The sequence below is a fragment of the Lactuca virosa genome, chromosome 9 (assembly GCF_052849685.1).
Source record: "Lactuca virosa cultivar CGN04683 chromosome 9, Lactuca_virosa_CGN04683_v6, whole genome shotgun sequence".
Lineage (NCBI taxonomy): Eukaryota > Viridiplantae > Streptophyta > Magnoliopsida > Asterales > Asteraceae > Lactuca > Lactuca virosa.
In genome coordinates this window covers 291,091,017-291,163,105 of record NC_136434.1, presented here as the reverse complement: position 1 = coordinate 291,163,105, position 72,089 = coordinate 291,091,017, and the positions used below count along the sequence as shown (strand labels likewise).

General features: G+C 36.5%; 2 protein-coding genes across 2 annotated transcripts; both read left to right on the top strand.

The window, feature by feature from the left end:
• The first annotated feature begins 39,265 nt into the window (after positions 1-39,265).
• LOC145138191 (MLO-like protein 12) lies at positions 39,266-47,349 on the top strand. Its single transcript, XM_079072312.1, has 15 exons — positions 39,266-39,493; positions 39,832-39,889; positions 39,981-40,132; positions 40,340-40,456; positions 40,601-40,661; positions 40,748-40,836; positions 42,167-42,241; positions 44,899-44,993; positions 45,089-45,138; positions 45,797-45,837; positions 45,925-46,098; positions 46,192-46,227; positions 46,344-46,411; positions 46,504-46,564; positions 46,716-47,349. Exons 1-15 carry the CDS (start codon positions 39,350-39,352, stop codon positions 47,160-47,162), a joined length of 1,668 nt encoding a protein of 555 aa, XP_078928438.1. The 5' UTR covers positions 39,266-39,349; the 3' UTR covers positions 47,163-47,349.
• An 8,579-nt stretch (positions 47,350-55,928) lies between these two features.
• LOC145138192 (MLO-like protein 6) lies at positions 55,929-60,011 on the top strand. The gene is made up of 15 exons (XM_079072313.1): positions 55,929-56,251; positions 56,378-56,435; positions 56,527-56,678; positions 56,820-56,936; positions 57,042-57,102; positions 57,201-57,289; positions 57,937-58,011; positions 58,152-58,246; positions 58,374-58,423; positions 58,575-58,615; positions 58,718-58,891; positions 58,981-59,016; positions 59,115-59,182; positions 59,298-59,358; positions 59,496-60,011. Exons 1-15 carry the CDS (start codon positions 56,111-56,113, stop codon positions 59,937-59,939), a joined length of 1,662 nt encoding a protein of 553 aa, XP_078928439.1. The 5' UTR covers positions 55,929-56,110; the 3' UTR covers positions 59,940-60,011.
• Positions 60,012-72,089: the final 12,078 nt, after the last annotated feature.

Genomic DNA, 72,089 nt, shown 5'->3' with positions numbered 1-72,089 from the left:
CGAGTTCAGGCGATGTTGTAACTACGTATTCATGTGATGATACTCTAACCCTTACTATGAATTACGAGTTCAGGCGATGTTGTAACTACGTATTCATGCGATGATACTCCAACCCTTACTAGGTGCGTATTGAGGGGGTAATCCCCGAATCATTACTGATTATGTGATGTAGGCAATGATCCTCAGGAAAAGTCCTTAGGAACGAACATATAAAGAAATGTGATGTAAAGAGATGAGAGGTAAATACGATATAGGAGATGACCCTTAAGATAATTCTTTAGGGAATATTAAATGAAGAAAATGGGGATGGGCAATCGGGTTAATTGTTTGACATGTATTATGTGAAGAAACAAATTAACTATATTATTGTGGGTTGAAAACCCTATGTACTCACCAGGTTTCCCAACCTGACCCACTCAAGCTTATTTGTATCACAGGTGTCGATATGAAGCTACTTTACACTGAAAATTTAAAAGAGATGTAGATCACTAGTGTAAATGAATGTAAGTTCTGTTTATGCTTATGTTTCTGTATTGACGATGACATCCCAAGGTTTGGAAAATGAATAAAAATACATTTCTTCGGAAATGCTTTGATTACGTATTTATCATGTTTTCTGGGAACAAATTCCGCACCATTTTTATTAAAAGAGGTACTCTGATTTTTATAAAGCATAAACAAAATCGGTCTTTTATGGCCGTGAAAATGGGGATGTCACAGTTGGTATCAGAGCATTAGTTTAAGCGAACTAGGAATAATGATTTATTTCTAGACTTAAACTTAGAATGTTAAGCGATGATCGTGAGGAGTGTGTCTAATATATTTTAGGAAGTACACCTGAATAGACACGGGCACTAGCCCATTTAGGGAAGATGTCTAAATTGATTTTATGTGCTAAATGATTTGTGATGCTTTATGATGTTATCGTTTGATCGGATCTATGGTCTGTTGCCGACCGGATCTGGAAACTTTATGTGTTCAGATTTCTAAACGTTTAATTACGGTATTAGAACTGGCATGTAACTTTTCAAAGTGATAAGGAGATTTACACGTCGATCGTAAATGAAATCTTTCCTATCTTAATTCTCGTCATTACACACGGGACGTCTGATTTGGTGTATAGATCGAAATGGAAAGAAGGCGAATGGAAATAGGAATCAACCACCAGTGATTGAGCAAATACCTGTTGTCGTAGCCGCTCCTGAGCCAATCACGATGGCCGGAGTACAAGCGATGATCCGGATGATGTTGGATCGTCAAATGGAGGAAACAAGGCGTTTACTTCAACAGAACCGAGAGGAAGCTACAATACTGAGCGTGCAACCTGAACCGGTTCCTGAGCAATCGGAGGAAGGAAACTACCCCCGCACTATGAGTCAAGCTGGAACCTAAGGGGCAAGGATGAATGGCTCGGAGAGAGGAAACGACAAGGATGGGCGGAAGTATAAGAATTTCTTGGGTGCCAAGCCACCAAGTCTGGCTGGAAGCCCAAAAGCAGTGGAGATTATGGACTGGATCTCTGAGAGGGAGATGGTATTTGAGAGCTGCGAATGTAGTAATAAGCAAAAGATGGTCTTTGCAGTCAGACAACTAAAGATCGGTGTTTTAAGTTGGTGGAAGTTGTTGGCAGATACAATGCCACGGGGAGAGGCCATGCGGATGTCTTGGGAAGCATTCATGGAGCAGTTGAAAATGCAATACTGCTCAGAGATAGATCTGATAGACCTAAACAACGATTTTCAGAACCTGAAGAAAGGGAAGATGAGTGTCGATGAGTATGCCACCGCATTCACCGAGAGGATGAAGCTGTTTCCCTACTTGGTGCCTACTAAACTATCCAAGATAGATAGGTTTGCTAACGGACTACCAATAGACTTTGGCCCAACAGTTAAAATGGCAGCTACTTTAAAGACAGCCGTTAGAGCAACTAAGAATGTAGAGACCCAGATAAGAGAAAAGGGTCTAGAAAAGGATAAGGCGGGAGAAAAGAGGAAGTTTGAAGGATCCTCAAGGCCTAGCAAGGAAATCAAATTCTCAAAGTCTGGAGGCGGAGGAGGTGGAACAAAGTGGTGTGAGAAGTGCAAGAAGAAGCACTTCGGAAGATGCGATGGAGAAGTGACGTGTTATAAGTGTGGTAGGACCGGTCAGTATTCCAAAGAATGTACATTCGACAACAAAAAGTGCTACGAATGTGGAAATGATTGGCATATTTCGAAGAACTGTCCAAAGAAAAACGAAGTAGCAAGACCAAATGCACCGCCAAAGCCAAGGGCATTCCACATGATCCTCGATGAGGCAGCTGACAATGCAAGGAACCTGGAGTGAGGACTGATATCCGAAGATCAAGCCATGTGGATAGTAAATTGTGATGTAGCCTATTAGAGGCATAGTCTAGGATGAACTTGAACACCTATGTAATCGTTTCAAGAAATAATATAAAACCTTCATTTTGTTATCTGATGTGTTGAATGATTGTGTGATTTTCTTGAATGGTGACTTGGATAAACTGCGAGACAATACTTGGGACGAGTATGAGTAGGTGTGAATGGTAGTAGAGGCCTATACTACCGGAAGCACATGACTCACGCTTGGATCAGGGAAAGTCACAAGGTTACCAAGAAGCTAGTAGTTGATTCCGTTTTATTCATGTATGTCATTACCATTGTTTCGGTAATGACTAAGAAGATGATTGTTATTCCGACCCTAGTGGTCATATCAAATTGAGTCCGACTAAGACGAGTATGTTAAATGGTTCAGAGGACCAAGTCCGATGTAGCATCTGACTTAAGCTAGAAGCTTGAAGTGAAAGACAATCAAATCGATCAGTAGAGGTATCGCGATAGTTGCTTGTAGCTAGGAATGCTACCTTTTAATATGTGATTATATCACAATAGAACATGAAGGAATGTATAGTCTGTTCTTGAATTTGACTCTAAGAGACCTGAGTCTAAGCGTTGCAACATACGATGATAGGTCATTAGAATATGACACATCGGTCCATTGTAGTAATAAAAGAACTTATCTTAAGTTCGTATCCAGTGAGAATCGAGATTGTGACTTGAAGGTCATAATTTGGAGTCTAACGTGAGATAGCGAGCAAGTGCAAGATCGAGCACCGCCTGCAGACAAGGAGTCCAAGAGTTAGATACTCATTCGAAGGAACAAAGAAGTTACGATTATTACCTAGGATGAAGAGATAACGTATGGAGTCATTATACTGCCCTATTTCGTTGATGATTCCGGGACGTAATCATCCTAAGGGGGAGTTAATTGTAACGCCCGCAGATTCGGGCTAGTCAATTTAGAGACAATAAGCATCAAAAATGAATTTTTGATGGAATATTATTTAGAAGGATTAATCTTTTCCAAGTGGTATTATATGTTACAAGGGTTCGGTACATATAAAGAACGCTAAAATCCGAGTTATAACGAAGAAGTTTTGACCCATCGAAGTTTTTCGGCAAAACCGGCACGGCACCGGGAGACGTAAAGAGTGAATTTTTGATAAAGGACTTTTTAGCCTTAGTGATCTAAAGAAAAGTTGTAGATTACGTTAAACCGAGGACATACATAAAAGGAACGCCCAAATCTGACTTCGTATGAGGAAGTTATGAATTTTCTAAGATTTGGCATAGCAGTGCACGACCCGAAACTCGAATTTTAGTTCGAGCGGTTTTTGGCCTACGCGACCTAAATGAGAGTTGAAGATCTCATTAATAGGAACTCAACGGTAAAAAGACAGACGAAAACGGAGACCGTATGTAAAAGTTATGAATTTTACGCGGACATTTAACAGTATAATCTCCTCGTACTGTTAAATTTACGATCGGTCGAGAATTAGCAGATGGAGTCAAAATGAAAGTTGTAGATCTTATTTCTACCTGCGAGTGGATATAAAGAATGTCGAAAACGGAGCTCGTATGCGAATGTTATGCATTTTTGAAAATCGGCTGATTTCCACCCTGTGTGCGATGCCACGTGTCAGCACCAGGCGAAGCCGTGGAGCCTACGCAGGTACCACGACGTGGTGGGAGGCACCACGGCGTGGTGATGCTCCAGGCAGCCTATAAATAGAGGTGTCGGGGCATCCTCATTCCTCACACCTTTATCCACTTCTTTCTCTCTCTAACCCCCCAAACCCCCCAAAAAGCCTAGGGAACCTCCCTAGCACGAGGCGGAAGCCCGGAGCGCCCGACGGCTCCGAAAAGAAGAGCCTTCGGCTCAGAAACTCTGCTTCGGCGGAGCCCGGTTTTGAGAAAAACCCGTTGTAAGTGAGCTATGCCTACCCTATCTTTAGTATAGCTTATATTTTAATATAGTAACATTATTAGGACCTTAAAATAATTATTTGGGCTCTTATTATGAGTTATATAAGAGTGTTGCTTAACGCTTATATAATAGTAATAATAGCTAGACTATTAATTAGTCGCGGTTAACATTAGACTAAACTCTAGTGGTAATGATATTAGGTTTTGTCTGAGGAAGATTGTTTTAAGAGTAACGAAGTGATGTCCGAGTACCGAGTCACCACCTTTCTAGGTGAGTGCATAGTTACTTTCATCTTACACATAGATATGAAGTATTTTATATAAATTACGTGCTATGTGTGCATACTATCTGAATACTTGCTGTCTATGCTGGATGAATGATTTTATACATGTTTTAAAATGATTTAAACTGTATATGTATTTTATATCTACAAATATGTTGGGTATGACATGGGTAGATGAAATAGTTGGTGTGTATTGAATTAAGATGATGAGAGATAGGTGATGATGAATTGGTGATGTAGGATGAAAGATACCATAACCTTGTCCGGCAATGTGGAGATGTAGTCATCTACCAGAGTATAGATGGCGACCACGGACTATTCTAGACAACCCCGTGGAAACACCAGCAGGCTCATAACCTGTAGGTGATGAATTACGAGTTCAGGCGATGTTGTAACTACGTATTCATGTGATGATACTCTAACCCTTACTATGAATTACGAGTTCAGGCGATGTTGTAACTACGTATTCATGCGATGATACTCCAACCCTTACTAGGCGCGTATTGAGGGGGTAATCCCCGAATCATTACTGATTATGTGATGTAGGCAATGATCCTCAGGAAAAGTCCTTAGGAACGAACATATAAAGAAATGTGATGTAAAGAGATGAGAGGTAAATACGATATAGGAGATGACCCTTAAGATAATTCTTTAGGGAATATTAAATGAAGAAAATGGGGATGGGCAATCGGGTTAATTGTTTGACATGTATTATGTGAAGAAACAAATTAACTATATTATTGTGGGTTGAAAACCCTATGTACTCACCAGGTTTCCCAACCTGACCCACTCAAGCTTATTTGTATCACAGATGTCGATATGAAGCTACTTTACACTGAGAGATTTAAAAGAGATGTAGATCACTAGTGTAAATGAATGTAAGTTCTGTTTATGCTTATGTTTCTGTATTGATGATGACATCCCAAGGTTTGGAAAATGAATAAAAATACATTTCTTCGGAAATGCTTTGATTACGTATTTATCATGTTTTCTGGGAACAAATTCCGCACCATTTTTATTATAAGAGGTACTCTGATTTTTATAAAGAATAAACATAATCGGTCTTTTATGGCCGTGAAAATGGGGATGTCACACAGATAGCTAAACTCTTTCAGCCAGTAACGACGAATCCCTAGTAACCAGACACCTAAGTCCTGGTGTAAGAAATACCACACACTTTTCCCTAGCCCCAATAAATATTAAAAATCGAGGAGCAAAAGGTACCAAGGGAATCCGAAAGGCTTCCAACCTTCCTCCAAATATTCCTAAAATCTCTTTGGAAACCCCAACCATGTGCTAAACAGGGACAGAATCACCTCGACCCCTGGAAACACCCCGACAACCAAACATCCGATACCACTTAGCACGGTCACAAGAACAGATAGTGTCTGATCACGAGATTGGCATAGTAGAGAAAGGAAACATCAGACCCAGTCCCTAACCACAGGAAGCACCTATCTAACTCATAAGGAAGAAAGACGAAACTACCATAGGCACCACCGACTACGAATAAGCCAAACAAACCCATCCTCAAGGATCGATACTCCCTACCCCCGAATCGGAGACATGTTCAACCAACAACGAGGACTGGCAGAGGCCGACCTACCATTAGCTCGGGAAAACTATAGGAAGAAAACTCCCAAGATAATCTAAGACTCATAAGGTCAACTACATCACACAAACTCAACCTTGGTGACCATAGTACCAACCCTTAGGGAGCAGAAAACCCTATTTATAGGACACCAGGATCCTGATCCCTAGAAGACCATTCAAAAGGCCTCGCCAAGAAAGGGCCCGATAACTCAAAGTCTCCGATTAACATAAGGAACTAGTTTTGGACATTTCACCTTCCATGTGCTCAACGCTCATAAGTGTCAGACCACCGAAACTCTAGAAATTCCACCTGTCGAGGTCAAGATAAACAAGAACCCACATCCCGAAGAGAAGCATGTGTAATGGACATTGACAAGGTTTGGGATACCCACTTGATTCTAAACGAGTATTCATATAACAACAACTACCACTCGAACATAGGAGTTGCACCCCTAGAGGCCCTGTGTGGCTAGAGGTGCAGATCATCCTCTGTTAGGCTGAGGTGGGAGATACCCAGCAACGCCCAATAGCACACCCACTAGACCCGAGATTATTCGAGAAACCACAGAAAGGTTAGTCCAAACCCGAGCATGACCCCAACCATAGTAACGCCGACGAAAGAGCTATACTGATAACATCTTAAAACCTTGAAGTCCCAAGTAGGGAATCAAGGTATTATTTAAGAACTCCTCTCGGGGAAGAGTGACTCGAGTCAAAAGGAAAAGTAAACTAAATCCCCGATGCATCAGATCATTCGAGATCCTCGCACGGATCGGTCCGATAGCCTACAAACTCCAACTACCCTCCGAGTTAGTAACGTACACCCTGAATTCCATGTGTCGAACCTAGAAATGTCTATCGGACAAAACCCTCCCAAGTTCCACTAGACAAGACTAAAGTGAACTAGAACCTCCTAATCATTGATCAGCCTATCAAGGCAATGAACGGGAAAGTTAAGAACACAAAACAAAGTCGCATCCCGATTGTGAAGGTTCGAGAGAACGCTAGACGTGAGCCAGAATTCACTTGGGAACACGAAGACTAGATAAATCAAAAGTACCTTCATCTATTCCCATATTCATGACCCTATCTTTCGAAAGAATTTCGGGACAAAATTCCCTCTAATGGGGGATGATGTCAAAACTAGAATTTTTGCCAAGGAAATTTCGTCCTCAGGTAAGCAAGGACTATTGTGAGACTTGTGCTAACACATTTAAGTGTACAATATGATTTCCTAATGAGCCATGTAGTGTTAGAATGAAATCTCTCCAAGTATATCGAATCTCTCCCAAAACTCTCCAAGTGTATGAAATCTCTCCCAAATCTCTCCAAGTATGTGAAATCTCTCCCAAATCTCTCCAAGTAAGTGAAATCTCTCCCAAACCTCTCCAAGTATGTGGAATCTCTCCCAAATCTCTCCAACATGTGAAATCTCTCCAAGTATGTGAAATCTCTCCTAAATCTCTCCAGGTATGTGGAATCGCTCCCAAATCTCTCCCATATGTGAAATCTCTCAAAGTATGTGAAATCTCTCCAAATCTCTCCAAGTATGTGGAATCTCTCCCAAATCTCTCTACGTACCTTCCTCAGTCGAAAACAGCCCAAAACCGGAGGAGAAAACCCAAAAGGACCCTCTTGGTCCGGAACCCTCTTGGTCCTGAACCTCTTGGTCCGGAACCCTTTTGGTCCGGAACCCTCTTGGTTCGGAACCCTCTTGGTCCGGACTCCTCTTGGTCTGGAACCCTCTTAGTCCGAATACCTTCTAAGAAACCAAGAAGCTTCTCACTTCGGATCTCCCTTAGTCCGGACTATCCTCCAGCTTCAGAACCTTCTTCTGACTCCGGAACATGTGGGGCGGTTCGGACCTCCAAGCTGAACCGGACAGCTTCGCTCCTGACCTCGGATCCGAGAAGAATGCTTCGGACCTCGCCCAGCGCCTCCGGAACTCCTTGCCTACCCACTTCGAACCCTCGCAGCCCTAATCCTCTCCTCCAGAATTTAGGATATAGCTCCGGAATGCTAAGAGGAGCTTCGGAATTCATGCTGTGGCTCCGGATTTCACCCCTTCACTCCGGATTTTTGTCATTTTCGGACCTTTTCATCATTTTAAGGTATTTTGACGTCGGGAATCCCACCAAACTCGTGTTTTTCTTAACTGAGACCCCTAAAACCTCTATTTTATGCCAAATTTAATTATTTAAATCATATTTACATAAAATAAGAGTTTAGGATTTAGGAAGATCCTATCCTAAATCAAGATAAGGACAAGGAGGTTTGACCTTGTGATTAGATGTAATCTTCCATTTCCCATGCAAATCACGGTATCCAATGCTTTACCCACCAAATATCAATGTTTTAACTAACAGATAACCAAGCACCTCTTCTCACTCCCTTATCCTCTTTGGGAGTAAACCCATTCCTTATTTTACATCAAAAACTTAGGCACGTTCTGTGAACTCCTAAGATGCTCCCAAGAGCAAAGTAAGGATCTTGCTGGAAGCAAAATTTCTCAAATCTTCCCTGGAGTTTTTCTAAAGTAAGTTATCCACTCATCTAAGATTTTACATAATTTTCAAGATGAATCCATATTATTTTATTCATAATAATATGTGATAATCAACCTTAGGATAACATTCTTCCCAGAGAAGTTCCTCATCTCAGCCAAAAGTTTAAGCTTGAGATCTTCACTCCATAACTCCAAACAACTCCTCAACCAACTCAAGGTGAGCTTCATACCCCACCTTTTTCAATGTTTTAATGTTTTTGGGGAGAGTACAAGTCAAATCTTTCCTAAATACTTGAATAATTGCATGTATACATATGTTTGTATGTGTGTGTGAAATATTATTAAATTATTATTTTAGTAATATTCTCATGAACGTAAGATTTCACAACTTCATAAAGAACAGAGGATACTTTGTGTACAAAAGAGCCTCCCAACTATTGGGTGTGTCCAACTTAACCCCTTTATCTATGCTTTCATGTCTAGAGATAAAAGTTATAAAAAGGGACCTTGATAAGTTGACACTATTTCTGGTAATTTGCGAAAATGGGAACTTTGTGACTATTTGCAAACCATTAGGGATTATTTATAAATATTTGATAAATAATTTCACCAAAGAAATACACGAATAGAGCCTTTATGACAGAAATATTTGCATGTCATAATCTGCTGTCGTAAAACCTCCAAGAACATAAGAAATGTCCTATATGTCATAAAACAGAAAATGCGTGTCATAACCGGCAGTTATAAATTTATACAAATTATAACTTGACACTTTTTCTCTTGACTAAAATGACTTATTTTTCAATAAACGAAAAGGAACGAACACGAGCACCCAGTTAACGAGCACAATCAACGATATGGAACGAGAACGATATTTCTATACAATGAGTACGAATTTTATTATTTATCTAACAAATAATGGATCTCTAACAATTGCTCAAAAGGTTGTTAATATTCTAGTCAGAAAAATCTCAAAAGTACCTAAATATAAAAATATTAGTGTACGTCTAAAGTCCTGTAAGGAGTTATAGCCAGAGTCTCCTAGAGGGAGAGCGGGAATTTATGTATAGATCTATACGGGGTTGACACCCGGCACCTTCGCTGTTCGCTACAGCTAGACAGGCCAGTCTAGGGTGACAAATGTCTTTTCCAAAACTAGGACGCCTGAGAAACGCCAAAACGGGCACTCCGTCAGATTAGTATGGTTATAACGACTCACTAGAATATGTTATGTCATCTAGAAATTTATGTAAGGAAAAACCTCATAAATAAATTTTGGCACGTTTTGCTGACCATCCTATACATGATAAGCGATGGTCCGCATTTGTTGCGTTGACTATCCTTTTTCATCGCGTAGAACGTCCACAATTGCCACGTTGATTCTTTCTCCTAACAAGTATAGAGTCGTGATACTGCTATTTTACAAATTAAAAAGCGTAGGACCCTATGGAAAACGTATGTAAACGATAAACTAACCCACACATATACATAGTTGGAACTAGAACTTACGAATATTTTATAGCAAAAAATATAGGATTTTCTGGAGAAAACGATTTTCTACGATTTCGATAACGATAAACTAGAATGCACACTCAATTTTACTCGATTAGAGGAACAAGATTTTCAACCATATCCTCTTTTTGAAAATAAGGGATTTTTTTGGAAACGGTTGACTATTACTATTCAAAAGAACTATTCTCGTACACAGCTCGCTTTGACAAATTACACTACTTTTCAAAATCACTCCTTATAAGGATGAACAAAAGTAATGACATGCACACACATATATCCATGATTTTCAAGGCAAGACTTCAAACGGTTTCATAGAAAATATCGGATTTTCTGAAAGTACAATGAGAACGATTCTAAACAAGTGTAAATGATTTTATGCAAAAATGCTTATGAACTCACCAACTTTTTAGTTGATGCTTTTCAAAACGACTTGTATTCTCAGGGATCTAGTAAGCAGGTAACAAGGGACGCGGATGCAAGAATATTAGCTGTAGTTTGGATTTTTCTGCTTATGTCTCTTTTGTGTAATTCGAAGGACAAATACAATATGTAAACAATGTAAGTTTTTTTATCTCAATGTATGATGTTTGGATTGCTCTGTTTCATTTATATTCAATTGTTATGATACTGCATAATGAAGTCACCCGCCTCTAGACGTTTCCGCCGTCTGGTTCGGGGGTGTGACACCAGAGGTTCTAAGTAGCAGATTGAGAGGAGATAACATGGTTCAGGTACCATGATTCATAGCAGATTGAGAGGAGATAACAATATTCGGGTACCATGATTCATAGCAGATTGAGAGGAGATAACATGGTTCGGGTACCATGATTCATAGCAGATTGAGAGGTGATCACATGGTTCGAGTACCATGATTCGTGGCGGTTAGTGTTTCTGGTTTTACCAGTTGTGCCGTGGTGGTTGATTAGGCTGAGATCAGATGATAGAGTGTGGGGCCAGAGGGCCATGTCGAGCAAGTTTTAATGGAGTATACCTTGAAAGGGAAATCGAGTTCGTTTCTGAGGGATTTTATTGGTAAGATGTTAGTTGGAGTCGCAAGGCTCAAGGATGAGTAGAGATGATTCTTATTGGAGGATCGAGGTCTGAGTCGAGCCATCGGCTGATGGACGATACGTCACCTTCTGCGGCAAGAGTTGCGTTGTTCCCGTTTATGGGAGAAGCGAAGAGATATCGAGTTTCCGGTTTCAGAGTTTGGAGGTAAACCTTGTGGGGTAACATATGGTGGTGACCTTTTCACCGGAGTATTTGGGCAATATGTTTGCTGTAAGGTATTCTTTATGCCACGACAGAACTATTAGTGGAAACTGAGATGAGGACAAAGAGATGCCTTAGTCGAGTCAGGCATGTTTGTAGCAGCGGTTCCAAGTGATCAAGAGGAGTATACTGGGGCAGTGGCCCTCGTCGTTATGCTGTGTATCAGCCGTGAGAGTGAGGTCTTATGCTTTGATGATGATTCCCGTATTGGGAGGCTGGTCGAGGAGTCAGAGACGAGGTGTGTGTTAGTGCATTATTTCCGGACCGTGAGTCAGGATTATTTCGAAACAGTTGGGGTATCCGGCGGTGTGTCGGTCTAAGGCTTTGAGATGAATAGAGGCAGTCACGTCGGGAGGATTCTGAGATATTTTTCTGAGTTATGGGATATTTGGAGTTGCTTGGTTTCCATCGGGAAGATCATTGATGTGATTACGTGGTATGTTCCAAGAGTTAAGTGTGATGAACCTGGTGAAACAATCTGTGGAGTAGACTGTGGGTATGCCAATTGGTGATGGTTCGAACCCTGAGTGGGGGATGACTGAGTATTTTATTGAGAAGATCAGCAATTCATTCAAGTGCAACTGGTTATGGAGATCTGCGGTGCGGGCACATGAGACCTGAGTTATTGGTGGTTGAGGCAAGACATCGTGAGATGTTGTGATGATGTACCGAGGTACCCGAGTGATTTTGTTTCAGCAGGAACCCATTAGTTAATTGCCGCCGGAGTGAGACTGTCTAAGGGTGTATCTGTGCTGAGACTAGTGCCTTGCCTGCGAGAACTTACATCAAGAGTGGTGGTGCATAAGCTGGGTGGGTGTAAGCACTTATCTATGTTGAGCTGCGGAGCATGAGTTGGTGAACTCAGTGTGGTGATGACTTGCTGATGAGGTTATGGGGTGATAAGAGAGCAATTGAATCCAAGTGGGAGTAATCGCTTGGGATTATCAGGAGAAACCGTGGAGTGAGCCCATGGCGAGTTAGTGGAAGAGAGTGTTGTGATACTACGGGGAGCCGTAGTATTCACTAGATAGTGGGAGAGGGCTGTGATACTGCGGGGAGCCGTGGTATTCACTAGTCAGCAGGAGAGTGTCGTGATACTACAGGGAGCCGTAGTATTCACTGGATAGTAGGATAGGGCTGTGATGCTGCGGGGAGCCGTGGTATTCACTAGTCAGCGAGAGAGTGTCGTAATACTGTGGGGAGCCGTAGTATTCACTGGTTAGAGAGAGAGTGTTGTGATACTGCGGGGAGCCGTAGCATTCACAAGTCAGTGAGAGAGTGTCTCAAGACTACGGGGGAGGCCGTAGCACTCAGTAGTCGATAAGGGTGAATATTGTTCTGCCGGGAGCTGTAGAACTCACTTGTCAGAGTATGGCGTAGAGGAGTTCTTAGGCTTGGGTAGCCTTACCACTTGAGTCTTCGGGGGCCTGGTTGCCGAACCAGGGGTGAGACGGGGGTCTCCGTGTCAGTCGAGAAATTGTTATATCCCAGGTTGAGTAGGAATTATCGTAATCGGAAGGAATTGGAGAGATGACGTGTGCATAAATCCGTGAATTTTGGGTCATGAGTTGAGTACCAGATTGGAAATGAGTGGTTCCAATTTTGTTGTTGAATCAGACTCTCGAGCTCGAGTCTGGATCCATTCGTGTATTGAATAGGCGAGATGAGGTTCCGGATTCGTGGATGGATTTCATTTTGAGGGGAGTATTGACCTTCATCTGATATCTTAGGCCGGAGTGGATCAGTTTCGTTGGTATGGGAAGAAACATGAGACACATGGAACCAGTGGGTGGTAGACGAAAGAGGTCGGAAGTGAGACGATTTTAGATGAGTTGTAGCATTCGCTTGGGGTAAAGCGAACTTCGTGACTTGTGTGTCGCGATGAGCCGAGATAGTTATCGTGAGAAGGAAGTTGGTGAGACGTTTTTGGTTTGCAATGAGTAACCTTTGGAGGTTCATCTTTTGGGTCGGGAGCTGACTTGATGCTTAGTGTTGAAGGGGATAATTGAGAGGAAGCTGGGGATTATTTCTATAGATATCAGAGGATGCTTCCAAGCGAGCATGATCTTTTCTTGTGTTTGAGTTTTGGGGTTCTTTTCTTCCGATGAGTTCTGATAGTTGTTCAGGCGCTGGGTCCTTAGGGGATTATGACCTTTCTGTTCCTTTCGAGTTGCGATCAGGATCGATTAGAGAATCAGAGTTGGAAGAGTGTTCTTAGGGTCTGTTCGCCGATGGGCGATTAGCAGGATGATGTTTTGCGAGGGTGGTCTGGCAGGGAGATAGACCACTAGAGTTTCAAGTTCTAGAGAGTCAGATCGAGTATTACAGCGGCAGTTGGGTCTGTCCTTCTTCGGGGTCGGGAATTCCTATTGGGTTTAGGTGTTTTTGAAAGAGATTGTTGTATGATATGAGGTCCTTTCGGTGGTGCTTCTCAGATTATTGGGTTCGACCTATGTGTTGATAAGGGGCGATTTCGAGGGCGAAATCTAATTCAAGTGGGGGAGAATTGTAACATCCTGTTTTGGATAGTTTTGTGATTTAAGGCCCGTGGGCCTTAATCCGAGTATGAGAAGGTTTTGAGGCTTTGAAAGAGAAAGGTTTAGGCCCTTTTGGGATGTGGGTAAGGTTGGTTGTGTGATAAAAGAGTTCGGTTTGTGCTTTAGAGCCCAAATGTATTGTTAAAGGCGTTGGTTCGGGCTTTTCATGAATTTTTAATCTGAGTTCGAGTGAGCTTCAGGAGGAATAAAGTTGATAGAAGTGTAGGGCTTCTCGTTACCTTTTCGTGGATATAAGGATCGTCGGAAACGGATTTATAACGAAGAAGTTATGGCCTTCAGAAGTTTTGTGGTTTTAGGCTTAGCCGAGTACGCTGGGCGTACACAAAGCGTACGTTGGGCGTACTAGTGAAGAAGGAAGTACGCTGGGCGTACTTTGGAGTACGCTGGGCATACTGACCAGGGGTGGCTGTGAATGTTCTTCGGAGTACGCTAGGCGTACCATATGTACGCTGGGCGTACGCTAATCAGACCTGAACCCTATTTTAGGGTCTTGAACCCTATTTAAGCTCCTTATCTCATAACCTAATCCTAATATCTTCAGCCTCCATCCCTCTAAACCATAGAAATCGACCCTAAGCCTCCATTTGAGTGATTCTTGAGCATTTTGGTGATTTAGTGAGTTTTTGGTGCATATTGTGGAAGAAGGAGTTCCTTGAGGAAGCATTGCTTGGCTTGGAGCTTGTGGATCCAAGCCCTAATCAGGTTGATCTAGCTCCAGAAAGCATAAAGTTTGAATCTTGGTGGCTTTCTCATGTGGATCTAGTGGGGGTGGTGACTTGTTATGTTTGGCTTTTGAAGAAGAAGGAGCTTTGAAAGAGAATAGATTGAGCATCTAGCTTTTGGATCTATGTTCTTCTCTTGTTGGTGCATCTTCCAGAGGTATCAAGTTTGAAACTTGCTTATTGTTGTGCTAGTTTTTGTTATGGGTCCATTTTAGGGTTTTTGGTCCCAAAGCTTGAAGCTTTATGGGTTGTTGAACTCTAGAGCCTATTATATGTCCCTTTAAGTGTTTCTAGTGGAGAGGATTCATAAAAATCAGGTCTTGGATGTTGAAATCGAGCCATGCATGAGTTATGTGCATTTTAAGCTAAGAAAGTGAGATTTTGGTGTGTTGGTGACCTTTTCAGCCATGCAAAGGGTTAAATTCACTGACTTTATGGAGTGAGAGCCATTAAGGAGTCCAGATCTGGGATTTGAGTTAATGTCTTAACGGGTTAATACCAAAGGAGTAGAAAAAAGTAATCCTGGTCGTACGCTAAGCGTAATTCCTGTATGACCCGCGTACTGACCAGATGTCCCCGATGGCTAATCCGGATTCGTGAGTACGCTGAGCGTACCAAGAGAGGTACGCCCCGCGTAACCTCACTGTGGACTTTTCGGCCAAGTCTCATTTTGGGCCTTGAGTGTTGGGCTTGTTGAAATAGAGTATTGGACCAGAGAAATATATATAATCGTGATTGGGCCCTTGAGTTGGGCTTTCCATTTAGTTTTGAGAGTGGGCCTCGGGTGAGCCCATTTATTATTGGGTCTTGGTGGGCCCAATGGGTTTTAGGCTATTAATGGGCCGGTTAGTGGTCTTCCTTTAAACCTAACGAGTGAGAGTCTGGACTTAGTTCCTAATTGGGTTAATTGTGGATTTGGATCAGAGTTAGAGACCGGTGCGTGGCAACAGCGTTTTAGGGGCTGATCATCATTCGAGGTGAGTCTTCTCACTATACTTTACCTAGAGTGGTATTTATGTGTGACCAGAGGGTCGTATGTGCTTATTTAAGTTATGCATTTGTCTGTGTGATATATGTGCTATATTATGTGTTACTTTTTTTTAGAACGGAAAATCTACTCCTAAACGTCTTCTAATTCCACCTATGTCTCCAATGAGACTTGAACCCTCAACCTCTAGGAGGTAGGACAACACCCGATACCGCTGGGCTAGAAGCCCTTTGGTTACTGAGACCAGACCGGAGGGTCCAACGAGCTGTGAGACCGGAGGGTCCTCACTTAGACCGGATCAGAGGGTCCAACGAGCCTTAGTACTGGAGGGTCCCACTGAGATACATAGACCGGAGGGTCTTATAGAGTTATAGCCTCGAGTGGCTAATGTGTTGTATGTGGTATTTTGGGGAACTCACTAAGCTTCGTGCTTACCGTGTTATGTGATATGTGTTTCAGGTTTTTTCAGGATCGCGGGAAGGAACCGGCTTGATTATACACACCAGAGCAGGAGTTATGTTTTGAGGATCCTGGAGTACTAATCAAACAATTATGGAGTTGTGTTTTGTAAATTAAATCAATGAGATTTTTGTGAAATGTGTTACGAGAATTATATGATTTTAAAATTAAAAATTTTGTTTGAAAATTTACGGTGTTACATCTGCTGGAAGATCCAATCGGTATGCCACCTTGCCCACCCGGGCTATAACCCTGAAAGGACCGATGTACCTGGGGCCCAACTTGCCCCGCTTCCTGAACCTGATGACACCTTTCCAAGGTGACACCTTCAAGAGGACCATGTCGCCCACCTGAAACTCCAAGTCTGAACGCCGCTTGCCGGCGTAGCTCTTCTGCCGACTCTGAGCAGTCTGGAGCCTGCTCCGGACCTGCTGGATCCACTCTGTAGTCTTGAGTACTACCTCAGTACTCCCCATGACTCTCTTACCGACCTCGCCCCAACATATTGGGGTCCTACACTTCCTCCCGTAGAGCATCTCGAAAGGAGGTCGGTATATGCTGGCGTGATAACTGTTGTTATACGAGAATTCCGCTAACGGAAGATACGTATCCCAACTGCCACCGAAATCCAAAACACATGCGCGTATCATGTCCTTGAGAGTATGTATCGTCCTCTCGCTCTGTCCGTCTGTCTGAGGATGGAAGGCGGTGTTGAAGTGGATACGAGTACCCATCTCTTTGTGAAACCGTTTCCAAAACCTGGAAGTGAAACGAACATCCCGGTCTAACACCACCGAGACATGCACTCCATGACGTGCTACTATCTCCCACACGTAGATCTCAGCTAGCTTTTCAGTCGAGATACTCTCCTGGATCGGGATGAAGTGAGCACTCTTGGTCAGCTGATCCACGATTAACCATATCGAATCTACTCCACGTGCGGTCCTGGGAAGCTTGGTAATGAAATCCATAGTGATATCTTCCCATTTCCACACGGGAATATCCAACAACTTCATCTTGCCGTGGGGACGCTGATGTTCGGCCTTGACCTTCCTGCAAGTCAAGCACCGCTCTACGTACCAAGCAATGTCCCGCTTCATGCAAGGCCACCAATAATCAGGGTGAAGATCCCGATACATCTTCGTCGCCCCAGGATGGATGGAGAACCTCGACTTGTGGGCCTCGTCCATCAGAACCTGTGGTACTCCGCCCCAATACGAAAGCAAGACCCTCCCATGTAGGATCAACAACCCTCAATTGTTATAATCAAATAAGGCCACCTGGCCTACGATCCGCTCGTACTTCTGGTGCTCTTCCTTCAGGCCCTCAGCCCGCGTCTCTCTAATCTGCTCCAACAATGGAGTAATCACCGTCATCCTCAGATAGATGTCTCTAATCGGGGATGCTACTGCCTTGCATCTCAGGGCGGTGGCCACCACATTGGCCTTGCCCGGGTGGTAAAGGATCTCACAGTCGTAATCCTTCACCACATCTAATCACCGATGTTGCCTCATGTTCAGATTTGGCTAATCCACGAGGTACCTCAAACTCTTGTGGTTCGTGTAAATGGTACAATGGACCCCATAGAGGTAATGCCAATCTTGAGGGCGAACACCACAGCCCCCAAATCAAAAAACATGCGTTGGATAGTTAGCCTCATGAGGCTTCAATTGCCTCGAAGCGTAAGCTATCACGTGACCCCGTTACATCAATACCACACTCATGCCCGTAATCGAAGCGTCACAATAAACCACGAAATCATCGACGCCCTCCGGCAAAGTCAGGATCGGTGCCTCGCACAACTGCTGTCTGAGAGTCGCGAAAGCTGCCTGCTTCTCAGGCCCCCATCGGAAGGTCACCGACTTCTTGGTCGGTCGGGTCAAAGGAACAACGATTTTGGAGAAATCCTGAATAAATCTCCGGTAATAACCCTCTAGACCAAGGAAACTCCGAATCTCAGTTGGAGACCTCGGAATCTCCCACTGCATCACGGCCTCTATCTTGGCCGGATCGACCAGAATACCCTTCTGGTTGACAAGGTGCCCCAAAAACTGCACCTCACGTAACCAGAACTCACACTTGGAGAACTTTGCGAAAAGTATCTCCCTCCTTAGTGTCTCCAGCGCCTCCCTCAGGTGCTCCTGATGCTACTCCTGAGTATTGGAATAGACCAAGATATCATTAATGAAAACGATCATAGACTGATCCAGCATCGGTCTGCACACTCGGTTCATGACATCCATGAACACGACTGGAGAATTGGTGAGCCCAAACAGCATCACCACAAACTGATAGTGACCATAGCGAGTCCTAAAAGCCGTCTTCTGCACATCCTCATCCCTGACTCGCATCTGGTGATAACCCGATCGCAGATCAATCTTGGAGAACCAAGATGCACCCTGTAGCTAGTCAAACAAATCATCGATCCTCGGGAGGGGATAACGGTTCTTCACCGTTACCTTATTCAGCTCCCGGTAGCCTATGCACATCCGATGCGACCCATCCTTCTTCTTCACAAATAGGATCGGGGATCCCCATGGTGAACTACTCGGCCTAATAAATCCCTTATCTAGCAGCTCTTGCAACTGCGTAGACAACTCCTGCATCTCAGGAGGAGCCAACCGATATGATGCCTTCGCTATCGGAGCCGCACCAGGGACTAGGTCAATCCTGAACTCAACCTGTCTCTCCGGAGGTATCCCAGGAAAATCCTCCGAGTACTCTTGCATGACCGGTACATCATCCAATGTCGCCTTACCCTTATCCCAGGTATCCATAACATAAGCGACATAACCTTCGCAACCCTGCTGAAGGTAACACTTCGCCCTCGCTGCTGAACATAAAACCAGTCCGCGCTGTGGCCTCTCGCCCTGGATCACTAACCCTCCCCCACTAGGAGTCCGAACCCTCACTAGCTTCTGCTCGCAGTCGATCACTGCCCTATTGGTGCTCAACCAATCCATACCCACTATAACCTTATTCCCTCGTAGGGGAATGGGGACCAAATCCACTGAAAACTGCTCGTCAAACAACTGTAGTATGCATCCCCGATGCACCCTCGCAACCCGGATGGTCCTATCATCTGCTATCTCCACATCAAGTGGAGAGTCTAGCTCCTCCGGAGCTCCAACAAATCGTCTGCTAAGCGCAAGCGACACAAAAGATCGGGTGGCCCCCGAATCGAACAATACCAGAGTTGACATAACGTTCACTAAGAATGATCCTATAACAAAACAAGTGTTGGGTTTTGAGCATTCTAACACTCCTATGGTGTACATGCAACCCTAGAAATCTTGGATCTATGTTTTCTCTTAATACATGCAAATTTGATTTTCCAAGGTTTACATCCTATATAGCATGTTATGGGGAACTTGTAATACAAAATTCAAGTAGAATAACATGCCTTTTAGTAGCTTGGATTCCTTGATGACTTTGTGAGCCTAACACCCCAAATGTGATGCCTCAAATGCTTCACACAACACCACAATTCTTGGAATAACCTTGAGAGAAGTTCACTATACTCAAAAATCAGCTAGCCCTCTTTCTTGCTTGTAGTAGTCCCGATTTTGCTAGACAATGAGTCTTTATATAGTTGTGACACAAGTAGGGTTACACCATGTAAACCCTAATTGCCATGGCTTTCCATATTCCATGATCCATGGGTTTGTAACCCCCATGGACTATCCATGGAGCACCTTATTGGTTTTAACCCAATCCATACAAACCATGGATCATTAGCCCACTATACAAGAATAGATTATTTACACAATCAACCCCATATATTTAATTAGTCTCTTTTTGATCACTTAATTAATTCAAGATTAATTCTTTGATCAATACTAATTAAATAATATTATTAATATATTAGTACTTATAATATATTAATAGACCTTAAGTGTCCTTTCTCTCATTTTGGTCTATCCAAGTATTGCAATGCCATGCAACCCAAATGGACCATGCCGGGTCGGGTCAAGTACATACCAAATATAGTTATGGACTCAGACACTATATCCAACAGTCTCCCACTTGGATAAGTCTAATAACTATAGTTGCAGATATGAATTCAGAATCCGACTAGAAATCGTAGCTCTTTCAAAGTCTCTTGGAACTAAGATGATGATGATGATATGCCATTTAAGATAAGTGATCATATAATCCTCTGCTCTCAATATATCAGCCGAACAAATACATGGAACAATGTCGTACTTATTGTCCAACAGTTGTTTCTCGATCTCTGATTTGTTTGACATAGAACTAAATTGAACACATCAATTAGGTTCTGACCGGGCCCGGTACATAGGTCAAAACAAAATCATCGAGGGGCCCAGATATCGCTTCTAATCCTAGAAGAAACAGATAAACTTCGACTCATATGCTTGTACTGACTACTTATTGAATTATGCACAAAAGCACGTTTTATAACATCGAGTTACCAATGCGTTTTCGTACAATCAATGTATAACCAACTCATAGTCAACAACTCATATCTCTAGGTTTGAAGATTTATATGATATTACCGTCTCACGATCACTCGAGATAAATTCCATGAAGTGATACAAGTGAGCGTGGGTTAAGTCCAATATCAGAACTTATGAGCACTCATGAATGTTGCAGCAACCATTGCTATGACTAATACACCTTAGACAGTCTACAAACCCAATTCATGACAGTCTTAATTCAATACCTACTTCCAAAGTATGACTGACTGTGGAGAGTTTGAATAATATAATTATCTTGGAAGTCAAAACATGCAAAATTGAAACAATAGTAAACGATTAACATAAGATAGTAACACTTTACTCATAAATAAACAACAACTTTTATTTAATCATCAAATGTCAATTACATTTTTACAAGTTTCAAAACTATCTAATTATTAAAACTAATATCATCTTTCAGCCCGATGCACCTCGCATGCTGTAAATGCTTAACCCTAGTCAGTCCCTTCGTGAGGGGATCTTCTGGGTTCTCATCTGATGATACCCTCTTAGCCACGAGGAGTCCTTCTTCTATTCGATGTCTAATGAAATTGTATTTTCTGTCAATGTGTCTGGATCTCCCGTAATCCCTTGGTTCCTTAGCTAAGGCAACCGCACTTTCGTTATCACAGAAAATTTCCATTGGCTCTTTTATAGCTGGTACAACTCCAAGGTCTCCAATGAAGTTCTTTATCCATATCGCCTCCTTTGCGGCCTCGCTTGCTGCTATATACTCTGATTCGCAAGTTGAATCAGATATCGTCTCCTGCTTGGAACTTTTCCAAGTAATTGCTCCTCCATTTAGACCCAGCCTGACTGAGAGCGGAAATTATCCATATCAGACTGAAAGCTAGCATCGCTATATCCTACCACTCTCAAGTCATCACTGCCACCAAGGGTAAGGACCCAGTCCTTAGTCCTTCGCAGATACTTGAGAATGTTCTTTACCGCAGTCCAGTGAGCCTTGCCAGGGTTCCCTTGATATCTACTGACCATGCTCAAGGCAAAGGCCACATTAGGGCGAGTACAAGTCATAGCATACATGATTGAGCCCACAGCGGAAGCATATGGTACATGACTCTTCTCAGCTATCTCAGCCTCTGTACTCAGACTCTGAGTCTTACTCAGTTTGGCGTTACTCTGGATCGGTAATTCCCCTTTCTTGGAATCCTACATACTGAACCTCTTCAGTACCTTATCCAAGTAAGTACTTTGACTAAGTCCAATTAGTCTCTTACTCCTGTCTCTCAATATCCTTATCCCTAGGATATAGGCAGCTTCCCCAAGGTCCTTCATAGCGAAACACTTCCCAAGCCAGGACTTAACCTCCTGCAAGGTTGGGATGTCATTTCCTATGAGTAGTTTGTCATCCACATACAACACCTAGAAGCTAACTATACTCCCACTAGCCCTAACATATACACAGGACTCATCCTTAATCCTTGAAAAGCCAAACTCTTTGACTTTCTCATCGAAGCAAAGATTCCATCTGCGAGGTGCTTGTTTCAACCCATAGATGGATTTCTCAAGCTTACACACCTTATTAGGGTTCTCTGTACTAACAAAACCCTCTAGCTGACTCATGTAAACATCCTCAGCAAACTTTCCATTAAGGAAAGCGGTTTTGACATCCATTTGCCATATTTCATAGTCATGAAATGCAGCAATGGCTAACATAACCCTAATAGACTTAATCTTTGCTACTGGTGAAAAGGTCTCATCATAATCAACTCCCGGAGTTTGAGAATAGCCCTTTGCAACCAGTCGTGCCTTATAAGTGTGTACATTACCATCCATGTCGGTCTTCTTCTTGAAGATGTTGCACCCGACTGTCTTACGACCTGGTACATTGTCAACCAAGTTCCAAACCTGATTGTCATACATGGACTGTATCTCGCTGTCCATAGCCTCTTTCCATTTAGCAGTCTCAGGGCCTGCCATGGCTTCCGTGTAGCTGTTAGGTTCATCCAGACCTACCAGTGTACTATCACTAATAAGTGTATCACCTTCTACAGTAATATGGAAACCATAGTAATGTTCAGGTGCATTCCTAACTCTCGTGGAACGCCTCAGAGGTATGGGCTCGTCAGTCGGATCAACAGAAGTTTCCTCCTCAGGTTGATTACTAGGGTTTGAGGTTCCTTCACCACTTGACTCTTGAATTTCTTCAAGGTCAATTTGCCTCCCACTGTTTCCTTGGCTTATGAACTCTCTCTCTCTCTCTCTCTCTCTCTCTCTCTCACGAAAGACTCCTCTTCTAGCTACAAATACCACATTCTCACTAGGTCTGTAGAAGAGGTAACCAAAGGATCTTTGTGGGTAGCCGATGAAAATATACCTCTCACTTCGAGGTTCCAAAGGATCTTTGTGGGTAGCCGATGAAAATATACCTCTCACTTCGAGGTTCGAGCTTATCATGAGACTCACGCCTCACGAATTCCTCGCAACCCCAAATCTTGATGTGGTCCAAATTGGGAATTTTCCTAGTCCACATCTCATGAGGTGTTTTGGCAACCTTTTTAGTAGGGACTAGATTCAGGATATGGGCGGCAGTCTCTAAGGCATACCCCCAGAATGAGATTGGTAGCGAAGCTCGACTCATCATGGAACGAACCATGTCCAATAAGGTTCGATTGCGCCTCTCAGTTACACCCTTCAACTGTGGTGTCCTAGGAGGTGTCAATTGTGAGACAATCCCACATTCCTTAAGATAGTCAAGGAACTCGATACTAAGATACTCTCCTCCCCGATCGGATCGGAGCATCTTGATGTTCCTACCAGTTGATTCTCCACTTCCTGCTTAAACTCTTTGAATTTCTCAAAGGTCTCTGACTTATGCTTGATTAAATAGATATATCCATATCTACTATAATCATCAGTAAAAGTCACATAATACCGATTAGCATCCCTTGTGGCAGTTTTAAGGGTCCACACACATCAGTGTGTATGAGGTCCAACAAACCCTCAGCCCTCTCACAAGTACCAGTGAAGGGTGACTTTGTCATTTTTCCAAGTAAACAAGACTCGCAACTATCATCCGACTTTAGGTTAAATGATTCCAAAACTCCAGCCTTTTAGAGTTAGCCAATGCGCTTCTCGTTAACATGTCCAAGACGACAATGCCACAAGTATGCTTTGTCTAAGATATTTGAAGAGTCAATACACAACACATTATTTCCTAGATTATCTACAATATTCACAGCTTCATATACATCATCACAAGGTAATGCTTTAAAGTAAAATACATCATTGTAATAAACATTAATAGCACCATTATCATTATCAAATGAAAAGGAAAACCCTTGTGTTGTACAAGCCATGAAAGGAAATAATATTTCTCGCCATTTCAGACGAGTAACAACATTTATTTAAATCTAACATTAACCCATTATTAAGCAATAAAGAATAAACTCATATCTTGGTAACAGGTGATGCTTTCCTATTCCCCATGATTAATTTTATCTTCTCGTGCTCCACTTTCTCACTTCTTCTTAGGCCCTGCAAATCAGTACAAATGTGAATACCACAACATGTATCAAGAACCTAAGAGTTAGTATGTAATGAGTTTTTAGACAATATAGTGTAAATACCTGCATGGGTGGGTTTAACTTTCCCATCCTTTACATCCTGCAAGTATTTTGGGGCAGCTTCGCTTCCAATGCCCCTTTTCCTGGCAGTAGAAGCATTGTGCTTCCTTTGGGTTTGAAGAAGGAGGAATGGAACCTTTCTTGGTTCCACTTGAATAGGAGCCATCAAGAGACTTTCCCTTGGTACCCTTCGAAGGGGTCTTTCTCTTCTTCCCCTTTCCCTGCCCAATTGCCAAGACAGGAGCAGTAGTCGGAGTAGGAGTAACAACTGATTTACTTTTAAGGCAACTTTCAGCGGTCCTTAAAAGTCCTTGAAGCTTACTTAGTGTGACTTCCTCCTTGTTCATATGATAAGTCATACGAAACTGATCATAACTTGGAGGTAAGGAATGGAGAATGATGTCAATCGCCATGTCCTCAGGAAAGTCCACATTAAGCTTCAATAACCGGTCCATGAACCTTTGCATTTTCTGCAAGTGACCGGTGAGGGATTCTCACTCTTTCATCCTAGTTGTTATCATGGAGGAAATGATTTCATACCTCTCCTGACGAGCACTCTGATGGTAGCTATCCATCAGATCCTGGTGCATCTCAAAAGGGTAGAAATCTTCATAGGATTTCTGGAGTTCTGCTGAATTGTGGCCAACATGATGCAAGACACCTTAGTGGCATCTTTCTTATGGGTAGTGTACTCAGCAATCTCCTCAGGAGTAGCAGTTGACTCATCGATAACCTTTAGCTCCTTATCGAGGACATACTCTTTTCCTCATAGCGAGTAATCATTCTGATGTTCCTAATCCATTCATTGAAATTTGAAATCAAAAGTGACTTTCCCACACAAGTTAATTAGGGAAAAGGAGCCTGTAGGGTTTGAGCCAGCAGCAATGTTGGAAGACATCTGAAAAGAAATAAAGACAAGTTTTATTAGATAAAGAATCCTTAATAAGTCACCCAAATGAAGTATTAAGGCTAGGACCCAACAAACTATTTATAGTTGGAAGAGGGATGCCGTAATCCAAGCTATAAAATATTTGAAGGTAGGTAAATGACGATTTACCAATTTCCACCATGAAAACGAAATAGATTATTAAGTTTTATTGGATTTGGAATTCCTAGATCTTTTGAGATACATTGAACTTTCAATGGCATGTTTGAATCTCGATTGTACCCTCTCAAGTTTGTGACTGGGATGCCGAGGATCACAAACAATGTGTGAATAACCATGCAAATTGACTTGGTACCCTTAACTTTTATCACCTAATCGATGTGACGGTTAACCACACGCGCTCCACCGATCTATGATAAAATTAAGTTACCGTTTGTCACTCTTAATAGTCCTTGTTAGTGTGCCGGTTAACCACACGTGCTCCACTAACGACTTGGTAAGGTACAAAGTGTAATTTCATGGGTTAGCACCTATTTCACATTTTCCTAAAGTAACTAAGATTGGGAATTATTAAAGTGTAGTTACTTTATAATTTCATTATACTTTTAATGAAGTATTTAAAGTCCTTGTCCTACCCGTTCGGCTAACGACCCTCCACCAGTCAAGGAAGCGGTGGTTGAGAGTGGACACCCATTAAGCTGTCATTTTATAGGCAACAACCTTACACCCCCCCTTATAGACCGACTTCGTGAATGAGACCTACTAATGGTAAGACTGACTTATTCTTATACATATCTATATATTTAACCTTTTAATATAATAATAGTATAAGGGTTGAATTTTAAACTTTTAAAATTCAAAGGTTCAATTTGGAAATTAAAGTATTAGGGTGTAATACTTTACAAATTTCAAAACTTGAGGGCAAGTATTGAAACTATTCAAGACCTTTCATTTCATAACTTATGAGCTTAATGGTCCATTAAAATGAAGACTCTTCATTTTTATGTAACCTCTTATTCGTTAATGACACTTTTAAAGAAGTGACTTTTGGTTATCCATAACTTGAGGACAAGTTATGGACTCCATGAATAGCCATTAAGATCAAGAATCATACTTACAAGCAAGTTACACATAATTCCTATGATCTTCTAAAACTCATAAGAACATGAACATTCATATCAAAATTTCAAGAATCATATTAACACATATAAAACATGGAATTTTGATATTAGCCATTGTAAATGGATTAGCATAAGCATTACACCATCTAAAACAAGTTTTAAAACACCAAAACAGTTTAGGGTATTGTTTCTAGTCCATTTCCAGCAGCAAGACTCGAAAATCTGCATTCAGGGGCTCCTACTCGTCGAGTTCAAGAACATACTCGACGAGTAGGATAAATTTCCACATGGACTCGTCGAGTCCCCCCATGGACTCGGCGATTTCATGCTGCAGAGTCCAGATTTTTGAGCTTTTTCAACAAGTTTGCATCATGTATCAAGAAAACAAGCCTAGGCTCTGATACCACTTTTGGGTTTTGAGCATTCTAACACTCATATGGTGTACATGCAACCCTAGAAACCTTGGATCTATGTTTTCTCTAAATACATGCAAATTTGATTTTCCAAGGTTTACATCCTATCTAGCATGTTATGGGGAACTTGTAATACAAAATTCAAGTAGAATAACATACCTTTTAGTAGCTTGGATTCCTTGATGACTTTGTGAGCCTAACACCCCAAATGTGATGCCTCAAATGCTTCACACAACACCACAATTCTTGGAATAACCTTGAGAGAAGTTCACTATACTCAAAAATCGGCTAGCCCTCTTTCTTGCTTGTAGTAGTCCCAATTTTGCTAGACAATGAGTCTTTATATAGTTGTGACACAAGTAGGGTTACACCATGAAACCCTAGTTGTCATGGCTTTCCATATTCCATGATCCATGGGTTTGTAACCCCCATGGACTATCCATGGAGCACCTTATTGGTTTTAACCCAATCCATACAAACCATGGATCATTAGCCCACTATACAAGAATAGATTATTTACACAATCAACCCCATATATTTAATTAGTCTCTTTTTGATCACTTAATTAATTCAAGATTAATTCTTTGATCAATACTAATTAAATAATATTATTAATATATTAGTACTTATAATGTATTAATAGACCTTAAGTGTTCTTTCTCTCATTTTGGTCTATCCAAGTATTGCAATGCCATGCAACCCAAATAGACCATGCCGGGTCGGGTCAAGTACATACCAAATATAGTTATGGACTTAGACACTATATCCAACAACAAGTACACATAAGCGATAAACAATACAGGTAAAGAGATAAGGAGAAATTACATACCCGTCACAACATCGGGAGCCGCATGTGCCTCCTCTGCAGTAAGATGGAAAGCCCTGCTCCTCGCCGTAGGCACCTCTGTCCGGTCCTGACGGCCATCTGTAATCCTCAACGTGGCAGGAGCGGGTGCCGCCACCTGTCCTGCTGCTGCTAGACTCGGATACTGGGCCTTCTTGTGGCCCCTCCGATTGTACTAAAAGCAAATCAGATCTGAAACTGTTGTGGTGGTGGTGGTATATGTACAATCCTTGCTCATGTGACCAGTTCGGCTGCACTTGAAGCAGCCCGAACTCCCCTCCCTGTACGCCCCCTCGTGCATCTTGCCGCATTTGCCACACCGGCTGCGGCCCTGCTGGCTCCTCGATCTGTGATGTGATACCTCGGGCTTCTTGCCCGAACTGACTGTCCGAACCCCATCTGGTTTCCTCTTCCTCTCCATCTCCAAATCCAACTCCCTCTCTCGAGCCCTAACAATCATGTCCTCCAGCGTCTTGAAGCTGGAGCGGCTCACAAACTGGCGGATATCACTCTGAAACATCGCATGATATCGAGCCTTTTTCATCTCCTCGTCCGCCACGTACTTCGGAACGAGTAGGGGCCTCTCCCTAAACTTGGCGGTGATCTCCGCCATAGTCTGTCGTCTGCTCAAGATCCTGGAACTCTCTAGCTAGCTGTTGCACCTCAATCACAGGTGCAAACTCAGCCCTGAACCTGGCCAAAAAATCACTCGAGGTCATTGCATCCAAAACTGCATCATCCCCTATGGCTCGTCCGACCTCCTCCCACCAGTCACTTGCCCCATCCTTTAGAAGATAGGACGCAAGTCTAACCTTGTTCCCTTCGGGACATCTTCTGGTGCGGAATGCGTTGGAGACATCCGCCAATCATCTGGTACTCGCAATGGGGTCCCGAGCCCCATTGTAATCGGGAGCTCCACAAGCCCTGAACTCCCTGAATGTCAGTGTGCGCGCCCCTAGCATGGCTGCCATCTCGGTGCGGAATGCACCCAACCTCTCATCAAGTATCTCCAAGATGCCCTCCTTGACCGATCCAAAGATCACAGGAGTCTGGTATAGAATGCCGTGTGTGATCTCAGACGAGATGAACTCTCTCGTCTACTTATCAAGCTGCCCGGCTCCAGAGCCCGAGCCTGATCCCTCACCAATGCCTGAAGTGCCGATTGGCCTAGTGCGTAGCGTCACCATTCTAAAAATTCACCATAAAAAACATCACTTCACTATACACATCATATCTTGAGGGATCTCACATACTACAAGTTTCCTGGGTTCATCTCAGCCTTCCTTGATTCAAGTACGGATCCTCTGCTTTCAGTAGTACGGGCCCATAATACCTTCCACATCTATTCGTACTTTCCTCAAGAACTGTCTTGAGTCCACCAAGTCCCTTCTACTGCTACTGCTCTCTGCTACTCTCATCCTAGGCTTGCCCTAGGGTAATCACCAATCCACTCTCCGCCATCAGCTGCATAAGAAGTCCCTGCTATCTCCCCCTAACTAGCTCGTGAATACCATTACATATCACTAAGACTAGATAATTCATCGAATGAGAGGTCCTACCCTACAACGGTTGGACTCAGACAAGAGCTGCAAAATAGAGCTAAACCTAACCTTTTGAAATTATTTATTCCTCGTAATATGTAACTTAACATATTCATTTTATAGTTAGTTAAAGATAACTAGAACTCCTAAAAGCACAAAGCAAGCAGCATTCGAGCATTGAGTAAACATAATCAAGCATATCCTAATCAGAGCATCATATCACTGATTAACCAGTACTAGCATGCAGTTCATAAAGCTCATACACATATAACAGGCACATAAGGCATCCTTCCTAGATCCTTAGTCCTAATCTAGCATGCAATTCTCATAAAGCTGATACACATATCATAACATAAACTTGTATAGGTAATTTGCGAGTACTTACTTGAGCTTGGCTGATTGCATGCACCACACCCTTTTCTCATTTCAAAGTTCTTTTTCTCTTTTTCAAAATTCTTTTCATAAAATGATTTTCTTTTGAAAATATTTACACCAAGTCCTCGTTTTGAGTCCAGACACACCCGAGAGTGAGCCCGAATCCCTCAAACCAAGGCTCTGATACCAACTTGAAACGTCCCAAAAATATAGTCCAAAAATTTCGTGTAATTCCATTCGTAAAAACCATAAATAACATCCATCATATAAAGGTTATAAACCATGTTTCTCAAAAATAACATAAAATCTGTCAATGTATCAAAATAATATGTCAAACATCAGAGTAATTCCTCCCAGACTGAAAACGGTGGTGTGTGCAATGCAGTCATCCCGAGCTCTTCCCCTTACTAGCGGAAGTACTTGAAACCAAAACTGAAAACTGTAAGCACGAAGCTTAGTGAGTCTCCCCAACTACCACATACCATACACATATCACATAAAAATATCTTGGGCCCCGCCCTTGCTACATCGGGTCATCGCCCGACATTGGCTTTCCCGGCATCGAACCCTTTTCGGCATCGGGCCCCGCCCGGCATCGAGCCTCGCCCGGCATCGAGCACATCTCGGAATACATGTGAGCATAATCAAATAATACACATAAAACTAAGCATATATCATTAACATTTAAACATTCCTCGGGCCCCGCCCGGCATCAGACCGTAATCCGGAAAACATACTAACATTCCTCGGGACCGCCCCGGCATCGGACCGAAGTCCGGAATCATACAAGTACAAACACATGCAAGAATCACTAATACATCAAGCATACAAGCATTCCTCGGGACCACCCCGACATCGGATCGAGATCTGGAAAAGCATATAAACCTACATCGAGCCCCGCCCGGCATCGGACCGTAGTTCGGAACTACTACTAACTAAACAGACCGGCCTTGGTGCCTTAGACCCGTTCCTACTAGAGGAAAACTCACCTCATATGCTAAATGTGAAATCTCGTGTGAGGAATCTCTGACGGTTGCTCCAACGACTCCCCGACTATTAATTTCACAATAACACTTAGTCAAAATCTGATAATCCTTCTTATGGTAAAAGGACCATTTTACCCCTGGTCAAATTCAACATCCTGGTCAAAGTTAAGGTCAAGGTCAACTCCCAGTCGACTCAACTCGTCGAGTTACTTCCTAACTCGACGAGTGATAAACTGAGTCAACTCGTCGAGTCCCTTCACAGGCTCGTCGAGTTCTACCTGGTATAGAATCGGGACAACCCGACTCAACTCGTCGAGTTCTATCTTAATTGATTAATCCACTACACTTCAGATACAAGCTTCATACTTCACCTAAACCCTGAAAATGTCCTTTTAAGGGTAAAGTTTCCAAATTTACCCGTTAATACCTCTTCTTAAAGGGTTTAGCTCAAACCCTAATTCCTTGGGACTTAGAACTTGGTCCTTAAGCCATCCATATACCAAACTAAAGCTTACAACCACAGATCTAAACCCCTAATACTACTTGGACACGTAAAGTTCCCACCTTTCTCTACATGCATGGCCTTTTAGGGCTAAAAAGGACAATATGACACTCTTTCGCTTGCATGGGGGCTCTAATGACATAAAGTTTGCACCTTTATGTCATATCAGCCCTTCAAGGTCCTAGATCTGGAAGAATACCTACTTGGGTCGATCATTCTCCAAAGGCTACCATGATTGGACCAAAACCCTCATAAAATGGACATAATGAGATCAAATGAACTAATAGCCAAGATAGAAACTTGATTACCAGAAAATGTAGCAAATGGAGTGTAGTTTCTGGATCTACTCCTTTCTTCTTGAGCCCTCTATCTTCTTGTTCTTCCACAAGCTTCAAAAGTACACAAAGATCACTCCAAATGGCTCACACTCTGAAATAAAGCTCTAGGGTTTCGTGGATTAGGGTTTGGGACATGAAGGCTAGAAATAAGGCTAATGGGTGGGGGTTAAGGAGTTTAAATAAGGTGCAAAACCCCGAAATTAGGGTTTCACTCTGGCAGCCCTACTCGTCGAGTTGGGGCTCTCAACTCGTCGAGTAGACTGCTTAAAACCCGCACAAATTCTGCCCTATACTCGACGAGTTAGGGCCACTAACTCGTCGAGTTTCCCTTCCAAAATGAATAAATTAATGAGTTAAATGCATACCGGGAACCAGACGTTACACAAATGGTCTACCAACGGGTTTCAGTCCAATGGTAAAACTAGCAACTACCTTAGAAACAACCATACGGGTTGCCAAATCCTTAGAAGATAAAACCAAGGAGATAACCACCGACAAAGCAGAAGGTGGAAGAAACAGGAAGAATTAAGAATCCTTGAAATCCAATAAAAGGAATAGGTTAGTAGAACCTATCCCCAACGACAAGAAGCACGGGGAAAATAACAAGGTTAAATGGTGTATCGAATGCAGGCAGAAGCATTTCGAACAATGCAAGGAAAAAGTAACATGCTACAAGTGTGGAAGAACTGGTCATTATTCTAACAACTATGTGTACAACAATAGGATATGTTATGCATCTGGAGTTAATGGGCATATTTCACTCGATTGCCTGAGAGATGAAGATACCGCACAAGCATTATGGATGACTCTCAAGACTATAAAGGAGGAGGCAGACATCACTTCTGGGAATTTGTAGAAGGAAGATGCTTATCTAGAAGTTTCAAGCCATAGAGTAGTCGTTCCACCTAAGTAATATTGTAGTTTGTAGCCTAATATAAGAGGCATAGAATATAATAAGCTTTGAATATGATTGTAATCATTTCAAAAGTTATAAAAATCTCTAATTATATTATACTACTTAATGTGTTAAATTGCTATGTGATCTAATTCTTGTATGGGACTTGGAGAATTGCGAGACAATTATTGGGACGAGTATGAGTAGGTGTCAAAGATAGTAGAGGCCTATACTGCCGGAAGCACAAGACTCGCAGTTGGATCTGGACGAGTCGCAAGGTTATTGAGAAACTGGTATCCGATTCAAGTTTGTTCATTTCTATCATTACCTTTGTTTCGGTAATGACTAAGGAGACAATTTTCATTCCGACCATGATGGTCATAAAGAACCGAGTCCGAAGAGTTTAAAATCTGCAAAGTAAGTTGATTGGTTGCGAGGACCATGTCCATATAGTAACCGAACCAAGTTAATAAATCGAAAGAAGAGATCAAGGCAATCGATATAAAGATTGCAGCCTTTGTTAAAACTAGGCAACCGGTAGCTAGAAATGCTACTTGCTATAATGTGGTTGGGCCACATTAGAACATGAAGAAAGGTATCCTCAGTAGTAGAAATTTCAGAGATAGGAGTACAGTTCAATGTACATCACATGCAGCACATAATAGAAGGTCATTAGAATATGACCATTCGATATGTCACTGTAGATGGAGTAAAGAGCTCATCTTAGGCCGAGTCTTTATCAAAATTCGAGAAGGAGCAGGAGCCTCCAATAAAGACCGAATTTATGACTCAAAGATCTAGATTGAAGGTCAAATAGAGAATTAAGATACGATTGTGAGATAAGCACCGCCAACAGAAGTCCAAAAGTTTGATCCTCGTTGGGCAAATCGCAATAATGGTGATTTTTATAGCAGTCATACAAATGAGGACGTTAGTAGTACGTCAATATCCAACTACTTTAATTATAATCAAGTAAAGCACGACAAGGTTGATCGTCTTATAAAGGAGGAAGCGAAAATACTGAGTTCAACAACCATCGTTGCTGCTTATAATGCGACCCTCATCTACCATCTGGTATACGTGTATGTTGGTAGAACAATCTAAGCGCTTGTCATAATCTTGATTAGACTACATTCTTTCTTACAAGAAGATCATTCGTAGTAAGCACAACCAACAATACCATATTGAAAGTATTAAAGTCATTATGACAATTAGGGGTTTCTTTCAAGCAAAAAGAAAACTACCAACCATAGAAAGAAAGCCAGCTTGGGCTTGGACTGGTTGTATGTAATGAGAAAGAAAGGGTTCAAACCCAAGTGGGGGTGACCCAAAGTGCGAAAGGCAACTCGATTTTGTATTCCACGTCAAGATCCGGGGAAGTTACATCACAAGAAGCTACAACAAAGAGTTATTAGCTTCAATACTTGTTTGAATGGACGTTTTGGTTGGAAAGTAAGGAGACAACATCGTGAAGGAACCGGAAAGAAGACCAAAAATCATGAACAACGACATATTGGTTTTTTTTTCAATAAAAAATGTGGCCTAAAAAAATTTAAACGAAAAAAAGAGGTGCGTTTTTTGGTAAGGTGGTGGATTTTTTGGTATAATCCGGTGTGTGTGCTTCCAATGTACAAATGTACATCTATTTCCTTGGTTGTTGATCATATTATGATTTCCGAAACTAACGATTGGTTCCTTGTTAATTATGGTTCTTTATTGAACCTCACCTTATATATATATATATATATATATATATATATATATATATATATATATATATGTATATATATATATATATATATATATATATATATATATATATATATATATATATCTTTACTATATTATTAAACATATTGCTTGTTTTTTGAAAATTAAGAGGTACCTATTACCTCAGGTACAATAATATTAAGCTTATAATCAATATCACATGTACAGGTATACACGGTATTATCTTATCGTATAGGTATACACGGTATATCTTGATGTTACCCTAATCTTCTTTACACATAACACTACACACAACAGTCGCCATCCAAGGAAATCGAAACCCTCTTCTTTCCGTCTCCTTCCTAATCGCTTCAGAATCGATCGATACTCACCAAATCTCTACCGTCTCTCTCTTGGCGTCGTTGCTGAATGTACAGCGCCTCCACCGTCTCTCCCTGACCTCGGATGGTACGCTACAGGATCTTCCAAGGAGCATGGAAGTGAATGGGACCATGAGACGGCTTGGTGTTCATACTGTTACGGAGATAACGAAGGTACTTCATTTTCTGATGAACAAGACCACCGGAAAGGCAGATCTCTTCAGTGCGCATGACGGTGACCCGCTAACCATTCACCTGTCTAGCTTCCGCCTATGTCGTCGTAGTAGCCGGATGGGCCACCAGACTGTAACTCGGCAGCGACTCCGTCGGAATCGAATACAACACTCACCGCAACATAGGAATCACACTTTTTGCCTTAGGAACCATTCAGGTATGAAAAAATCGATCACACTTTCATAATTTCTCTCTCTAACTCTGTAATTTTGAAATCGAAAGACACATACTGGTGAGTTCACTTTCTTTGTTAGGGTTTATCTTCTTAGTTATCGTGAATTTTTCTTTAGTTTTATGCTGGCGTTACCTAAAATTCAAGAAATTACAAGAGTCCGAGAGTAATTATAGCATAATAACAACACCATTCATACCAAAATAGAACTACAAATCGACTTTCGATGTCCAAGTTCATCGACAGAATGTGACTTTTATGGAGCATAGTAGAATTTATGATAAACACTTAAAATAGGGTTAAATTGTAAAAGAAACCATACCAAGTGTAACTACCGTCATTATACTAGTTCTAATATGTATTTGACTTTATTTGATATTGATTAGGACTATGGAAAATATCTAGTGACAGGGGAAACCCTAACTACGGATGATCTTGTTCCAATAAAAACTGGCAATGTTTGCATTTCGTAAACTTTTGTTGCTTAATCTTATATTTCCACAATTTACATCTCAATCTTTACATGTTGAAGCTTATAACTTTTATGAAAAATGCATGCAAATAGTGAAACCTAGACCAGTGCAGGCTGCAAGTATTCCTGGAATGCTTGGAATGTTTCAGAATGTATGTGTTCTACCTTGTTCTATTAACAATCTTGTTCTTAATCATCTAAATTAAGGTTATAGACTTAACTCTCATATGTTTGCTACTCCTTTTACTTAAGGAATGGGATGCTTTCGTGTTATCTGCTTTTGCATCAGAGCAACAATTACATACAACAAGGCAAGAGCTTAGTCATTGTTTATACCAGGTACCACAAACAACTTACTTGTTCCCAATTTCAAACCTTGTTTTATCTTCCATTCTTCAAATTGTTCATTTTCCAAGCTCATGTTTATATTATTTTTGTAATGTCAGCATGATTAAGCTTGTCGGGTGATTGCAAGATTAAAGAAAGAACTTGATGAAGCAAGGACAATGTTGTCAAGTTTAGAAAGACAAGCACCAATGCCAGCAACAACAGCAGTCTCATCAAATGCTTATGCTATTAGCAATGGGAAAAGAGGTTCTTGTTTTCTGTTCTTCATTTGAGAGGTCTGTAATCTTTCTTGATTTTGTTCTTTTGTGACTTATATTTCTTTCAACTTTTTTGTTTTAACAGCTACTACTGAGGGTGATGAGTTTGGTCATGATGGTAAGAAATTCCGCCCTGGAATTTCTTCCAGTATCATAACCGAATTAACAGACTGCAAGGTTGCACTTTCACAGCAAAGGAAGAAAAGACAGGTATCATGGATTCCGAAAGAACTGGAATTCAAGATTCCATTCCATGGCTTGTTTGATTTTTGCATTCCGACCCAATTGGAATTCAAGATTCCATTGTATGGCATGTTTGTTTGCCAAATGGAAACAAGTTGACATTTTTAAAAACTGAAATATCATTTTTGCATTTTTTTTCAAGATTCCTCCCACATTGGTTCCATTGGATGCTATTGAGAGGTATACACAGCTCAACAGTTACCCTCTTCACAAAACAAACAAAGCTAGAATTTTATCTATTGACATCCATCAATCAAAGGTAAATATTTTGTAATTCCAACTGCATTTCCACGTTCATTCTTGATCTTTTTATTTTGGGTTTTTAAGAAAGATATGTTTTGCACATCTCAGGATCTTATTGCAACTGGTGGAGTTGATATGAATGTTGTAGTCTTTAATCGATCTTCAGGGGAAATTGTATCTACACTCAGTGGCCACTCCAAGAACATAACTTTTGGTGTCCCCTTAAGAACTGAATCGATAAAGTGTTTTGAATAGGTAATGATTTATGTTGATGTAAATATTGTTTTTTTTTTCATACTGAATGCACCGTCTCAGAACAAAAGACTATTTTACCCTCATGTTAAAAAAGTACAAGGGTAGGATTTGTCATGGGAAAACCCTATCAAATTTTGTTCAGATATATGTATTTATTTTGGGACCGTTTTTGTGATTGTTTTTCTCCCATAATGACATGTCCTGTAAAAAAAATCATGTTATGTGACTGCATATGTATTTCACTCACAGGGACCATTTATGTAATCATTTTCTACCACCGAGACTGTTTTGGAATGTATTTTTGACACATGGACCATTTTCTGGCAACTGCTATGATGGTTGGGACTGGAGTTGGTATAAAAGGAAGGATAGCATTATAAAAGGCACATAAGGTCTGTTATTTTTTAAACACTTACATTTTAAAAACATCAAAACTTTTTCTGATTGTTTGGGACTAAATTATGCACAGGTCAATTATATTGTGTTACGTTATTTGAAGTTTATTATTAATATTTGATATTTTAAAAATATCCAGTTGAAATGCTATAAGAAACAACATTAAAATTTCAAATATGTTACGTTATTGTGTTAAATAATTAAGAATATGTTAAATTAAAAGCATCATGAATACCTTTTTAAAATTTTAATACAAAAGCATCATTGATTATATATTAGGCTAAATTGTACTTCATATATATTCAAACTGAAAATACGTACTTATACATATCGGTTTGAGACGCATCGCAACTAATGAGTTCAACGACGAAGTCAATGAGAAGATATGTTCGGTAAATTTTTCTTTATATGAATAAAGTCGTTTGTATTTTTTTTATAATATGAAAATAAAAAATATATAATAGTTGCATCGCTCATCAGTTTTATAATATTTTAGAATAAAAAAAGTTTGATATTAATTGAACTGTGAGTTAATCAATAAAGTTAAGTGAGTTAATCAATAAAGTTACTTAAATATATAGAATTTAATGGGTATATTTATACAAAAAGTAAAATGATCTGTTTTGAAAATGGTATTTTTGTATTTACTTTTTTTTAAACAAATCGTTAAACATAATATATAGTAAAATAATTTATTTTAATTTAACTATACACTTGAATATTAAAGAACACATTTTAAATTTAAGCAATCTCACAAAGTAATGTGTAGAGATGTTCCCATTCAAACTAAAGAGAAAGAAATTTCCAATTCAACTTAGTTTCTCTATGACAATCAATAAAGCTCAAGGACAAACAATTCCAAATGTAGGTGTTTATCTACCAGAATCGGTATTCTCACATGGCCAACTTTATGTGGCGTTGTCCAGAGGAATATCACGTGTCAATACCAATGTATTAGTAAAGCCGGAAAAAACGTGTGATAATGATGGAATCTACACATCAAACGTTGTGTACAAAGAAGTTTTATGTGATTAACAATGTACAATCAACAACTTATTACTTTACAATTTCTTCAAATATGTATCTTAGATGCTCATTTGATGTTTAATGCAGGGCTAGGAGATGAAACAACATGATTGCAGATTGATGTAGTTTATATATTGGACATGTTATAAATGTACAAAACTACATGATTGCAGATTGTTATTATTTATATATTGTAAAATCAATATGAACTATTAGATGAAATTCCAAATGTAGACTCAACTTCTGTCGTATTGTATAACTATGCACCTAGCAAGAAACTATCCGTTGAAATGAACTATTCTACACAAAATACTCTACCAAAATGCCGCAATGAATAGCTCACGTCTAAAGGAAACTAATCATCACTGATAAAACTATCTTCCGAAAGAATCTCTTTGCCGTCCGGCGCTTAGCGCGGGTAAACGGCTAGTGTATATATATATATATATATATATATATATATATATATATATATATGGGGATAGGGAATATACATTACAGCCCCACCTAAGCTTAGGTACTAAACTTCTAAAATATGTCGTTTTAACATGCTAAATATACCCGATTTGGTTTCACTTGGTAAATATATCATCCTCCATAACATTTCTTTCTTTCATTATCGTTTTATCATCTCTGTTTTCTTTCCTCAATTATCGTTTATTATTTCACCCAAGTGAACATTACTAAACCTTAAACTTAAACCCTAAACCCTAAATTTAAACCATAAACCCTAAACCTAAACCCTAAACCCTAAATATAAACCCTAAACCTTAAATCTAAACCCTAAACCCTAAACCCTAAACCCTAAACCTAAACACTAAACCCTAAATCTAAACCCTAAACCCTAAACCCTAAACCTAAACCTAAACCCTAAACCCTAAATCTAAACCCTAAATCTAAACCCTAAACCCTAAACCCTAAACCCTAAACCCTATTGTGTCGATCTTGAATTTACATTTTGAAGTATTAATCGTGAATCCATTAACCGTAATCTTTATATAGTAAAACAATGTATTTTCAAGAGGTTTAGTACCTAAGCTTAGGTGGGGCTGTAATGTATATTCCCTTTTCCCTATATATATATATATATATATATATATATATATATATATATATATATATATATATATATATATATATACCTAAAAAATCATAGAAAAAAAACTCGTTAATGTTTAGAATAAGTTTTGACTCTGTTATTTGAAAAATGAAATTAAAGGTCCATTAGAAAAAGTCTGTTCAACTTTGGACGAAGTTATGAAGATCTGATAATATCCCCCAACTTGGTATCCCATGGGTGTTTTGGCATCTTACTCAAGTATAGGTAAAGTCAAAGTCTTTAGAGATTTGACATTAATGAATAGTTTATTTTTGATAGCTATATATGTATCTACATTTTCCCATTGTGTTTCCAATTTCAAGTATCACTCTTCAAAATCCTAACTGAAGTCATTAACCCTTCTTCTACTGTTCTACAAGTAAGATATGGATGAGGGGGGCGATCAAGGGTATGTAAGGCTAAAAGAGAGATCATTAGAGGTAACACCATCATGGGCAGTAGCAGTGGTGGTGTTTGTCATACTTGCCATTTCCATTGCTCTTGAATACATCCTTCATCTCTTAGGCCATGTATGTACCTCATCCTTCTTCTCCTCTCTTATCTTCTTGTGTCATAAAACCATTTCTGTGTATAACTCAAAAAGCCTTAATGATCTGAACGTTATTACAACTAAGAAAATATTATATCACTTGAAACCACATTCCTTTTTGGACCAAATGCTTCTTTATTCATTGATTTCCATTATTTTTGGAACATCTATTTGTTTATGTCTTCTTATTCTAATCATATTTAGTTATTTACTGTTTTTCCACCGACAAAAACATGACATTCAACAAAAAACTCCAAAATGTTAAACAAATGAAAAGAAATAAGCTCTAAATCCTTTTCTCTTTGTATCGTTTTGTAGTGGTTACATCATAAACACAAGAAAGCCCTCAGTGAAGCCCTTGAAAAGATCAAAGCAGGTAAATTTATAATGGTTACTCGACGATCAGTAATCATTTCATTTTATATTGTTTGACTTGTTTAATTTATACAAATGCATACACTTTTCAGAATTGATGATTCTAGGATTCATATCGCTGCTGCTAACGGTGGGTCAAGGACTAATCTCTGATATATGTATTCCAAGTAGAGTTGCAAGAACATGGCACCCATGTAACAAGAAAACATCAGATGATGACTACTATGATCCATGTCTGAAAAAGGTATATAATTTCAGTGATTTTGATTAGATTTAAGTTTAATTCAGTAATTATTTAAACAAATGTAGATATATAGATGGGAGCTAATTAATATGTAGACAGTTGATAGTTCGGAACATGATCACTTTGTCGTTAATCATTTCACTGCTTTTTTCTTGAATTTTTGTATTGTATACAATATAATATTAAATGATTTAAAACTTTCTGTAGCGAAAGGTGCAAATGGTGTCAAATTATGGGATACATCAACTCCACATATTCATCTTTGTGTTGGCTGTGGTCCATGTCCTGTACTGCCTTCTTACCTTGATTTTGGGTAGACTCAAGGTAAAAGATTTCATGATATATATATATATATATATATATATATATATATATATATATATATATATATATATATATATATATTCAAAAGTGCAAACAAAGCATGCAATACGTTCTTTAATAAAATCTTTAATGAAATGGATACAGATGAAGAAGTGGAGGGCTTGGGAAGAGGAAACAAAGACCGTTGAATATCAGTATCATCATGGTAATTGACGTTATATTCATATTAAAAGATTATATATATATGACAAATTGACAAAATGTATAATTATAATTTTATGTTATACACAGATCCGGAGAGATTTAGATTTGCAAGAGAGACAACATTTGGCCGTCGGCATTTGAGAGTTTGGAGCAACTCAACAGTTCTTCTATGGATTGTAAGTATTTAATTATAAGAATCATCACGAGATTCACTTAATCAACAACTATCAAAAATTTGTTTAGTATAAGTCCTTGGCATAAATGGCAAGTTAAAATCTTGGAGTTTTAATCGGTGATGATGAGAGTTGATAATGCAACTTCGTTTGTAAAATAAGTAAACAGATTTATTTGTATCTTCACGAAAATACATAAAAAAAATTATAAGAAAGAAAATGTTTACTCTACTCTGTTTATTTTCTAGAAAAAAAAATTACAATTTCAATATATTTGTTTAAGACTATGTCTGGCGGACTAGTTGAAAAGCTAGCTAATAGCTGAAAAGCTAGCTGTTAAATAAAAAGCTAGCTGATAGCTGAAAAACTAGCTGATAAAAAATAAAGCTAGCTGAAATATATAAAATTAAATAAAAAGACATGTAAGAGTATGTATTGCTATAAATAATTAATGGGTGTATTTGAAAATTTAAAAAAAACTAGTTTAAATAGTTTTTCAAAAAGCTAGCTTATAAGATGGTTTATAAACTATTTTTTGCAAATAAGCTAATTTATCAGATAATTGTGGCACGCCAAACACAGCATAAATATTTAAACAACTATATATATACGTGCCATTCAAAAACAAGAAAGGTGAGTAATTCAAGAAATTCAATCACATGGACAAGTTGACATTCTCTATCAATATGAAAATTGCATTCAACCACATATAGAATGTCTGCTCTAAGATTGAATGAGCACCACAAAAAGTTGGATCATTATCATGCAATAAATCTATGACTTTGGTAACGTCTTTAAATAGCACTCTGACAATTTTTCTATTTTTATTTAAAACGACACAAATAAATTTCTTTCTAAAAAACATTTATTTAACATGTTTATATTTACACTTACGTAAGTTTCGGTGTGTCACGATTGAATGGAGTTTATGTATTTCTTAAAATAGAAAGATTATCATTTTCATCAGTTTTAATCATTTTTATGTCCATTAAGTTACTCCAAAAAATAAATAAATTATAAATTTTATATTAAAATTATTCCTTCTAAAAATAAAGGTTTTAATTAAAAAAATATTTTTCATAATAAATAATTTTCATATTTTTAAATTACAAATATTTCCTATAATTAATACATCTTTATTTAATTATGGTAATATTTTTCATAAATAATGTTTATTATATTTATCGTTAAGACATATATTGGAAAATCCCAAAATATACAAACTAATAATGAAATAAAAAAAATATACAGCTAGCATTTAACTTGAAACATTGTTTACATGATAATCCCATTTCGTTAGATTTATTAACATTTATTGTCTTGCAAAATACAGGGCTGTTTTTTCAGGCAATTCTTCAGATCGGTTCCGAAAGTTGATTATCTTACCCTCCGACATGGCTTCATTAATGTAAGTGCCCTACAAAAATAACCTCTAAATTTATTTCTTAGACTACTAGGTGTGGGCAACATGTTATCACACCCAAATTGTCCACCTCATCATCCTAGTCACAATTTAGTGTTATAACACTAAGGGTGGAAATGGGCAACACCAAATAACATGGGATAACACATACTATTTTCTGTTTCTTTTTTTATTTTTTTTGGATGTTTTTAATTTCTATTATTCTAATTTGTTTTATTTTTTATTTACTTCATATATTTCTAATTCGTTTTATTTTTTTAATATATGTCATATATTTATAAAAAAACATATAAATTAATAAAACATAATTTCATTAACTAGAAAATTAAAAATACCATACAAACTTAAAAAAAAACATTACAAACTAAAAAAAAAAAAAACATTGAAAAAAAACACACGATAGTCCTAATAATTAAAAAAAAACACCGACAAACTATTCTTCGCCCAAGTATTTGCTTTCGATCTTTGCCTTCATCCTCCGTATCACCTCCGCTCGTCTCGGTGACAAATTTTCTTCGTTCGTCGTAAGAATCGCCAAATCCTTCGATATCCGATCTTCTTCGGCTTCTTGACGAAGGAATTCCAAATGCTCCCGTTGCAATTCATATCTTTTATTTGCGATTTCCGTGTGCGCGTCGAATTTTTTTTCATGTCCTCGTTGTCTCGAAGCCGACTTTCATTCTCCTCCGCATGTCGTTGAGCTCGCTTCGCTTTGTCGCGCCCCACCGGTCGTCGTGGCGGAGAGATTTCCTCGATGTCGTCAAACTCGTTCAGGATCTCATCGGTGTCCGCGTTGAGGTCGATGTTCGTGTGTCCGTCGGAAACGTCAACCGAACCCGAACCACGAGACCTCTTCGATTGTTGTTCCGATGATGTTGGCGTTTTCATCCATTTTGGATCTTTCCTCACTATCTCCCATACTTTTTCATACTCAAATACGTGCCCCATTTGCAAGTGATATTCCTCCCTCGCGACTCTAAACACATCAAAATCATTGGCACCACTTTGATGTTGCGAAGAAAGTTTGTTGTATATGGAGTTGAATTTGGTGTACTTCCGGCTAATTTGAGTCCATTTTCCACTAAGCATATCATTATTGCGATATGTGTCACCCTTGTTCAAAATCGTGCGGAATTTGACGATTACGGCATCCCAAAAAGCAACTCTCTTCATATCTTTCCCCATGGTTGGTTGTTTTGAAGTACCGCACCAAGCCACCGCCAACGCATGCTCTTCCTCCTGTGTCCACCATGTTGGAGGTGCTTCTGTTTCATCCGTCCGGACAACAACCTCTTTCCCTTTCTTTTTTGGTCTCCCTTTTTTTCCCGATGCTCTCTGACTACCGCCAACTTGCGTCTCGACAACGGGTTCTTGCGTGGGTGTGGGTTGTGTGACGGTTTGGCGCATGAAACCGAATGTGTGAAAAAGGTTTTGTTGTATGTTTGCATTTTGTTGCATAAATGGTGAGGTAGGGAATTGTATTGGGGGTGAGGCGGTATTGAAAAAATTGTCGGAATATGGAATTTGTGGTGAGTTTTGGGAGTTTAGAAGGTTTATGTATCCCTCGTATCCCGCAAAACCCAATGGAGTGGATGTGTTTGTCTTCGGAGGAGGGGTATTCGAGTTTTGATCCATAGTGGGTATTTTGTTTTAAATGAAATAGAGATAGATATAGATAAATAGAGATAGAGAGGTTAGAGTAAAATGATATATATATATATATATATATATATATATATATATATATATATATATATATATATAAAGTAAATTGAAGAAGTAAATTTTTTTTTTTACAATTCCACCGTATACAACAACGGTATTATTACCGTTTTTCAACGGAAAGAAATTGAAACGGTCGAAAATGTATACGTTTGGCTCGTTATCGTGGTAACATCGAATGGCATAACGCGCCTTAACGCGAGCCTGGGGCGGTGTTCCCCGTGATGGCGGCATTAAGGGCGTATGCCACGTAAGATAACGCGGCTAACGAGTTGCCCACACCCGTTCGTCTTATGTTAGTTCGTTCAATTATTATAAAAAAAGTTGCATTTTATATTTAACCCTATAAGATTTCTCTATCGTGTCCTTGATTTTGACGCGACTAGATCAAGCCACAATTAGTTTTCTAGTAGTGCCTCCAAAAACTTAATTAATAGACTAATTGTTTATTTAAATTGATATTTCAAAAGAAATAGAGATTTCAAGATTCAACCTTAGTGATATGTTTCTAATATGCTGGTGCGATGGAAGAGTTATATTCATAAATGATTATGAAACATTGCCTATTCATTTTCCCCCGTCCACCTTTTCCATCACCGCAATCGTCGTCGCCACCACCACCACCACCTTCGCCACCAACCGACCACACCACTGCCACTTCCGTCAAGTATACCACCGACACCTCTGCCATCTTCATCTACTCTGCCACGAATCACCATAATCATATATGATTCACACATTTCCGTCATATAATCATTTATGATTTAACATATCTTGTCACGTCGGTATGCTAAAGCATTAGAGCAATAAATAAGAAATATATGACTGGGGTTGCATGTTAAGATTTTTTTTTTTTTTTTCAGAATCTTAATGGAACTGTAATATGTTTATCTTATCATATTTTGTTTGTATATATACAGACACATTTACCTGCTGAGAGCCAACAACGGTTTGATTTCAACAAATACATTAGTAGGTCGCTTGAAGAAGATTTCAAAGTCGTAGTTGGAATAAGGTTGATAAAAAAATATTTGTTTTTCTTTCATAAATTCTTTATTTTAATTCAAACATGTGTAGCATTTTAGATAATACTAAACCTTTATATCGCAGTCCAACAGTATGGTTTTTTGCGGTCCTGCTCCTTCTCACTAACACCCATGGTAAGAGTGTCAAAGTTTAGAATTTTTTAACTAATGTCCGTCTGATATTATATAATTATATTTATTTATTTAATGTCATACGAACAAAGGATAACATTTTTTTAGTTAAAAAATCTTTAGGATTTGATTATCTAAAGATGACGTAGATTAGTCTTTTTATAAGTAGTATTAATTTAAAAATAAAAGATATTCTATTTAGTAAATATTGATAAATCATCAAATATTTTGGTTATATAATGTTTAGAATCTCATAAATTTCTTTATCTATAATGGGGTTGTCTATCAAATGTTGAATAATTTATATTCATATCTTTTTCTATTCTAATAGAAAAATAATTTTTTTTTGTCATGACCCTATTAGGCTTAATTTCTAATTAATGTTATGTTATTTGTCAACCTATTGGTTTTCCATTTTAAATTTTAAATTAAATTTTCTATTTTAATTAAATAAAATTAATAACATTAGAATAAAAATTAAAAAAAATACAGATTATAAGGTGATATGTTTTTCACGTATTTATATTTCTTAATTAATAGTTTATTTAAAATAATTGATTAGTAATTTTGAATTTTTATTAAGAAAGTTTAATTAATTTTGTAAATAAACTAATATAATTATATAACTATTAATTTCTTTAAATTTTGCAAAATTTAATAGATTGGTACGCATACCTGTGGCTTCCCTTCATCCCATTGATTGTAAGTATACGTTCATGAGTGAATTGTATTACTTAATAGTGATAAGGTTTGATGACTAGAATTTGAGACATAGCGTTGACAATGCAGATGATACTTTTAATTGGAACAAAACTACAAGTGATAATAACAAAAATGGGGAGAAGGACTCATGAAATGGCAGATGTGGTGAAGGGTACACCAATGGTTCAACCAGGAGACGATCTCTTCTGGTTTGGTCGACCCAAACTCGTACTCCTGTTGATCAACTTTGTTCTCTTTCAGGTTAACATATATATAATTCAAATTTTTTCAACTAGATTTCACATGTGAGTTTTTGGTTAACTGTGTTCTAATCTTTTATTTTTGGCTTTACAGAATGCATTTCAACTGGCTTTTTTCTTGTGGAGTTGGGTAAGCATTTTCACCCCAAAATGGTCAATTAATTTCTTGAATTATCTTTCTACATAAAAGGATATGGATCCATTATGCATATCAAGTAATTAGCTGTGTTTCTTTCTTTTTAAAAGTATACATTCGGCTTCAGGTCTTGCTTCCACCATCGGGTTGAAGACATTGTAATCAGGATCTCAATGGCGTAAGTTACAATTTCTAGAGAGTGTCTTATAATTAACAAACAACCTACTCATCCAGCTAATGTTAGTATGTGTATATGTTGCTCTTTTTCAGGGCAGTGATACAGTTTCTATGCAGTTATGTGACACTTCCTTTATATGCATTAGTAACACAGGTAAAGTTTTTGGTTAACTGCAACTTTTTGAAGTTTATTACACTCCCTTTTATGCACCCTCGTGACTCTTTAACATTGTAGAACAAACAAAAGCAATCTTTAATCCTCTGACCTTTTTCGGTTTCTTGTTCACATGTTATATATATAACAGATGGGTTCAAGAATGAAACCCACCATTTTCAGTGAGGATGTAGCAAAAGCCCTGAAAACATGGCACCATACAGCCAAAAAGAACATCAATCACGGACATTCACCTTCAAATTCACCATTCTCAAGTAGGCCTGGGACCCCACTCCATGGAAGTACATCTCCTATGCATCTTTTGCATAGATACCCAGACAACAATCTTGATAGTCTTTCAAATTCTCCACAAGGCTCACACTTTGAACACGAAGGTTGGGCCAATGAGTCTCCTCAGAGACATGAGCAGAGATATGAAGATGCTGAGAACATTAGAAAAGATGATGTACATGATACAGAAGAAGGCGAGATTCAAGAACAAAGCACAAGCTCAACTCAGTTGCCGACTGGACCTAGACCGATTAGGGCTCAACATGAGGTTGATATTTCAGACTTTTCGTTTGGTCGAGGTAAGTAATTGAGTACTGTATATGGAAGATACTTCAGTCATAAGTATAGTTAATTCATCTTGATGTAGCAATTCCCTACACAACATACATGTATCACTTAGATGTTTAAAAAAAAAAAAAAAAAAAAAAAAAAAAAAAAAATTATTGTTGAGTGAAACACGTATTATGCGTAGATATATGTCGAGTTTCCGTTCATTTGCTACTAGAATTACTGCCTATAGCGATGGAAAATATCTGTCACACATGCTCAATCAGATCAGCAAAACCAGTTTAACAAGTAGCGTTCAAGTGTTCAGGTTAGCGACAGCCTTTGTTGACTACCTATTTTGTCGCTAGTTACTTATATAAGAGACAGACCGAAACCGTATTTGGGCTACAATTTTGGTCGTTTTTAGTAAAAACTAAATTTTGAAAAGAAAAAATAAAAAATAAATAAGTAAATACATATGTCATTTCTAAGTCCGAAAGAAAAATATACTACTACATAAAGATAATTTAGGCTATAATTTTAAAATTTTCACTTTATATTTTAATATAATTAATAAATAGATATATACAAGCACATATCAATCATATACAAATTCGATGATTAACCTACTCCAGTTAATGTATTAACATTCTTAGTTGTTAATTAAAGTTTAAATATTGAATTGATACCTTGCAACCTCAAATTTTAAAGTAATCATTGCCTATTATTAGATTTTTTATTTACCTCCTTAGTATGTAGCATAAATAATGTTTCAATCCGGAACAAATTATGGTCCCACTTCATTCTAAAATACCAAACACCTATACTTATCATCAATAGAAAGGGACAAATTTTTATACTTTAAACATTTTTTAATTAACTTTAGCTTAAACTGAACTTGGTGTATATATATATATATATATATATATATATATATATATATATATATATATATATATATATATATAAACTACTAGAAACAGAGGTACCAACGACGAAATTTAGTAGCCAAAAAAACCATTGTCGCTATTGTTAGCGACGGATTAACGACGCCACAAAGTGTTCAAGGAACCTCTGGATTCCGTCGCTAATCCGTCAATGATGTTTGTAACTAATCCGTCCCTGATGAGTTATTGAATTACAAAATAAGTTTTCAGGAAAGCACTGATAACCAATGGATTCTGTCTTATTTTCGTTGCTGATTGTCAGTTACATCATTAATTTTGTTGTTCTAAATCTATAACCATAATTTACAAAATAAATTTAATGTATATAATATATAAACTAAAATTAAAATTGAACTTCTAAATTAAATATAAATACTTGACTAGGAAAATGAGGATTAATATTCGATTTCAAAGTATTGAAGCCAAATCACATTCAAAGTATTGAAACTAAATCACAAAAATCAAATGTCCAAGTCTAAATCGATTTCAAAGTATCGAAACCAATTTACAAAAATCAAGTGTGAAAGTCTAATTAGTTGGATAGACTACTTCCTTGGATGAATCAAGTGTGAATGTCGCTATAAATCTTGACAATTCCTTGTTTTTTATACTTAAATTTTTCACGTTCCACCCTAACCTAATCATTTAACTCTTCACGAATACGATTAATAATAACCTACAAAGTAAACAATTTCTAACAAAGTACTTTCAAAAAACTCATCCTTCATCCTTTTAAAACTAAACCATAATTTACCAAATACATTTAATGTATATAATATATAAACCAAAATTATAATTCTAACTTCTAAATTAAATATAAATATTTGACTAGGAAAATGAAGATTAATATTCAATTTCAAAGTAGTAAAGTCAAATCACATTCAAAGTATTGAAACTAAATCACAAAAATCAAATGTCAAAGTCTAAATCGATTTCAAAGTATCGAAACCAAATTACAAAAATTAAGTGTGAAAGTCTAATTAGTTGGATAGGCTACTTCCTTGGGTAAATCAAGTGTGAATGTCGCTATAAATTTTGACAATTTCTTATTTTTTGGCCTCAATTTTTTCACGTTCCACCCTAACCTCATCATTTATCTCTTCACGAATACGATCAACAATAACCTACAAAGCAAACAATTTGTAACAATGTACTTTCAACAAGCTCATCATTCATCCTTTTAAAACTAATTTCATTTTAAAAGGTAATGAAACTATTAGTTGATGATAACATTATAACTTATAAGAGACCTTACGCTAGTTTTCTATCTCGAATGAATGATTTGTAGTTTATACTAGATAATATATGATCCAACTTCTCGCTTTGATTCTGAAAAAAGTATACAAGATAATAAGAAAAACATCCAATAATTCATTAAGATAAATACTTGGTTGTTTATAAAATGTTTTACATAAATTTTAAATATTGGTTTCTTATTAAAGCATTGCATTTTGAGAGTAGAATGATATAAATGGGTAGCCTTTCAAATCATTATGTGTGTGTTTGTATTTTTATGTATATGTAGGATTTTATGTATGGATGTTTATCTGTATGTATGGTTATATATATGTGCATTGGTCTGATAAAAGAAATAATTGAAAGCATGTTACTAAAAATGAATAAGTAGTAAAGACGCTATCGGTTATGCCATTTTTGCCACATGCCCATATTCTGTAGTAAAAAAAAAATTAGGATATGAAAAACAGAAAACAGTCAACCAATAAAGCATGGCTTAAGATAGTTTCATGTATATTATTCAAAATAATATAAAAAGGGGACAAAATTGCATGAAAATGAAGTACATTTCAATTTCTTTTTTACACCATGTTTCTTCAAGACTTCCATTAACCCAAGAAAAATTGTAATTAATAAAATTTACTCAGTGTCAGAGCAAGAAAGAAATATTTACTTAATGTTTTTTAACCAGATGATTTTATAAATATTAATAAAATATATTAGCACATGTTCATCAAAAGAGATACAAACAATATCCACAGCCTTTCTTGTAGCAATATACTCTTTAGCCTCATCCATTCAACTCAATTCAAAACAATTTGTTTGATTAAGGTAATGGAATGACTTAACCTATCCCAATTTATACTTTTCAGTCACCTGAAATGATGCAATACCAAACAAATTATAAATAGATCAAATTCCTAAACATCAAAACAACAATTAGACTAATTACCTTAGTAGGTGCAACACAAATCATGTAAAACAATGGTAATTTCTATCATAAAGTAGAAAACAGAACAAAAGTCCAAATCCAAAAAGCGTCCACATGAGACCAGGAAATCTAGTTACCCTATTACATGAATAGGTAGGTACTACTTACAATTTACCAGAACTCTTGTAAAAATAGTTCTTCAAAAGAGTAATCAGTTTGGCAATTACCTTCGCAGTCAAGGAAATATGAAAGGGAGCCACCAATTCTTTAAGAATATGATACATAAAATAATTAAAAACACCAATTTGATATGAAAATACCTCTCTAATGATCAACTTGATATTCTCCATTTTTGGACCATATTTGAGAATTCAGATCTAAATTCGAAACTAAGTAGAGCCAAATCACATGCACCATCAATGTACTACGAATACGAAAAGTAAGGGATACAATAGGCATGTAGGTAATCAGATGATAAAGATTTGATGAAAAATTGAAAACAAATGACACTTTCAGACATCTCCAAGTATCATATCCTTTTGTAGAAACTTGATTAAAAGTATATATAAATGCAAAGTTTAATAAAATAAAAGTATATAGAGAAATGTAGATAGACTATGAGCCATGCCCTCCATTTATCTAGTAATAATTGCTAACAATTCAGTTTTTGGAAAATTCTCAACGAAAATGTACATATTTCAGCCCTTATTAAGCTATAAATTTTGATCCATAACTTTCCTCCTTCATTGTTTCCATAGTTAATTTCTCTTAGGATCCAAATTAACTTAAATGTAAAAATCCATAAAAAAGAAATTTCAAGGGGTACCTCCTGGCAGCTTTTAAGACTCTGAGGCAGATATTGTGTGAGGCGCCAATTCTGACCCAGCCGGAGGGTGTTAAAGATTGTGTAGTGTACTGTGATGCATCAGTTTTAGGTGCAGTGTTGATGCAGAGGGGCCACATATCACTTACGCTTCGAGGCAGCTGAAGGCTCATGAGGCGAATTATCCTACGCATGATTTGAAGTTGGAGGGTTGTGGTGTTCACCCTCAAGATCTGGTGACATTACCTCTATGGGGTCCGTTGTAATATTTACATGGATCACAAGAGTCGGAGGTATCTGATGGATCATCCGAATCTGAATATGAGGCAACATAGATGGTTGGATGTGGTGAATGATTACGATTGCGAGATCCTTTATCACCCGGAAAAGGACAACATGGTGGCCGATGCTCTCAACCGTAAGGTAGTTGTTGCCCTGATCAGGGATGTGTGTTTGAGGATGACAGTGATTACCTCACTCTTAGAACAAATTCAAGTGGCTCAGATTGAGGCTATGAAAGAAGAGCACCGGAAGAGTAAGCGCGTAGTGGGTCGGCTGGCTTCCTTTGGTTATGATAGCTGGGGATTATTGACCCATAATCAGAGGGTGTAGGTTCCATGCTGGAGTGGTGCACAACAGGTTTTGATGGAGGAGTCCTACAAGTCGAGATTCTCTATTCATCCCGGGGCGACAAAAATGTATAAAGATCTCCGGCTTGACTATTGGTGGCCATGTATGAAGTGAGACGTGGCCTGGTATGTGGAGAGATGCTTGACTTGCAGGAAAGTCAAGGTCGAGCATCAACGATCTCACAGAAAAATGGAGCCGTTGGAAGTTCCTGTTTGGAAATGGGAAAAGATTACAATGGATTTTATCACAAAATTGCTTCGGAAGGCATGCAAATTGGATTCGATATGGGTCATCGTGGATTGATTAACCATTCAAGAGTGTGTATTTTATTCCGATCCAGGAGAGTATTTCGGTAGAGAAGCTGGCCAATATCTACATTCGGGAGGTGGTGGCAGGGCATGGGGTGCCGGTTTATGTAGTCTCTGATAGGGATGTTTGGTTTACTTCCAGGTTCTGGAAGAGATTCCACGAAGAGTTGGGTACTCGTTTGCACTTCAACACGACTTTCCACCTTCAGACTGATTGTCCAAGTGAGCGACCTATCCATACATTGGAGGACATGTTGCGGGCATGTGTACTGGATTTTGGCAGTGGTTGGTATACTTATCTTCCTTTAGCGGAATTTTCATATAACAATAGTTATCACGCCAGCATTGATCGACCTCCTTTTGAGATGTTCTATAGGAGGAAGGGTATGACCCCAATATGTTGGGGTGAGGTCGGTCAGCGGGTCATGGGGATTACGGAGGTGGTACTCAAAACGACGAAATTGATTAAGCAGGTTCGCGACAGACTAAAGACAGCACAGAGCCGACATAAGAGCTACATAGATAGATGTCGGTCAGACTTGGAGTTTCTGGTTGGGTATATGGTACACCTGAAGGTGTCACCTTGGAAATGTGACATCCGATTCAAGAAGCGGGGTAAGCTAGGCCCCATGTATATTGGTCCTTTCAGGGTGTTAGCCCGGGTAGGCAGGGTTGCGTATCGTTTGGATCTGTCGGAGGAGCTCAGTATGATCCATAGCACTTTTCATGTCTCTCAGCTGCGGAAATGTTTGGTTGATGATTCTATAGTGGTTCCATTGGAGGACATTTAGGTGGACAATCGCCCGAATTATATATAGATGCCACTAGCGATCCTTGACAGGAGGACAAAGACTTTACAAAACAAGGTGATGGATCTCTTCAAGGTGCAGTGGTAGCACCAAAAGAGGTCTGAATGGACGTAGGAGCATGAGGAAGAGATAAGGGAGCATTACCCAGAGTTATTTACGGAAGCGAACTTCGAGGACAAAGTCTGATTCAAGTGGGGGAGAATTATAATATTCGATTCAAGTTATCTTTCATTTTGACCCTTGGTGTGAATATAGTTTGCAAATTTGGTCCCAATGGGGAATTATTGTAATTTTGGGAAAGATGAGCATACGATGGGCATACTTCTAGTACGCATGGCGTACGTGATTAGGGGACAAACCCTAATTTTAGGGTTTGGACCCTATTAAAAACCCTTATGCCCAAGGTTTCCTCCTTACCAGCCCTCATAGCCTCTTTTGAGTCCCATTTCGAAACCCTAACCCTTTTCTAGAGAGAGTTAACATTTGTATGTGTATTGGTGTGTGTTTGGTCTATCTTCAAGAAGAAGAAGCTTGGTTGACTAGAATTGATCAAGAAGGAGCTTCTAGATCCAAATTATATCCATCATTTTCAGCTTCAAAAGGTATAAAGCTTTGACCTTGCTCATTCAATGCTTAGGTCAAGATCTACTGGATTTTTGGTCACTTTTTGGTCCCATGAATGAGATCTAGTGGGAATTTACTAGTCCAGAAGTTATGAGTTGCTCCTCTTGATGTTTCTGAGATCCCTAGTCCATAAATTTGCATCTTGATGATTGAAGATCAACCATACATGAGTAAATGTCCATTTGATTAAAGTAGGATGCTAAATCTAAGGTTTGAGTCCATTTTAGCCATGGAAAGGCATCAAGTTAGTGACTTAATGGATTAAGACGTTCCCCAAGGTATGGATCTAAAATATGCACATTTCGTCTTAAGCATTAAGGGCGTAATGGATGAATTGGTTGAATGGGGCGTACGTCAGGCGTACGTCAGGCGTACGAAGACGTACGCTGCCCGTACACGTCTGGATCCTCGATCTGGCATAACGACCTAGTACGTCGAGTGTACTAGTGGTACGCTTAGCATACTCGACTTGGACTTGAAGCTTTTGATGTTTGGGTCGCCATTGGACTTTGGGTTTTGGGTCACTTGTTAGGCCACCGGTTTTTCTGAGTTTGGCCATTGTTAGTCCTTGGGCCTTCATGGATTTGGGCCCATATTGGGCCTTGAGTGTCTTTTGGGATTTGAGTCATTATTGGACTTTTAATGTCATTAAGTTTGGGCCACGACTATTGGGTCGATTGAGGGAATGGTAAATTGGTCTTTTACTAGTTGATTAGAGTCCCGATTATGGCCATGACCCAATTATTAATTAGGGTTTTATTTGATTGGTTAGTGCAGGGATTCTCCAGTTCAGTAGCCCGAGCATCTATTCGATTGCCAGCGGACTAAGGTGAGTTTGCTCATTATACTGTAGGACACTAGGGATTGTATCTGCTCGTAGTCTTGTGACTCCTGTTGTATGTGTTGTATGCATGTGTGTATGTTTGCTATATGTATGTGGGGTGAAATAGACCCGGTACAACCTTGGGCTGACATATGAGTTGAAATAGACTCGGTACAACCTTGGGCTGACATATGAGTTGAAATAGACTCGGAAGTGAAATGGACTCGAGGGTGAAATAGCCTTGAACTGACGTATATGTATAATATGCGGTATTTTGGGGGACTGACTAAGTTTTGTGCTTACGGTTTTCGATTTACGTTTCATGTACTTCCAGTTCCAAAGGGCAGGCCTCGGGATGATCGCATTGCACACATTATAATTTTTCGCTTTATTGACTCTGGTGTAGTTCTGGGATGGTTGTTGATACTCTCTGAATACTTTATGGTTTTGTCAAATATGTTTGGTTGATCGTTTATTTAATATGAAAACAAAAATTTTTGGTTTTGAGTTTTGGGACGTTACAAAATGCCAATTTTAATCAAACTTGAATTCCATCGCTAATTCGTAGGAAATCCGTAGCTATTCCGTAGGAAAAAGTCAATTTTAGTCAAACTTGACTCATGTCGATAATTCATAGGAAATCTGTAGTTATGTACTTTCGTAGCTATTTTGTAGGAAAATAGTCAAATTTAGTCCAACTTGAATCCCGTCGGTAATCCGTAGGTATTCCGTACAATACCTATGGAAGAAAAGGTAGGTATTTCGTAGCTAGTCTGTCGTAAATCCGTATATATAAATTTCCCACGGTCGTTTATACTACATACCTTTTTCCGTAGCAATTTCGTAGGTATTGTCTTATACCTACCGAATATCTAGGGATTGTGTCGTAAGTATTGCCTTAGTTTTCTAGTAGTGACTTGTTTTTTTATTTTAATGAAAATTTTAGTTTTATATAATCTAATACATTAGTTTTTATAAAAATTAATTTTAGCCGTAAATAAAAGAAAAAAATATTGTGGCAAACCATCCCTTCCCCTAAATGGCAAGTTTCTGAAAAGGAGTGGCAAAAATGAATCCACTTCCTCTAACTTTATATTTAATCGAAAAAATCTTACGTTAAACAAAGAGGAAGTGCGAGATCAGGGATCCAAAAAAAAAAGTAATGGAGGATGATCTCTATAAAAGGTCAATAGGGAGAGAATAAAGTAAAGGAGAGTGAATCACAATCCTAGGTAGGGAACTCTCGATTATATGTGAAGTGTGAACTTTTAACGTATTTTGAGAAAATTAGATGTCAACGGTATTTGACTTGGTTGATCTTTAAATATTTTTTAATTCAAAATTACAAATATGGAAAAAAAAAAAAAATAACTTTTACGTTCTATGAAAAAACGGATACGTATATGATCTAGAATCAGGGTTGACAGCTTGTGTGTGTAAAAGGAAAAAAGAAAAAAGAAAAGATCAGTTCCCAAAAGGTTAGTTCAACTTTAGACCAAGTCATGATATTGGATAATATTATAATGTAAGATATCCCGACTCGGTATGCAAATAGGTGTTTTGGCATCTTACACTAGTTTAGGTAAAGTCAAAGTCTCTGAAGTTTATCGTTATGCCAAATACTTTATTCTTGATGACTATATCGTGATCTATATATAACCAATAATCTCTTTCAAATTTCACAAAACTATTATTCTTTCAACTTTTATCACCCAACTCAACTCGTCAATCCTTCTTCCACCAAATAAGAGAGAGAGAGAGAGAGAGAGAGAGAGAGAGAGAGAGAGAGAGAGAGAGAGAGAGAGAGAGAACTCATCAATCCTTCTTCCACCAAATAAGAGAGAGAGAGAGAGAGAGATGGATGTAGATGATGGTGATTATGAAAGGAAAAAAGAGAGAGCCTTAGAGGTAACACCAACATGGGCAGTAGCAGTTGTGGTGTTTGTGATACTTGCCATTTCAATTGTTCTTGAATACATCCTTCATCTAATTGGCCATGTATGTACCTCAATTCACATCTTCTTCTTTTTTTCTTCTATTTTAGTGTCATAAACAACGTATCAATTTGAAAAACCAAAAACAAAAAAATAAACTGAATATTTTTTTATTTCTATAAATTTGTAGTGGTTACATAATAAACAAAAGAAAGCACTCGGTGAAGCCCTTGAAAAGATCAAAGCAGGTAAAATTATAATGGTTACTCAACGATCAGTCATAATTTCATTATATATTGTTTGACTTTTTTAATTTATTCAAATGCGTACACTTTGCAGAATTGATGATTCTAGGGTTCATATCGCTGCTGCTAACAGTGGGTCAACAACCAATCTCTGATATATGTATTCCAAGTAAAGTTGGACGAACATGGCACCCTTGTAACAAGAAAACGGCAGACGATTATTACTATGATCCATGTCTTAAAAAGGTATTGTATATCATCTCACTTCTTTGATTTTTATTTAACTTTTGATTACGTTTTTAAAAACTTCAGTGTTTTTTTTCCTTAAATTTTTGTATCTTATTAAATGACGATATATATTAATTAAATTATGAGAGCTTCGTGCAGGGAAAGGTGCAAATGGTGTCATTTTATGGGATACATCAACTCCACATATTCATCTTTGTGTTGGCTGTGGTTCATGTCTTGTATTGCCTTCTTACCTTGATTTTGGGTAAACTCAAGGTAAAAATCGTCATGATTTTTATTAGACATACATACATACATACATACAAGCAAAACGTTCTTTAATATTTTAATCTCTATGATCTGTAATAAAATTGGATTCAGATGAGGAAGTGGAGGGCATGGGAAGATGAAACCAAGACGCTCGAATATCAGTATCATCACGGTATAGTGTTATATTCATTTTTTAAAGATTAATTATATATATATGATTATTTATTGATGAAATGTATAATTGTTTCATTATCTTAATTTTCTATTCAGATCCAGAGAGATTTAGGTTTGCACGGGAGACGACTTTTGGGCGTCGACATTTGAGATTTTGGAGCAACTCCACGGTTCTTCTATGGATCGTAAGTGTTTATATAAGAAATATAATAGAAAATAAAATATCACTCTAATCAATTGATTTCTTGAGAACAATCTTATTTGAATTTTGATATTATTTAAATATTTTAACAAGTTATAATGAATAGTATTCAATCACAAAACTGACATGTAATTCAAGAAATCAATCACATGGAAAAGTTGACATTTTATATATAAAAAAATACATGCAACCGCACATTAATTTGTCCACTCAAATATATTGTTTTGACTTTTGACTACATTGCGCAATTTGACATTTTTTTAAATATTTTTAGAAACACATAAATATTTCATTCTCAAAAAAAATAACAACGTTTATAAAAATGTTTTTAGTATTATTATTTAACTCTATAATTGGTGTGCGTACTCGGAATGAATCAATGTTAATTAATTATGTAATACAAATCAATGTTTAAGCATTTGTTCAAAACCATTTTTCTTCGGTTTTAATATTTTAAGTTAGTAAAAAAATCAAATAAATTCAAGATTTTAAATTATCATTTTCAAGAAATATGAGTAATAACTAAAATTTAAAATTGTAATGTATAATATTTGACTTGATATTCCAATTATTTATTATGATATCTCATTTAATTATGTTCACTAATTTTGAATCTGCTACAAAATGTAGGGCTGTTTTTTCAGGCAATTCTTTAGATCGGTTCCGAAAGTTGATTATCTTACCCTCCGACATGGCTTCATCAATGTAACTACTCTACACAAACCTTTTGATTCTATTATATATTTTGCTCGATTTACTAAAAAGGAGTAGCAAATTATACTCGGTATCTTCACAAATTCTTTTATATATATAACTTAATAAACATTGTTAATTTGTATATACAGACGCATTTACCTCATGATAGCCAACAACAGTTTGATTTCCACAAATACATTAGTAGGTCACTTGAAGAAGATTTCAAAGTCGTAGTTGGAATAAGGTTGCTCATTTAATTTGTTTTCATTAATTATTGTCAAAAAAAAATTATTTTTTTATAAGTATTTTGAAATTCTTTACTTAATCAAACATGCATGAAGCTTATAAGAGAATTAATCTATGTAATGCAGTCCAGTAGTATGGTTTTTTGCGGTTCTACTCCTTCTCACCAACACCCATAGTAAGTGACAAAGTTATAAATCTAAAATTATTTTATCATAATAACTTATATATGCAATCAAACTTTAAAAAACTTTGGAAATTTATTAACAACATTGTCATACGTTTCTGGTCTTATTAACAAAATTTACACAATTTTTATCTAATGATAGGCTGGAAAGCATACCTTTGGCTTCCCTTCATCCCACTGATTGTAAGTATTAATCTCATCTTATGTATATATATGTTCATAAGTGGATCAGATATATATAATCACTACGATTTGAGACATATTGTTGACCATATATATATGCAGATAATACTTATAATTGGAACAAAACTACAAGTGATAATAACACAAATGGGGAGAAGGACTCATGAAATGGCAGATGTGGTGAAGGGTACACCAATGGTTCAGCCAGGAGACGATCTCTTCTGGTTTGGTCGACCCAAACTCGTACTCCTATTGATCAACTTTGTTCTCTTTCAGGTCAACATATATATAACTCACAGTTTTTTCAACTCGATTTGTTGCCACTGTGTTCGATCTAATCATATCTTTTATTTTTGGTTTTACAGAATGCGTTTCAACTAGCGTATTTCTTATGGAGTTGGGTAAGCATTTTCACCCAAAAACGCTCGATCTATTAAATGGTTTTGGTATAGAAAAGGACAATTGCCAACAAGTTTCTTTCTTTCTTTTTAATTAACAGAATAAGTTCGGCCTCGACAGTTGCTTCCATGAACGCCCTGAAGACACTGTAATCAGACTAACAATGGCGTGAGTTACAATTACTTGAGACTGTCGAATAACATATATATTAATACTCAGCTTAATTGTTCATCAAACCACATGATATACTCATGCTAATGTTAGTATGTTTCTCGTTTTTCAGGGTGGTGATAGAGGTTTTATGCAGTTATGTGACGCTTCCTTTATACGCCTTAGTAACACAGGTAAAGTTTTCGGTTAACTGCAACTTTGTAGTGTTGCGACTTGCGACATTCTCGTGATTCTTGAACATAGTACAACAAACAAATCTATCTTTAAGCCTTGACTTTTTTCGGTTTCTGGTTGACTTGTTGTTAAACAGATGGGTTCAAGAATAAAACCCACCATTTTCAGTGAGGATGTAGCAAAAGCTCTGAAAACATGGCACCATACAGCGAAAAAGAACATCAAGCATGGCCATTCAGCTTCAAACTCACCATTCTCAAGTAGACCTGGAACTCCACTCCATGGAAGTACATCTCCAATGCATCTTTTGCATAGGTACCCTGAAAACAGTTTTTATAGCCCTTCAAATTCTCCAAGAGCAGGCTCACACTTTGAGCATGAAGGTTGGGCCAATGAGTCTTCTCACAGAAACGAACAGAAATATGAAGATGCTGACAACTTTAGAAGAGATGAAATGCATGATATAGAAGAAGGCGAGATTGAAGAACAAAGCACAAGTAGTTCGACTCAGTTGCCATCAGGACCAAGACCTGATAGGCATCAACATGAGGCTGATATTTCCGAGTTTACGTTTAAATAAGTAATTAAGAATTGTATAAAAATGAATACTTGAGTCATAAATATAATTTAAACATCTTGATGTATTCCAACACCTTATACTTGTATATCATTTCAATCTCCAATTCATAAAATCTAAGAACTCATTGGGCTAGCCAACTTTCGTCCATGCATCATAAACATCTCTCCCAAAGGTTGTTAATTTTTATATGATCATGGAGCACATAGAGACATGTTTACAAGTTTTATCCTAAATAATAAAGATTGTTTCCATTACACTCAAAATATGACATTAGAGGTTTGTTAGGTTGGATTGATTGTAATGACGAAAGAAAGACATGGATGAGTCATTACTAGTCATTACATTCCATGATGGAATGAAAAACGTGTTCTAATAAGGAATGAAAATTTAAGAAAATAAAGGAAAGATGTTCTTATGAATAGTTCATTTCATTCCATGAGATAATATAAATAGATATTTTCATTCCAATGAAATGAACCATTTTATTCATTTCCCAATTTCATTATATCAACACTACCTAGCTAGGTAGATAATGCTAAAAAAAGATAATGCCAAATAGAAAGCCACGTCAAGCTAAATCTGCACTACATGTGCACAAGAGATGCTCAATAAATGCTTTTGTATTCTGTGGTCCTCGCATTAGTTATCGTGTCGGATAGTTATTCTATTACTTCTAATAAATTAAACTTCGACCAAGATATAAAACATGTAGCATCAGGAGTCCTGCTCTTGTATTTGAACATAAAAGATCTAAATGTATAGGCATGCAAACACAGTTAATACCAGCAAGAAAATACTATTCATCTATGTAATTAAAATAAAACTAAAAACGCTCTATGTGATAAATAATAATATCGTATTTTGAGCCATCAACAATACATGTGATAAATAACAAGTGGTATTTTGAACCATCGACCAAAAAGCTTTCTAAAGAGTATGTTTTTTATTCAATCAATGTCGTCTTCCAGTTCTTCAAACCCATCTTCCTCAAGATTCAACACCCACTCAAAAAGAAAACTGGCCTCTGTTTTTCATGAAAATAATTTTACCATGTTTTGATGAAAAAATTCACACCTTCAACCAGTTTAATTATTTGATCAACGATATTATAAAACTGAAATCACCAAGTAAAACTTTGTTCTAGTTCTTAAGTTTCTTGATTCTCTACATGAGAGTTGGGAACACCATATAGTTGTTCTCAGGGGCGGCTCAACCAATTTGAGGGCTCTAAGCAAACAAAAAAATTGGGGCCCCTCGGTTTTATAACTTAAACCAAATTCCAAATATTTCTTAATGCATCTCAACTAATCGCTTATATAAACATGAAATTTGCTGAAATTTTGATCTCCCGACCGATGTGGGACTCAAAAGTAAAGTTAATATGAAGCAAGAGGATGGTCGAGCTTATATAAGAGAGGAGAGTTGGTTGAGTTTCATCCATGAGCGATGTGGGATATGGTTAATTAACTTCCAAAATAAAAATGAATGAAAGGTAAGCAAACAAATTTGACCCCGAGACATTTGGTTTGATAAACTAGCGTTTTTACCACCAGGCCAAGCTCCAACTTAACTTTGTAATCCAAGAAATACGTGTGTGTGTGTGTGTATATATATATATATATATATATATATATATATATATATATATATATATATATATATGATACCATAATTCTTTTAACTTGTAAATTTCTTAATGATTATGATTAATGTTTAAAAGACATAAATGATAATTTAAAATACAAATAGTTTTGTTTTTAGATAACGTATTTGCTTGTAACGAATTTTAATACTAACTCTTATGAATTGTCTAACATCATGAATATGATTATTGTTTAAAATCGTACCTAGATTATTAGGTTTGTAAGAATCTTTGAGATTTGCTCAGAATTATTTATAGATTCTTGAATTTGTTGTATTTTTAAAAGAATATCTCTATTAGGAGTACAATTTATCAAGATTTTGTTAGACATAATTAAATAATTCAAGCATGAATTTGATTAATTTGATTATTAAAAACGACTACTATTTTAACAAAAATTTCAAATCTTGTAGAATTAATAGTTAGAACGACTCGAAATGAAATTATCATGAAGAAATAAAAGCAATACAACAATTGAATAAATATTTTAGATAATACCTTCTTGAACTAAGCTTGAATTACAATCAGTACATACATCTGGAGAAAGAATTATCTGAAAATCTAGAGACTTTAAACATCTGCTAGTAGAAAGAGAGACTCTTGGAGATTTTTTAGACATAGGATGAACATTTTTTAGAAAATGAATATTTTTTTCTTGCTTTTTTCTACTAACACATGATGTCTATTTATATTCCTTTTGAAGTCTTCAAAACCTTGAAATCTTGTAGTGAAATCTTGCCGTATGATTCAATGGCCAATCAATTATTTTTAAGTGGTTGTCACTTTCATCTTTTGAAGAAATTGTCGTTTGTAATCAATAAATATCATCTTTTGATAAAGCATGTCTTCATAGAGCATCTTCTAAAGTTTTTTGTCTTCATATTATCCATCATAGAGCATCTTGTAAAGTTTTTTGTCTTCATATAATTATTGATGATGAGAACAAATAATTTTGATAATAAATTTGATAATATTTGTTTTATACACTATAAATACATATAGTGTATAATCACACAGTATATACACACTCGTATTTGAAAATAATGAATTTGATAAATAGAAGAAACGAAATACCCTACATTGAAGGTATTACACCAAATTTAATGATAATAATTTCTTATTCTTCATAAGGATCATCAAAAAGGTCTTGAGCGTCTTGAAATAAACCATTCTTTATAGATTTTGGAGAATCGTCAGAAACTGATGGAGTTTACCGAATTTCTTGAAGTAAGTTTTGAAGTTCTTCAGGAGAAGAGGTAGCAGCATCTTTAATTCTTGAAATTAAATCCACATCACTTTGAGGAAGACTTTTAATAAAAGTGGCTTCAACTTCCGGTTTTTGAATATATATTTCTTGATAATATTTAATTACTGCTTGTTCACTGGCTTGAGAAATCTTCATTTTATCCCACCATTTTGAGCGAAATTGTCGATTAAGCCAGGGAGGAGAGGTATCCTTTGCTTCTTGATAATGAAAAGTCCAAGACATTATCCATGGAACTCTGAATATCATAGTGAATTGTAGCATATATTCAAATTCTGGAATTTGTTGAATAAACAATTCCTTAAATTTGAGATATCCATTGTAAATTTCTTTTGGTAAACAATTTGGAAGAATTCTCATATATTTATACCAATTGATAAACCATCTTGGGTATTCACAATTGAAGTTTAAATCAAAGAAGATAAACCATGAGTGTGAATAATTTCGAATAAAGAACGCCTTAGTCCAGGCATCTTGATAATCATAGTAAGAAAATCTGGGATAAGCAGGATAACTTATAAGAGGTTTTTCAGAATGAAGGTTTGGAACCCAACTTTCTGGAGAAATGATTTTGATGATGTGAGCTTTGCTAAAATCAATGTTTCCTTCTTTTGAATTAGAACGATGAACAAAATTGACCGAACCAGATTCTTGTAAAATAGCTTGATAATATTCTCGAGTTTTATATGAATCAACATAAAAGGTTTTCCCTTGACCAAAAAGATGATTTGTGAGAATATGAAAACCTTGATGTAACTTATGGATTTGAAAATCTTCAAGAATTTGAACTCTTAAGAAATTTGGATTAAGAACATAAGGAGTTTTTGTAGGAGGGCTAGGAGTCACAAAATTTTGAGTTTGAGGAGTAAAAGGTCTTACAAAAGGGCTTATCGTGTTTGTTGAAGTAACTTTTGGAGTAACAAGTTTTGATTGAAGGATATTAGAATAAAGTTGTGAATTCTTAGAAGTAGGGGTTAAAGGAGAAAAACGATTTTGATTTTGAAATGGAACAAGCTTTTGATAGACGGGTTTCTTGTCATCATGTTTGGAAGAGGACGATGAACTCATTTTCCCTGCAAAAATTCTCGAGAAAGAAAGTCAGGAAGCGAATTATTTTCGCCTTTTATGAATTCTATTTCGAAATCAAAGTTACCTAAAAGGGCTTGCCATCGAGCAAAAATTTGTTTGGAAATAATATTTTTCACATCATTTTCTAAAATAGTTTTTGCAGATTGACAATCTATTCTTAATAAAAAACTTTTCATAAATAAATCATCTTCAAATTTTTTAATACATAAAACAATGCTTAAAATTTCTTTTTTGACAGTTGAATAATTTTTTTGTGTATCATTCCATGCACCAGAGTAATATCGAACCAATTGTTCTTCTTTTGAATTAACAAATTTTTGTTTTAGAATTCCTCCGAATCCAATATCACTAGCATCGGTTTCAACTATGATATTGGCATTGGGATGAGGTAAATTTAAACATGGCAAAGTAGGAACCTTTTGTTTTATATATTTAATTATATATGTATGTTTTTGAGTCCATGGTTCAGGATTATCTTTTAATCTGTTATAAAGTGGTTTACATATAATCCCTAAATCTTTGAAAAAATCATGGATATAATTTAAGCATCCTAAAAATCTTTGAAGTTGCTTTTTATCCTTAATTTCATCAGGAAATTTAGTAGAAAACTGCAAACTTCTTGTAATAGGTCTAATAGTGTTTTTGACAATATCATGCCCTAAAAAACGAATTTCATCTTTAAATAAATGCATTTTTGCTGCAGAGACAGCTAAACCATTTTGATAAATTAAATCATAAAATTGATTTAAATGTTTGAAATGTTGATCAATTGATTTTGAAAAAATTAGGACATCGTCAATATAAGCAATAGCAAAACTACTTATAGGAATTATGATATCATTCATAATATTTTGGAATTCAGAAGGGGCATTTTTTAATCCAAAAGGCATTACATTCCATTCAAAATGCCCGAAGGGAACATTAAAACCAGTTTTGTATTTATCTTCCTCATGAAGTTGTATTTGCCAAAATCCTGATTTCATATCAAACTTTGAAAATATATTTGAATCATAAAGTTTTTTTTTAGCAAGTCTCGTTTATTAGGAATAGGATAACGAATCCATTCTAAAACTTTGTTTAAAAGTTTATAATTGATAACTAGTCTTGGTGATCCTCTTTCTAATTCTACGGCATTCATAACATAAAATGTTGAACAAGACCATGGTGATTTAGAATGTCTTATAAGTTTTTTATTTATTAAATCTTGAATTTCATTTTTACAATGACTTTCTAGTTCACTATTCATGTGAATGGCTCTAGATTTTGAAGGAATATCCTTTTCATCAAAATTTTTTATATACGGTAATTTTACAATATGTTGTTTTCTATTCCAAAAGGCATTAGGAATATTAGAACAGACATTTTTTTCAAATTTTAATTTTAAACCTATTATTTTATTTTGAATATTATTGTCATTTAATTGATTAGTTATTCGAACATTATTTATTTCGTTAATAAGATATTTAGCTTGTTGTGTTTTATAATTAAGGACATTAATTGTTGAATATAGAGGAGGTTCACAAAATTTAAATATAATTTCTTTTCCAAAAACATTGGTTCTTATACCCTCATCATGAACCATAAAAGGATATAGTTTTGTAATAAAAGGTGTTCCTAGAATTAAAGGAGAAGATAGATCTTTTACTAAAATTAGGTGAGTTTTATAACAGTAATCTTGGTTATTACAAATATGAACATCGGAAACTTTATAATTTACAATTAATTTTGTACCTCCGGCACCAGTAAGTCTAGATGCAGTTTTTTCATAGAATTGTGTAGGAAAAATTCCTTCTTGAATACAATTCATATCAGCACCACTATCAATTAAAGCAGTTAGGTTGATTTTAAAATTATCCTTGACTAAAGTAATTTGAGTGTTCCATTTTTGAGAAACTTGATTATTTATAATTTTTCCAATAGTTACATTTTCAATTTTATTTTCTTCTTCTTTATTAATTTCTATATTTTTGTTTTTAAAAATAGAAGGTTTTTCTTTTTCTAAAATTAAAATTTTATTTTTTATTTCTTTTATCTCTTGTTTTACTATTTTTAATTCTTCTTGAAGTTCTTGCATAGAGATTGGTTTTGCTTCAGTAAATCTTTCATATATATTTTTTAAATTAAACTTTTCATTATTATCAGGAGTTATGTTATTAGTTTTATTAAGCATCTGCTTTATTAATAATTCTTGGATATTTTTATCTTTTATAGAATCAAGAGAGTTTAAAAGATCTTTATCATCTTGTGAAAGAACGTTAATAGAACTACTAGTAATTACATTGATTAAATTTTTACAATGACATTTACCAATACATTCGCAAACATCAGAATCTTCTGAACTTGAAGTAGTATTTTCGAGAATATTTAAATCATTTGTTTGAAAATCAGAAATACTTTGATCGGAATCTGAATCAGTATTTAAAATAATTTTTCTTATTTGTTCTTTTAAATCATCAGAAACATTTAACTCATTTATTTTTGTCTTAGCATAACAATTATTAGCTGTATGACCATTACGCCCACATTTATGACAAATAATAATGTCTTTTGATTTTCTCTTAGATTTTTTATAATTTGGTTTATAGGGTTTTTTGGATTTTGACGCATAATCTTGGCCTTTTTTATAATTTTCTGGAAGATTATAATTCTTTTTTCTAAAATATTTTGAAGGTCTTTTCTTATATACTTTAGATTTTGAAGTAGACGGACCATTCAAGGGCTGATAACCATATTGTTGGCAAAAATTTCCCAATGCACTTTTACTGTTAATTCTATCTTTTTTGAGCTTTTCTTTAAACCTAAGATCAGCACAAACTGCTAATGCCTCTTTATTAATGTAGTTTATTAGATCTCCATAAGTTAAATTTTGATAAGGGATGGTATTATTAAATCTTTCTCTTAATTTTTGTCTAAGTCTTTCAGCAAAGAGTTTTGGAAGGCCAGCAATAAAACGTTCTTTCCAATAAGACTCTTTACAATCAGGTCTTGAAAAAACTTTAACAATATAATTATCTTTATACCATCTAAAATCAGTAAGTTTTCTGCAATGTAAATTCATTAAAATTTTTGAAGTTTTTTCTTGAAAAGTAGTAGGATTTCCTACAAAGCTTTTGATAATAGCAAAAATTAAAGTGTTAACCATATCATCTTCAAACGTTTGTATTTGTTGATTATTTTCTTGTTTTATAATAGTTTTTTTAGCAGATAAAATATAATCTTTTTCTTCTTGTGAAATATAGAAATCCCACCATCCTTTGAGACTACCAGTAAAACCAGAAGTAATAATATTAACAATTTGAAGTTGAGTATTATTATGAGCTTTATAAGCATTAGCAGCCATAGTCATTTCTTGTACAATATTCATAATTTGATGTTCAGAATGGCCATCAACATTCCATTCATAAACAGAATTACCATCATATTGAGAACGATCAAATTGAAAAGTTCGTTCTTCTAGTTGAACATCTGGAAGAGAGGGCCTATTCCAATAATTTCTTATGGTTGGCTTTGGATTCTTTCCGAAAGAGCTTCGCTTTGATTGATGAATTTTATTAAGATTTTGAAAAATCATTAGTGAGTTGACTAATATCATCATTTGAATTATCAAATTGTCGAGCAAGGGTTTCAAAATTTGTTTCACTATTAATATCACTATTTTCAGCTTCATCATTTGTAAGGGTATTAATATTGTTAGTGTTTGAGATATGGAGTTTTGAAAGTCTTTTTTCTAATTCGTTAATTAAATCCGTATTTCCTAGATTAAAATTACCATCGATTTGACAAGGAACAAAACTTATATTGCTAGTGCTTGCCATATCTTGCTTATTATCATTCTTGTCTTTGAAAATTTTTTCTTCAATTTTAACTAAATGCTCGGTAATACTAGATAAGGTTTCGTTTGCATAATTATTTTGGTAAATGATTTTTTGAAGACCCTATTCTGTAGTTAATTGATTTGGGGCTTGAACTAAAGGAGTCGCAATAATCATATCGTTAATAATAATTTCTCCTTTTGGTGGAAAATTAGCAATAATTTCTTTATTAGAAATAATATCTTTATATTTTTTCTCTAAAATGGGAGTGACAGAATTATTTTTAAATGGGTAATTTATTTTATGTTTAGGGGCATAAATTAACTCAAACCATTGAAAAAAAGGAGAATGAATTTTATTTGATAAAACATAATCTTCCCAAAGGCCTAAATGGAGAAATCTTAAGTAGTATGAGAAATTTTCTTCATGCCAAACTCTTTTTTTATTATTGTAATCTTTGTAATACTCAATATTTTTTAAGTAATCAAAGTCAACTTGATATTCTAAATTCGAGAAATTCACTTTAACAGGTTGTTTTTGTTAGGATTGAAGAAATATGTTTTATTGATTCTAAGTTATGACTTCGTGATTTTTCGTATTTTTTTATTCCTATCGTTCGCCTAGAAATTTTTTCTATTTGTTTATTATATTTATTAGTATATGGAAGTATTTTGTATAAATTATAATCTTCATGAGTTCTAGTTTCTTCTAAATGTTGAATGGTTTTGCATATATTAGAATTTATCTTCCAATGTCTTTTTAACATATTAGCCCAAAGCTTATTATTTTTTGAACAATTAATTTGTACTTTAGAACTCATATTTGTTGTTTAAAATTTTGAAGTTCATCAATAAAATCTGATTTAGTAGGACTAGGAAAACTATTTTCACTATTTTGATCATCTTGATATAATGGTTTGGGAATAGAATTAGTATAGTCAACAGTTTTTAGTTTTAAAGATCTTGACTTTGATAACGAAGATTTTGAAGAGCTTGTTTCTGGGATAAAAGAAGTTGATAATCTGGATGATGAAATTTTTAAGGACGAAAAATTTATATCTACTGAACCATCATTATATTCTATAATATTTGAGATTTGTTTTGAAGAGTCTAGTGGTTTTGGATCGATAACATTTTGTAAATTCCAATTATATGATTGAGTTATATCAGACCATTTTAACCTTTTTGGTGTGTGGACTTTGGTATGGTTAGTATTTGCTTCAAAAATAATTGTTTCATTTTTAGGACTTGATAAACGTGTTTTCGGTTCAAGTGTAGTTGTCATAGTTTTGTAACAGACACGATAAATTATTGCTAAAGGCTTTGTATCATCTTTAAATTCTAAATTTTTTGTTTCTACAGTTAACACTAAAGTATCTAAAATATTTTTATCAAATAACCCTACAGAAAAATTTGGATAACAATTGAAATAAATAGGTCCGTTAGCAATATTTGTTTCAGCCATAGCTAAAATAGAATTTTGAAAATCTTTATGTCTCTTGTCTCTTAAAATAAGGAGAACAGGGGCATCTATTCCAAGTCTGAATAAAGGCTTGATAGCAATTTGGACTAAACCGACATGTAAAAATTTATATTTCATTCTATGTTCTAGAATAGATCGTGATGATAATAAATGTAAATTTTGTTGGTTTTGACCAATAGACAAAGTTTGTTCTGTCATTTTAATAGAATAACCTTGAAAATAGTCAAAAGTTCATATTCTATATATTGTATTAACATTAGTTTTAGGTATTGTCCAATCATTCAAACTTTGTTCTATGCCATTAACGGTTTCTTCAATAGAATTTATTTGATTATCATAATCTTGTTCATTGTCGATATTTTTACCAGGAATATATTTTTTGGATAGTATGCGTGAAAATTTACTCATATTCAATTAATTTTGCTTTAAAATTCTATAAGAAAACTTACTTGTTTTAATAACGATGAACAGAGGCGAATCGTCTCGACGATGATTGTGGTCCGGCACCGCGACTTACGTCCTTATCTGCATGTTTTACGCTAATCCAACCAAAATCTCCAAGAGTCTCTCTTTCTACTAGCAGATGTTCAAAGTCTGAAGATTTTCAAATCCATAAGTTACATCAAGGTTTTCATATTCTCACAAATCATCTTTTTGGTCGAGGGAAAACCTTTTATGTTGATTCATATAAAACTCGAGAATATTATCAAGCTATTTTACAAGAATCTGGTTCGGTCAATTTTGTTCATCGTTCTAATTCAAAAGAAGGAAACATTGATTTTAGCAAAGCTCACATCATCAAAATCATTTCTCCAGAAAGTTGGGTTCCAAACCTTCATTCTGAAAAACCTCTTATAAGTTATCCTGCTTATCCCAGATTTTCTTACTATGATTATCAAGATGCCTGGACTAAGGCGTTCTTTATTCGAAATTATTCACACTCATGGTTTATCTTCTTTGATTTAAACTTCAATTGTGAATACCCAAGATGGTTTATCAATTGGTATAAATATATGGGAATTCTTCCAAATTGTTTACCAAAAGAAATTTACGATGGATATCTCAAATTTAAGGAATTGTTTATTCAACAAATTCCAGAATTTGAATATATGCTACAATTCACTATGATATTCAGAGTTTCATGGATAATGTCTTGGACTTTTCATTATCAAGAAGCAAAGGATACCTCTCCTCCCTGGCTTAATCGACAATTTCGCTCAAAATGGTGGGATAAAATGAAGATTTCTCAAGCCAGTGAACAAGCAGTAATTAAATATTATCAAGAAATATATATTCAAAAACCGGAAGTTGAAGCCACTTTTATCAAAAGTCTTCCTCAAAGTGATGTGGATTTAATTTCAAGAATTAAAGATGCTGCTGCCTCTTCTCCTGAAGAACTTCAAAACTTACTTCAAGAAATTCGCCAAACTCCATCAGTTTCTGACGATTCTCCAAAATCTATAAAGAATGGTTTATTTCAAGACGCTCAAGACCCTTTTGATGATCCTTATGAAGAATAAGAAATTATTATCATTAAATTTGGTGTAATACCTTCAATGTAGGGTATTTCGTTTCTTCTATTTATCAAATTCATTATTTTCAAATACGAGTGTGTATATATTGTGTGATTATACACTATATGTATTTATAGTGTATAAAACAAATATTATCAAATTTATTATCAAAATTATTTGTTCTCATCATCAATAATTATATGAAGACAAAAAACTTTACAAGATTGCTCTATGATGGATAAGATGAAGACAAAAAACTTTAGAAGATGCTCTATGAATACATGTTTTATCAAAAGGTGATATTTATTGATTACAAACGACAATTTCTTCAAAAGATGAAAGTGACAACCACTTAAAAATAATTGATTGGCCATTGAATCATACGGCAAGATTTCACTACAAGATTTCAAGGTTTTGAAGACTTCAAAAGGAATATAAATAGACATCATGTGTTAGTAGAAAAAAGAAAGAAAAAAATATTCATTTTCTAAAAAATGTTCATCCTATGTCTAAAAAATCTCCAAAAGTCTCTCTTTCTACTAGCAGATGTTCAAAGTCTCTAGATTTTCAGATAATTCTTTCTCCAGATGTATGTACTGATTGTAATTCAAGCTTAGTTCAAGAAGGTATTATCTAAAATATTTATTCAATTGTTGTATTGCTTTTATTTCTTCATGATAGTTTCATTTCGAGTTGTTCTAACTATTAATTCTACAAGATTTGAAATTTTTGTTAAAATAGTAATCGTTTTTAATAATCAAATTAATCAAATTCATGCTTGAATTATTTAATTATGTCTAACAAAATCTTGATGAATTGTACTCCTAATAGAGATATTCTTTTAAAAATACAACAAATTCAAGAATCTATAAATAATTCTGAGCAAAATCTCAAAGATTCTTACAAACCTAATAATCTAGGTACGATTTTAAACAATAATCATATTCATGATGTTAGACAATTCATAAGAGTTAGTATTAAAATTCGTTACAAGCAAATACGTTATCTAAAAGCAAAACTATTTGTATTTTAAATTATCATTTATGTCTTTTAAACATTAATCATAATCATTAAGAAATTTACAAGTTAAAAGAATTATGGTATATATATATATATATATATATATATATATATATATATATATATATATATATATATATATAACAGAATAAGCTTTAAGATTTTGGGCGTTTATAATTGGAGGCCCTAAGCCCTTGTTTAGTTTTACAAAGGGTAGAGTCGGCCCTGGTTGTTCTTTTAAAAACAGAGAGAAGATCAAAACCATGGAACGTTAGAGTCTATTTGGAAACTTAGGGTGCGTTTGATTGACAGGAAAGGAATGGAATT

Excerpts from the sequence above, each read along its gene's own strand:
- LOC145138191 (XM_079072312.1), top strand. The coding sequence starts at position 39,350 with ATGGATGAGGGGGGCGATCAAGGGTATGTAAGGCTAAAAGAGAGATCA. Across the intron at positions 46,228-46,343 it reads CTTTTTTCTTGTGGAGTTGG|TATACATTCGGCTTCAGGTC; the intron begins GTAAGCATTTTC and ends TCTTTTTAAAAG. Across the intron at positions 46,412-46,503 it reads GTAATCAGGATCTCAATGGC|GGCAGTGATACAGTTTCTAT; the intron begins GTAAGTTACAAT and ends GCTCTTTTTCAG.
- LOC145138192 (XM_079072313.1), top strand. The coding sequence starts at position 56,111 with ATGGATGTAGATGATGGTGATTATGAAAGGAAAAAAGAGAGAGCCTTA. Across the intron at positions 56,937-57,041 it reads TGATTTTGGGTAAACTCAAG|ATGAGGAAGTGGAGGGCATG; the intron begins GTAAAAATCGTC and ends AATTGGATTCAG. Across the intron at positions 58,424-58,574 it reads CCTTCTCACCAACACCCATA|GCTGGAAAGCATACCTTTGG; the intron begins GTAAGTGACAAA and ends ATCTAATGATAG.